The sequence below is a fragment of the Hippocampus guttulatus genome, chromosome 10, assembly GCF_054856545.1.
Source record: "Hippocampus guttulatus isolate MCC_2025c chromosome 10, RoL_Hgut_1.0, whole genome shotgun sequence".
NCBI lineage: Eukaryota > Metazoa > Chordata > Actinopteri > Syngnathiformes > Syngnathidae > Hippocampus > Hippocampus guttulatus.
In genome coordinates this window covers 16,769,981-16,842,069 of record NC_141270.1, presented here as the reverse complement: position 1 = coordinate 16,842,069, position 72,089 = coordinate 16,769,981, and the positions used below count along the sequence as shown (strand labels likewise).

Sequence of the window (72,089 nt, the reverse complement as noted above, 5' to 3'; positions counted from 1 at the left end):
GTATTCATTAATTTATTTTTGCTGATGTATCTTCCTTCTCAGGTCATCATTTACTATTGATTGATGAGTCTGTGGAGGAATTTTGGCCCACTGCTCGATGCAGAATTGTTTTAACTGCGTCACATTGAAAGGTTTGCCACTTGACCTCATTTAAGGATCAGACCACAACAACTCTAAGGTAATTCAGTCTAGTCTTTTTTCATTAAAAATATCTTCACCCAGAATTCATTCATTCATGTCTTCATTCTCATTCATCGTCACAGGTTTTACACAGTCAGACGCTGATCATCTACTGCTTCGAAGCATAGAATGGGTTGTTCCAATGCGCGAAACTGGATAGTTAGTGGATAAATGTTGAGTTTTGTCCCACCCATCGTATGCTCAGCGTCTCTGGGGGTCTATGGGCCAGTGGGCTGACTTGGACGCTCAGCTTCTGAATGATGATTGGATGATCTGGCTGAGGTGGAATCCCTCTTTGACTGACAGGGAAATAAGCGAATCTGCGAAGTTGTAGTATAAACCTCCACAAAGCTTTTCATTTCATTGTTCTGAACTGATCCACAGACTTTACCGGTCCCAGTGACAAAAAAAAAACGACTAGCCTTGTGTTTGGCGACTCATTTTGGAGAAAAAGAACGCAGAGTGGAATTTACTGACTGTAAATTAACTCATCTATGATGCAGGCAGGATAAAAATGTTAGCTGCCTCTCCTTGAATGACCAGGAGCTGCCACTGCTCTTTACTTTAAGAACTTTTTCACACAGAGCCCACCACACAATTGTACAAATCGGTATTAATCAATGTTTCCTTTGACCTTAGTTTGTGTACCAACATGCTCACAATCCACAAGAAGAACTGGATGATATTGATTCATGGTCAGGTTGATGGCATCAAAGTTTAAACCAGCATGGAGGTTTGCTCACATTATCATCATGGGACACAAACATTTTGCTTTTTTTGCCCATTGTAAATTCTGAGTGAGAGATAGCGAGGGGGGCTGGCACAGACAAAGAGAGACTTAATCCCCACATTGAGAGTGAGACAGGCTCTGCATAAATAATGAGCAGATCAAAAAAACACGAGTATGCATGACCCTCCGTCTCCACAACAGAGCAGTAATCAGAACAACAAGCCACTGTGACACCATTGTCTTCCAAACCAACAAAGGATGGCTGATGGGTGCATTACTACATTTATGAAACAAAATGTGCAAAATTCGTGATTGTTTCATTAAAGTTTGGGTGAAGAGACACAAAAAATGATTTTGTGTCCCGGCAGAAGATGCAGTGCACGTTATTGCTCTCGCTGTAAAAACAATTTTCTAATCCACTGATCTAAAGCCTGATTCCCAGCTCAGTCCCAATTGGCCCTCCAAGGGTCAAATTAGTTCTGCCAACAACTTAGCTGGGCTTGAACAAACAGCTGGATCCATGTGGAGCCGTATGGGTCCAAAATGGCTGAGTGGTAACAACAGTGAAGATCTAACACCATGACATTCCCACAGTCTTGGTCCAAAGCATTTTCGCCTAGAGGAGGACTTCTGAAGATTAATTATGCTATTCTTGTTGGTGTTACAGAGAAACTTTTCCCCCCGGTAGGAATGTCTGGGTGTGTAGATGGTCATCTGAAAAACATGGAGTATGGAAAATGTGGGAACAGTACCTTCGTCAAATTCAGGTGCAGTCAATTGAACATCTCTTAAGTCAAAATGCCATAAATTTCACAAATCCACAAGCTTGTGAACACAAATTTTCAAATGAGAACAATTAAATGTAGAAATATTTTTTTCTTTACGGCAATTATTTTTCTTTTTATGGACTTTGAGTGGAAGAGCCTGCTGATGCTGTAATTGTGTTCATTTCTACTTTTTGCATCATGAAGATGGCTCAAAATACTCATTGTTTAGTAAGACCGGGTCCATCCATCCATCCATCTTCTACCGCTTATCCGGGGTTTGGCCGGGGGGCAGCAGCTATAGCAGAGAAACCCAGAGTTCCCTCTCCCCAGCCACTTCTTCTAGCTCTTCCCGGGGGATTCCGAGGCGTTCCCAGGCCAGCTGGGTGACACAGTCTCTCCGGTGTGTCCTGGGTCATCCCCGGGACCTCCTGCCGATGGGACATGCCCGGAACACCCCACCAGGGTGGCGTTCAGGAGGCATCGTAATCAGATGCCCGAGCCACCTCATCTGGCTCCTCTTGATGTGGAGGAGAAGCAGCTCGACTCTGAGCCCCTCCCAATGACCGGGCTTCTCACCTTATCTCTAGGGGAGAGCCCAGACACCCTGCGGAGAAAACTCATTTCGGCCGCTTGTATCCAGGATCCCGTTCTTTCGGTCACGACCCATAGCTTGGGACCATAGATGATGGTTGAGACATAGATCGACCGGTAAATTGAGAGCTTCGCCCTTTGGCTCACACGATACAAAGTCAAGAGCGAGTCATTAGGCTATATAGGCAGATGCCAAGGGACTCCAGGGGGAGCCAAATTATAGGGGTGGAAAAAAATGCCTGTGAGTATTAATTCCATTAGTTTCTATTCAGTCTTAAAATGGAAGCGATAATCGATCTATGTATTCAAATGCACATCAATACCCGATTACTGTACTATGAAAAAAAGAATCCCAATAAATCTCGATGACACTCACCCAACCTACCATTGCAACAACTTCCCTCTGCCGCCCCGTTTTGGCTGATTGCCATCTCTGACGCCTCTGATTTTGATGGCTATAATCAGTAAATCAATTCACGTTTTTGTTTTATGTAGCTAAGCGGGTCCTAAAATAAGATAATAATAGCGATTACCAGTACGTACTCAATATAGTGTCTACTTGGTATCGGCTTAACGTACGCTTTTATTAGATGTTGATAGCATTGACATCTGAAAGGCGAGCATTTTTTTCCTGCTATTAATCATCTAATGCTATTTCCTGTTTCACGCATTCAGGCTCTTAATCTTATTTGGATGTGTGAGTTAAAATCATCTGACGCATGTTTATTGCTTTAAACTTTGCATCCACACATGGTTGTTCTGATTTTTTTATTATTTTTTAAAATTATTCTTTTGCAAGAAGTTTAAGAAATTGTTCCGATGAGACGTATTTAAGAAACAAGCCTGTAAAGCTGAGTCAACTTAGATCCTTTTGTTCAACAGTTGTATTTGACAGAATTATATTCAAGAATCAAAGTCAGTTATTAGGATAGTATTTCATACATGAGCGGTCAACGTCAATACTTTTACCATATCATTACAGTCTTCATTTGTAGTCTTCATGGTTTTTAAGAACATAAAGCCCTAAAACCCCAGACAAGCAGACTGAGGTGGCATTTGAACTCAGCAACAGATGGGCAAATAAGAAGCCAAAAGACAAAAACATGCTCAGAGGAAGGAGACAGCACAGGAAAGGAACACAACGTGGAAAGAATCAGGCAACATGTGCTGCTGCCAGTCTCCTGTGTAATCCCCTTGGATTTTTTTCTGCTTCACTTTCCCACGTTTGCAGTGTTAATTGATAAACACAGCAAGCGAACAGGACTCCATGACTAATCGTTCTGGCTGAAGTTGTGTGCATGTGCGTGTGCATGTGCGTTTCTATGAATCAGTGAAGGTGCCAGAGGATACGTTTTAAGTACAATAACATCTTAAACCCAGACAAAAAAACATGATCATATATATTTTTTTGCATCCTTTTTTCTGAGTGAAACTGAACTGTCCCAAAAACAGAACAAAAACTATTTTCTTAGCTGAACCAAAGCTATGTATACATAAAACGAAATTGCTTGTTGAATGATGCTACTTTCACATTTATCTAAGGGTGTATTCACACCAGAAATGTGTTTTAGTCCGCGTGTTTGGTACACTCGCCGGACTTTGGCCCAGGTAGCATGGGATCGGTTCCAACTCCGTGACAGTATGCATGTCCCTGCGACCCTGATCAGGATATATATATAAAATGTTTAGCTCACATTTGTTGCCCACATAGCAATTAATTGATTCCTTTGTGACCAGCATCTGCACGGTCTTTGGCTCCTCCCTGGGCGTCAGCCAATCACAAGTTACCATCTGGAACACACCCCTCTCGCTCACCCTCCTGACACTCACATAAACATCCAGGGACTATTAACTCACGAGCTTTAGTCATACTCCCAACCACAGGGATTACGCCCACATGATAGTCCCACACACACACTGACTCATTCACGACCTCACTGCTGACTCATAATCGGGAAATAAGCAAGTTGGATCAGATGTGACCACAACTTCATTGCATTACTGAGCACTGAATTTAAAAAAAATATATAAAAGATGTTGTTTTTCTACTCTTTTGCATTATGTGCCATTTTTAATGAATAAAAAATCCGATCCGCTGAATATAAAAAGAAACCCACAAGTTAAAAGTGATTCCCAAAACATGATTATATTTGGGTAAACTGTTATATGCTACATGATGTTTTGCAACAACATTTGGTGAGTGGTCTAATTAAGACAAAAACTGCTGACGCAAAACATGGGATGATCTAACATCTAGCACTCTAAATTGTCCCTAGGTGTGATTTTGAGTGTGAATGGTTGCGTGCTCTGCGACTGGCTGGCAACCAGTACATGGTGTACCCTGCCTACTGCCCGAAGATGGCTGGGATAGGCTCCAGCATGCCTGCGACCCTCATGAATACAAGCAGCTCGAATGGATGGAAAATAAAGTCTTTCTTCTCTTCTGTCCTTTCGGCAGGATTTAGACCGTTGGTATTGTCGTCATTTTATTTTATTTTTTTATGTAACTGAATTGGAAAATTCAAGAAAGGGAAACTAACTTTGGACTCCGCTACCCAGCGTTGAGACAACAGAGCCATCACAGATGAATAAGCCTTTTCAGAGTGGGTGTCTTTTCTAGACAGTTGAGAATGTCCTTTGTCCTGTCTAGAGTACCAGTAAGCAAGTCATCTTTGCACAAACGAAGGATAAACCAGATGGCTGTCATAGTACCAAGGCTGACCTGTGGGAGGTAGCATGGAGCCAGCGGGCATCCAGATTCCATGGAAATACAAAGAAAAATAAAGAGTATTAGTATTATTACTGTTAATATTATTTCAGTATTATAGTTAGTAGCATTAGTAGTACAAAGTAAAGGAAGAAGCTGGAATAGAAGAAACTAGAATAATTGCTAGCTTTTCTGTTGTAATAAACAAATTGGGAGACATAATAAAAACACACACAAATCAGCCCAATCATGGACCTTTAGTCCAAAAACAATTTGTGCCGAATGGAATTTATCATAGTCGAGCTAACGTGGATGGCCATGTGGTAAGAGGTTCAGCAAATTGGACTACACCAGACCAAAGCTGGGGGAGCATATACCGGTATTTGCAATTTCTTTTGCTCTTTTTTGAGTATGCTGACTGATTCTTGCTAGGTATTGAACACTTTCTTCAAAAAGACACGTTTGCTTGCTTCAAGTTGTTTATTTACTATGATACTAAACACAAAATAAAGAGACTTACAAGTTGCATGTTCAATCAAATCTCTAGCTTCAACTTTCACAGTCTGCTAGCTTGATGCTAGCAGACAATGTGAAACACCATAGATGAGCTGAAGAAATTAGCATTTATGCCACTGTAGATAAGAATATTCAAGCAGTGTGGCAACATATAACATTCATAAAACATTCATAGGCCTATCTCTGGTGTTTGGCCAAAACCTATAATGTCAACATTTTGTACATTTTTTTCTCCCACAAAAGACACAATTGTTCAGTCCCCATGTGTGTTATTTTTACAAATGAGTGACTCATGTAAATGTTTAAAAAGGCTTGCTCTCGTTAATGATGCACTGTTAATGACTCAAGAAGCTTGCCCCCCCCGCCCCCCGCCTTTCTGAAAAGTGGTGGTTTTAGAGATACGATGATTCTGGCTGTGTCCAGCAAATTTTGCTACCCTTATTGTTTGCGCCTTGATCTATCCTGAAATCTCAGAGTAATAGAGACAGTCACAACACGCCTGTAAAATGAATCCATTGGTCGTCACATATAATTCTGGCAAGAAGTTGATCAATCTTCCAATTGTTTTTCTGGGGTAAAACAGGACATTTTAATTTAATTACTTGTGTACCCAGTTACCCCAGTTTATGTCAATACAAATTAATTCTACAATGATCACAAATACAGTGTTCCTATTGTGTACGCAATATATTTTAAAGTGGGGTCAGCAGCTGTTGTTTTACAGCCCAAATTGAAGAGACAGAAGAAGAAGAAACCGTTTTTATGGCTCTTGGAGAGAAATCCATAAGAGCAGCCACCCATCAAAGAGCCATAATTCTCAACCACTACAACCATCGACGGTGAGTCACTGAGATCTGCAGCTGAAGCGGATGGTTTGTACCCCTGGTCACTGAACTTCTAAGTCCCTTAAGAAAGTTGAACAAAATGACCTCAACAGCTTATTAGGTTGATGGTTTGATTTGGAATGACTGTCTGCCACATGTGTAGATAAAAAAAAACAAACCAAGAAAAAAAACTGTCAACAGGAAACTCAAACGCACAAAGAGTGTGACTTTTTCAAGTCACAAAGTTTGATGGAGTTTATACTCTTTTTATCCATCCATCTTTTGTACCACTTATCCTTAAGATTCTACTGTATATTTTTATATCGCATCTTTTTTGTTGACCACATTCACATATAACAATCAACTGTTGTGTCCACAGAGCAGATTTCCAAATTGTTGCAAATTTAACATTTATTTCTTCCCTCCTGTGTTATATTATCCACTTCCTCTTTGGTTCACGTATGGAGCAGTTGTCCTCTGGTGGACAAAGAAGTCACTGAGACAGACAGACAGTCAGTTAGAAGATTGGTGCACATTACGACTAATTGATGCAATCATAATAAAAGGCCAGTAAATCCCCACCATTAGCTTGTTAGCAACAGGAAAGTGAGGCTGGCTTTTATCACTCCTTTTCACTGCTGCTGACCAGACTCGTGGCTGTGTCTTCACACGCCATCATACACACTTTAGTTTCCTTTGCTTCTGTTTTGTTCCTGATAGCTATTACTTTCGTATCAATTGATGCCAGTTCGGAGGAAAATAACAGTACACATGCAAAGACTTCACTATGCTTTACGTTTCTTGATTCTTCTGTCTTGCTCTGGACACGGTGTCATTCCATTACTTCAGGGGGAATTCCCTTATTTTCTGGTCACAGTGGTTGGCTCTGAATAGGCCCAGCTATGATGAGAGCACAGAGTGGAGGTTGTGTGTGTGACAGTGTGTTAGCTGGTGTGGGGGTAGTTGGGGTGCAGTCATGGCCAATGAAAGCCTGTTTTGTTGGGCTCCTGCTGTTTGACAGTGGAGTTATCCTCCCAGGACTCATCTTCAGCCAACCACACCCGCTCTGCCTTTCATATGGTAAGGATTCCCTAATGTCTTTAACACTCACCCAATTTCTTCGGCACTCCCGAGCAACCAAAAGGACTGCCCACCCAACCCTGGCAGCCCCCGCTCTGCTATGGCAACCGCCCACCACCACTGCTACCCCGGCAACTGCTTCTACTCCAATGAACCTGCCCCGGCAACTGCTTTTAACTCCCAATCAGTTCAGGTTCATTTCTGACTCCGTTGCTGTAAGGGCTAAGAGGTGGGAACTGAAAGAGTAGAATAGGCAAGGGCCGAGATGTGCGCATTTGGGGCGTGTATGTTATGGTGCAGTTACCACCCCCTATAACTTACATTCAAAAGTAGTTGTTGAGACTTTCGGCTTGCACCATCAGGGATCGCCACTCCCATGATTGTTTGTTGTTTTGGGCCCGATGCCAATCCGGCCCACAATCCAACCATTTTTTTCTATTTGGTTTTGCGATTGACAGGAGCTGGGTAGCAGCATGTAGCACCACTACACTACCAGTGTAATATATACTCAAAAGTCGAAAAAGGAAACACAGGTGGAAAAGACACTTGAAAGAATGTGATGGTTCTGATCAGATCTACAACAGTTAAAAATGAGTGACATTTTTTGGCAACATTTGATACTTTCTACACTTTTCCACACTCATATTCACATTGAGTGATCAACTGTGTAGTGAAGAATGAATGGTTCATGTCAGTTGGTGGTGTAGCCATATTGGGCCCTGGTCAAATAAACGTTGGATTTCCACAGGATCTTCAAGTCTGGATTTGCATTTGAATCCATTTGTGAATAGCTGGAATTATGCCTCCGTGAGTGGTGTCCAACAGAGCTTTTTTCCAGACTGTCTCTCTACCCGTTCTTTTTCTCATTATTCTCATCGCCCCCCCACCCCCACCCCCTTCAACTCTTGTTTTCTAACACAAAGCCGCATTAGATAAAGATCACGCTCACCATGAAGGTCCTTGGAGTCATCATTCAAGCCATATGTTATGGATGTAATTGAAGAACATAATGTTTTGCATTTACATTTTATGAGGATGAATGGCTACAATTGCAAAGAGTGTGGTTGTAGTTTGCTTGCTAATTATTTTCCTCTTAACTTGTGAGATACCTTGATAAATAATGAGAAAATATTTGGAATCTGAATTAGTAAAGAACCTGTTGCTAAGATGAAGGAAAATTCCCTCCTCAGCTCTTTTTGACTGATTGACAGGGAGCTCAGTGGCATGAATATTCATAACCACAGCCCCACTAAGTTTTCTCACAGCGAGAAGTAAACTTTGCCAGGGGAGAGAGTATCGCTGTTGGCTGCTTTCTTCATGTGGAAATGCGGTGCTTCTATTCAACTCCCAGCAGGGATTTTAATAAATGACTGAGGATAGAAGAGTAACGGGTCATGGGTGGTGTTACGTGAATGGGTGGGCTTGAGGGAGTCTTGACTGAAAGAGAACAAGATTTGAGGATTTTGCCTGGGTCAGTCTTTTGTCTCATTCAGCCTCGACCAGTGAACATGAATTAAATATCCAAAAAGCAGATGATGATAAAGCCCGTATCTTAATGAGGGGTGGACGTAAGAAAAAAGCGGAATATATTTTGGGGCATCTTGCTTTGCACAGCACACAAAAACAGTTTTTCAAGTGTGATGTAAAAATGCTTGGAGGCAATATGACTGGAAATGCTGGGAATCGGGAAGCAATTGTGTTTTACTGACGTAAGGATGGGGTAGGTGATGGAGCATAACTATAGTACCTCTATTTTAAACATTTAATGCAAAGAAGACTTTTTCAGACAGGGGTCCCAAATCCAAACATGACAACGTTATAATGATGCAAGCACACTCTTTATTTTTTTAAGAGTTTTGTTTCTGCAATCCACACAAAGCCTGTTTATTCAGTTAATGATCATTCATGCAAAATCCAAACGCATACCTGTATGCACTCTGTGGCTAGCTTTCATTCTGCACTATTACAGCGACGTCTTGGTTACATAAAAGGGATGTAGTGAAATCCAAGCTTGTCCTCCTCTCCCACACTCTTCCTGTCTCACATTTCATCTCTTTCATGCCTGGATGGAGAATTATTTTTGCTCAACCCTTTCATGCTTGCAGCTATCCAAACTTCAGCCTAGTAATTATCGATATGAGAACAAGTGACGTTGCGAATATGGATGGAAATTGTAAATACTGTATAAATGTTAAGTGTGTTCTGTATCAAAAAACAAAAATCATGCCATGTATGTGGACATGCATTGATGCAACCAATTAGAAATACTGGGGAAGACGATTAAGTAGAATTTACAGAACCAGTTTGTAACTGGAATAGGATAAGACATTGTCATTTTGACCCTTCGAATATGTTACAATAAAAACTACAGAGGTGGACTATAGCACTACTGTATTGTTCGTGCTTTTAGTTCTTCACCAAGGTATAATTCATAACACCTAGCAGTTTCTTCACAAAACAACAGCCACTAGACCTACAGGTACATCGTCAGCGTATTTTTTTTTCTTCAATCAGAATGGGCATTTTATTAACAATGTTGGGGTTATACTTGAATTGTCAAAAAAGCTTCCAGCTGATGCATTTTGTTATGACATCAGTGACCTCTTTTCTCCCCAAAGTTTCCCTACTCTACCCACAAAACAACTGGACTTTTTTTTTCCATAGACTTAAGCAAGGAAGGGAAACTTTGGTTTTAGAAGCTATGATGATGGGGTAGGTGGTTGAGAGGGGGTCTGGCATCCTAATCGCTCCTCAAACTCTATCCATAACCACCTCACCTAACTCTATAATGATCCTTTGTGGCAGGGTGACCTGATTTTGGCTCCCAGATTCCCAAGAACAACGTTGGGCCGCAGCAAGACATTTTCCCATGGACGGCAGTGCTCTAGGGCTTCCATTACCATTTAAAATCCAATTTTACCTCCCCTGCCGTCCCCAACACACACACACACACACACACACACACACACACACACACACACACACACACACGGGGATGGAGATGGGGGCTACCTGCACCACAAATAACTTACGATATCCAATATCCCTCCTCTTTTATTGGTTCCTAACCAGTGCATAGCTGCACAAGGTCCCAGCCATTATAGACAGGCCACTAAGTATAGGTTTTTGTTATTTGGATAAATAAGCATCAATAGACTGTATAAAAGCATCAGGAAATCAGAAACCGTATTGGCTTCATGCACTTTTTGGGAAATTCTAATCCTGTGGCGTTGTGTTTTGAAGGATCATGGAGTGGATCAATTACGTATGACTGTGATTATACAATTAAATATCCGAGTGTGCGTACATTTTACAGAGAGGCCATATCATGCTCATACTCAGATTGACATTAGTGCAGAGAACTTGAAGGTATTGTCATGTTAAGCCTCAATCACGTTTCATGAACTGATGAGACAAAGATTAAATTATTAAATTGGTCTTGGTTGCCTCCTTTTATGAGTAATTATATTTGGCTGGAAATGATACAAAGACTGAAGGCTGACTTGTGCAATGTGACATAACCTCATTAATAATCAATGATGACAAATCCATTGTAATAATTCATTCCCAACGTTCATAATGTCTTGTAATACCGTAGTTTCATTATTTATTCGAATGCACCAAAATGTCAAAATCGTTTTTTTTTTCTAGACCTGACTACTAAGTTTGCGGTCATGAAACATCTGTTGCAAAACTTCGGCATGAATTTTCATGCACACTATTTGGTTATATTAATCTCTATGGCAACATTGCAATCATCATCTCAGCCCTTGAGTCATGGAAATAGTCTGACCCAAGTACTAGTTTAGCCTTTAAAGAGATGTCTACTCTTCGTTCTTTTTTTTTCAGTGTGGGAATTTCTTTGTATAATAGAGAACAATGCATCCCAAAACTTGAGCTTCCTTCACCACTCGTAAGAGCAAATGTCTCAATCAGTCTAAGTAGATGCTTAACTGAGGTTTTGTTTTGCGCTCATGTGTGACCTGAGCAGGTCATGTTGCAGAAGGTTGATGGGCTAGTGAGCACACTGCTGGCATTACAATCCCACCACAATCACCTGAATGAGTGGACACACAGGTACGAGTTGTTTGGTCCAAAACAAGAACTTGCTACATGACCCGAACATTACTTTTCTACATCATGTACTACCTCCTGCAAACTTGACCCAAACAGTGTTTGCCCAACCAAAATTGTACCAGGAGGAAGAAGAAAAAAAAAGGGATCGATTCATTGCTGGACATTTAAACCGTTGAAACACCCCCAAGGCTGCAAGGATAGGGTCAGGCTTAGTCATATAGGAGGTCACAGCTGCTAAAACATGCGGCAAACAAAATTACTCCTGTTTGTTTTTGAAGGAAGCCTATATAACCCACAGGCAAATAAACTTCTTTCACTTTGCTCGACCCGCTCCCCCCGGACTCCCAATCACGGCATGAGACATGGTCAGCACATTTCTGCCCCATGCTGGGGAAAAGTAAGACCTGGCCTGTATCAGTACTGCTTGACCTCCCTCCTGCCTTACATAAGCCCAGTGCGCTGCCCGCCCTTATTTCTTTAATCAACACATCCATTTCAGAACTCAGCTATTAGTAACTGACAGGTAGGTGAGTTGATTGTTTGCTTGTCTATCCACCAAATGTTTGACCGTGAGCACACTAGTTGTGAGGCAAAGTTACCTGACTGAAATATCACAGTTTCAGAGTTTCCACTGCTCCTTCACTGATTAGACAGCTTGTGAAAGTGGATTGCATGTGCTCCAAGCCAGTATTGTTACCAGCTGCATGGCTGACTGTTGACACGCTCTGACCTCTTCGCAGAGAGGCTCCAGCCTCATTTAGTCTCATTAGTACCAAGTCTCTCTTTCCCAGACAGGGACAGCACCAGGTCCTTTGGGGAGGGAGGTTTGTATCTGTGACTACTTTGACATGCAGTTTTTTAAAACATTTGGAATAACCTGTTTAAATGCTTGAGCAGACAGTTACTCCTGTACAGACGATAATTGTGATCGATTGGACTATCCGCATATAAACCGCGATGAACAGACCACTTCATGGCATAAATAGATATAGTCATCTCTTCTTATTACCGTACTTTCTACCATCAATAAAAGATATTACTGCATACACACACACACACACAATTTTATTTTTTACATTATTTATATTTATATCATCAGGGCGGCCTGGTGGTCCAGTGGTTAGCACGTCAGACCTCACAGTGCAGAGGTACTGGGTTCGATTCCAGCTCTGGCCTTCCTGTGTGAAGTTTGCATGTTCTCCCCGTGCCTGCGTGGGTTTTCTCCGGGTACTCCGGTTTCCTCCCACATTCCAAAAACATGCATGGCAGGCTGACTGAATACTCTAAATTGTCCCTATGTGTGAGTGTGAGCACGGATGGTTGTTCTTTTCTTGTGTACCCTGCGATTGGCTGGCAATCGGTTCAGATTGACCCCCGCCTACTGCCCGAAGACAGCTGGGATAGGTTCCAGCACCCCCCGCGACCCTTGTCAGGATAAAGCGGATCGGAAAATGGATGGATGGATGGCACACCAGTGGTCGACTGGTCAAAACATCCACCTCACAGTGAAGAGGTTCAATTTCAGGCCCGATGTGGAGTTTGCATGTTCTACCCGTGCATCCGTGGGTTTTCTACTGGTACTCCGGTCTCCTCTCACATTCCAAAAACATGCGTAGTAGGTTACTTTAACACTCTAAATTGTCCCTAGGTGTGACTGTGAGCGTGAATGGTTGTTTGTGTGTGTGTGCACTGCAATTCGCTGACAACCAGTTCAGGGTCTACACCACCAATTGCCCGAAGACAGCTGGGATCAGCTGCAGCACGCCTGCGACCCAAGTTTTTCCATATGTAGTCAATGGAAGCCACCCTGTATGTATTCAGCCATGCCGTGAAAATGTTTCTGCATGTTTCTGTCAGTCATCAGCATAACGGGCATCCGTCAGTGGCGGACTGAGATCTCTGTCAGTACTTGAACCGGTTAGTGATGATTATACGAGGGACGAAAAACCGTCTCCATCAGTGCGTAGTCCGTCATTTGTCAATCGTCAGCAAAACAAGTGTCCATCATTAACGGACAGACGGAAGTCCGACCTCTGGTGCCAGCGCTACTCTACTGCCAACGTGGCTGTGTAAACAAATGCACGCAGGAAGAGTCACGTCTGGACCTGTCTGTACTGCATGTAAACGCAATCTTCTGTCCACTCTAACTGCTCTTTCAGGCCAGTGACGTTTTGTCTATTTTAAATGCATCTGTAAACTGCACAGAGACCAAAGGAGTGTGCATGTACAAGCTGAATGACTGCCAAACTCCTTATACACAGGGCATTTACATACACTGTTTAGTTCGGCTATGAGTAGTCAATTACTTAACCAGCAAATGCTCCATTCAAGGGTCTTAGTACTGGTCCCTTTGGCCAGAACAAATCAAAATAAGCCACTATGGTCTTACTTTTAATCATGCAATTTCATATCATGTCCAAGCATGGTACAATAAAACTAACCCAGTGTTCATATAGCTCACTAGTTCTGTGTTTTACTGCTAAGACAACCATTCTACACTGTTCACATCATGTTCAAAGTCCCATTGCAGACAGTAACAAATAAAACACAATACAGTAATTCACTTTTGTCTAATGTCACGTCAACACGACACCTCTTGAGACACCTCTCTATTGAAATGCGTGTCTGCGTCTGTTCAGACATTTGTAGTGGGAACACGTTGTGTCTTGTCTGTCATCGCACCACAGATGTCCAGTGGTTGCATCACACCGACCACACCCTGATCTCCATAACAATTCTGATCCCCCTCTCCCTAGACCAGAAAAAAAACAACAACACCGGAACTACACCATGACGATCCTTCACCTGTTCCTTCTGTGTAGAAAATGTGTTGTTAGGGCGTTTACATTGTTTTCCCATGATCAAATATTACTTCATGTTTCATATCTCATCGCATTTCATCTTATCTTTCTTTGGCTTGAACACCATTTGGTCCATTATATAATTGGAGGCTGGATCTAGTGCTGATGGGGGAAGTTTGGAAAGTCTTCGGTACAAAGCAGGCTGAATTTGGTATCTATTCGTTTTTATCTGGGATCGTTTACACATATGCACAAAAGAATCAAATGGTAACCATTCTTAGCTCAAGTATGACTCGTTTTTTGTTGGACAAAAAATAACTTTGGCAAAGATTGGCTGTGACCCTAAATACAAGTATTGATATGATCATTGGGCTATCATTCAAAAATTTGCTATTTCTGCTTTCCTTTTGTATTCTTCATTCATTCATTCATTGAAACGGTTACTTACGGCCTGTGTACCAGTGCGCTCTGTCACTGTGAAACCGTTCTAGACTCGCCTGAACAGAGCAAAAAGCCAAGACAAAGCAAGACGAAAGACAAAAAGAATGTACAAGGTTCTCCTTGCTTTCTCCCAATGGCTCACAATGTAATCGTTTAATGTCCTTTAGTCAAATAATGGATGAGTCATGGTCTGTGTTGCCATTTTTGTGACCATTTTTACATTCATGTAGATGAATGTAAAAAATTCTTCCAATATACAGTGAAAGATTGATGGTGGTTAAATTAGAAGGCAGCATTAATGTCCCGGAGGGTCCAAATGCCCTGCAACAAAACAGAGCAGCTACTTGATCCCACTTGCCCCATTCTCTCTCATTCACAGTGACCTCATAGATACTCTCCATTTCTTGACATCACCCAAAAGCACAAGCAGTGTGTCTCTTTTTCTCATCCTCACATTCTAAGGCAATACGCTCATGTCCGGCAAATGAATTGACGGCTCTGTTCATAGCCATGAATGGGTGGGAACAACAGAGTGTGAATAGAAATGAGGAGAAAAAGGAGTTTATGTTCAGACATGTTGCAATGAAATAAATGGATGCATGGGGCTACTTCAGATTGAAGACAGAGCAGGTCAAGAGGAGTTTGGGAAAAAGATGAAGACAATAACTGCTCTGCATCCCCCAGGGCTTCTGGGTGAAAGTCATAGGTCACCATGCTTGGGTGAGATTCATATGCATTCATATCCGAACCTCTGTTGGCCCTGAAACTCTCAACGCTGTTAGCAGCCTTTATTGCCTCAGACATTCTCTCTTACAACGACTTGCACTCCCATTCTTTCCTCATCTGTGAACACCAGGCTCTGCTGTTGGCACATCCAGTGGGCCTGAACTCTACATGCACAAATGCACCTCTAGGAACGATTTAGCTGATAACATTCCATTTCTATCAAGTTAGATGGGATAAACGGCTTACAAACGTTGTGTACATGAGCTTTAATGCAATTTTGTTTTGACCCTGCAGGAGGTTTGTGTTGTCAGTCAGACAATGAGCCCAAGTCTACACTGTGCCAGAACAGGCGCAACAGAGAAAAAATATAATAGACGCTCTAAAAGGACAATCATAGTTTGAGAATGACCATTTGAATTACAGGCCTGGTCTTAGTTGGTTTGCAGTCTGGTCAGAGGACAGTTGTTCAAAAATGTGAGACTGTAATGTAAAGATTCCAAATTTTCTTCGAAAGCAAATTACATAAATGGAATGGGTCATGAAATTTATGCATGCACATATATATATATATATATATATATATATATATATAGTATGCTGTATATATATAGATATATACAGTATATATTTATATTGATGTGGGCAAAAGTTATCTTCATATGGTAATTTTTACACCCCAAATTCTTTGCAGGCGGAAAGGGAGGAAATGGTTAAGATAGTAGCAACGTGGGGTTTTTAGGTGCACACACGGCTTCTGCAGACATTGGATGGGTTCCAACTACTGTGTGTGCAAAAATGTGACCATGCATCACCATGCAAAGCCATAGTATACCAGATGGCATTTGTCTGATCTGTGAACTACCTGATTTTTCTGAAGAAGCTTTCAGAGGCATTAGTAGGGTTGTCACTAATGTTGTACAATTCCAAATTTCAATACATTTTTTTGTCAAGCACATTTTGTAATTTTTAATCAATGTCTTGCTTGTGTTGACTTTTTTCGCAAGTAGGAAAAGCCTCAACAAGTTGTTTTTAAAGGAGAAATAAACCCCCGCATTTGTAAAGTAACAATACAGTATGTGTGACAGCACATGTCAAAACAGTACTCTGATTGATAATGCGCTGTGGAATAAGAACTAGACAGAACAGACACGTTGGGGGAAATCATGATCATCTGCAGACCGGAAGTGACGCAGAAGGGCAGGAGAAAGCTGCCTGTTGCCAGAGCTCGCCGCTAAACTGCCGGTTGACAGATTAGAGAGAATGATAGATTTTGCAGGTGCTGAACACCCTGACCCATACAAGCCTGTGCACACTAAGCCTGAGATGGAAAACATGCAGCATCATCATAAGAAGAACTGCAGCTCAGTTTGGTGACATTTGAAGATACAGCGTGACGAGACCTGGCTTGGCGTTTGTATTTGTTCTGCTTGGCCTTTCTCTGTACTGCATGACACCAACATAATGGTGATTTACATTACAGTTTTTATGACTAGGAATACAACTACAAGCGGCACAGGACAATAATTTCCAATGGACAGTGGTTACGTGCATGTACACTTTCACTAAGTGAAAATCCTTGCACCAAGTGAAAGAAAAAATATAAGTGAGACAAACTTGTAAGGCTATATGAGCTGGCAAAGGACATTGTTGGCTTTTTATTGCACGTGTTCAACATCGCTTGAGCCCTAACCTGCCTGGCCTTGTCAACCGTTGGTTTTCGGTGAGCAAAAATAGTTGGGACAGAGTATTTAAGATAAGATATCCTTTATTTGTCCCGCAATGGGGAAATTTACAGTCAGAGTTCAGAAAGGAAAACACAGGTAGGGAGAGGGAAAAAAAACCACGCTCGAACTATCCTCTTCTGAGGATAATTTAACACATTTCATAGTTGTTTTCCACAGGAGGTTGCAGCCGAGACTTTCTGGTTACTTCTTTTCTTCTTTTGAGTTTGTCCATTGGGTCCCATGAAACCACGTTGCCACTATATTCACCTTTTGTGGAAATTTCATTTGATTTGGAATCTGAGAGAAAAACATCTCTCAATGATTTCCTGTGCTCATTTATGCAATTCAAAAGCTTGGCACCTTTGAATGTTGCTGTGCAGAATACATAACATATTCTCAGGAGTTCTTTTCCTCTCAAGAGAGTGAAAAGACCAAGAAATTACAGCATAAGGGATACGGTTACATGCATGAGGTATATGAATGTTAATATTATATAATGTTTAAATATTCCATATGTTAAGTGAAGAGCAGCTCATAAAGATGATATGCATATTTAAAATATTGTACCCGGTGCCATTTGAATAATGCCATTTTAATTGGTTCACCCACATTCAAACATTTGTTAAGTTTGGTTTGTGCAACTTTAGCTTTCAAGCCCATAGGGAATTTAGTCTGCAGCTCCCTGACCTCGACATGGACCTCAGGGTATTGGAGAGCCGTATCAGTGGATGTGGTGTTTGGCTGTAACTGAACCAGACAGACAGCTGCTGTCTGTCGGCTCACCCTCAGTCATCAGCTCCAGTCATGTACCAACACGGTACTCACAACAAGCGCCAAACCACCTGGCTCTGAACAGCGCACACATGGACATGGAGTGTGTGTATCTATCTATCTATCTATCTATATATATATATATATATATATATATATATATCAAGCTAGAATCACAGGACCCTGTGCCATTTGGCTATACACGTGAATGGAAAGCGAATAAAAATACACAAATCAAATAGTGAAATGTTGCGAATGTTGAAAGGAATTTCAGATCCACACAGATGCCCACTTGATCCTCGTAGGTTTTCCTACATAATTTATTAATGGCCTCTTGTATGCATGACTAAATTGTTCATTAACCCACAGCTGTCAAAACCAATAAAACGTTCTTTGTCATCATTTTGTTCAAAAAGAATCTGAGATGCATTGCTTTTGTACTTGGTCATGGTCACCACGTGTGTACGGGAAGCTGCTGCAAAGACCACGTGTTCATATGTCATATGCAGAGCATGAACGCTGCTAATCATGTGTCACATCGTCTATATTTAAGCATGCCATGAGTGTTTTGGCTATGACATTGGCAGTTTAAAAAAAAGTACTTTTAGATCTGGTCGGGTGTACGACAACGTTTTCTAGTGTGTAATGGGAGCAAAGGAAGGCAGGCATGCGCCATGAGCAAAACATTTGCAATAAAAGTGTAAACTATTACAAAGTACCTGGATATCTGCATAAACTGGTCATAAATGTGATTTGATTTTCATCAAAGTCACAGCAACATTTAGAGATTGCTGAAATGAATGCGGTCCCTCACAAACAAAATTATGTTCTCATGTTTTTAGGTTTTTATCGGACACACCGTGTAAACATTCACAGTGCATGGAAGAAAAAGTATGTGAACCACTAGTCTAATGACTTCTCCAAGAACCTATTGAGCCCGATTGACGTGACAGACGTGACATCACTGATGTATTTTCTATTATCAAGAAGCATTGACTGATGTGGAACAAGCCTCACATCATCTGGCTCTCAGAATACTGACAATTAAGAATACATTTGCATGAAGCTTGAAAGGATCACAAAAGTATCACTAAAAGCCTTCACGTTCTTCCGTCCATGGTAAGATAGTTTGTCGTTTAAATGAAGAAAGTCTGAGCACTTTGACATTTTATTTTGAATAAAAACAGCTTTATGAATAAAGTTTATGATTACTAATATTCAATTTGTTGCAATTTTTCCTGGGAGTGACTCTCCCGTAAACATGACTGCTAAAGCACAACGCGGAATGTTTAATGCCATGAAGAAAAACTGTAGAGTGTTGGCTCAAATTTTACAGAAATGCCTGGCATAGGTTAACATTATTAAATATAATGCATAAGTAAAATATTAAACAAGAATGGTTGTCCTAGCAGCACACCACAGAAGATGTCAATGCGGCTCCCCCTGCCCCCAAAAAAACCATTGCTGCAAGTTTGAAGTTTGCAGAAGAGAGCCCCAAAACTACTGTGCAGACAGATGAAATATAAGTTGAGTTACCGTAATTGGAAGGAATATACAATAAAATGGGCGTGGTCTAACTGTGAAAAGTTTTCCGTCTTTGGCATTCATTTTTGTCGATGTCCCCAGCTCGAAGTGGGCGTCTGTGTATGAACACAGCCGACTTCATTAAATCGAAGCGGCTCGCCTCATTCCCTTGAAATTCAATGCAGGAGAGGGGCGTGGTCTACATGGCGGAAGCATAACCGACTGGTTTGAGTCCGTACAGAAAATCGGTGTGCCCAAAGTACGTTTATAAGGAAGTGCAAGAAGATCTCCACTACCTGATGATGTCATATTTGACCGCTGCCTAGTGGGCACTTAGAGGCGCCTTCAACCAATTCTTCACCCAACACACACACACGCACACACACACACACACACACACACACACTAGTTATGAAATACAATGACACACCACACATATAAGCAGAGTATAAAGTCGAGTCTACTTTCTGTCACCAAATTGTCAGGTGCAACATGGGCATGTAATAGAAAATCCCCTCAGTCAGCTGGAACGCCCAGTGAGGCATTGCACGGTCTGCCGAATTCCCAAACATAGAAAACGTGACTTGCCCCGGCATGTAAATGAAGATGCAACAGTTTTTATGTCGAGCACATATGCGCCTGTCTCCGAAAATAGTGTGTAGAAAAAAAAGGCACAGCAGAAGACCATGAAAATCCCATGGGTATTGATTGATGATGGTTTTGGTGCCCTTGCTAACTTTTCTCACACAGGGCCTGGACGAATTGCTGTTCTAGGCAGAAAAAAATATTTCTAAGTTCGAGTACTTGCCTATTTTTGAAATCCTATCCAAGAATGGAAGCTGTAACGGGACAACAAACTACATGCCAGAAGTAAATGAGACACTGAATGTTTTCAAACATAAGAAAGTTGGCCTTAAGGAGTGGCCTACTCAGTGGCCTGACCTCAACCTAACTGAGGTGCTGTTGATCCTCAAAAGAGCAATTCATGCCAGACACCCCAAGAATATTGCTAAACTGAAACAGATTTGTCAAGAGAAATCATCCAAAGCTCTTTCTGACTGTTGTGCAGGTCTAACCAAGGAACATTTGGTTGAAGTTAGAGCTGCCAAAGAAGGCTCAACCAGTTATTAAATCCAAAACTTTTTCCACCCTGGATTGTGACATTTACATGTGTTTGGTTAAAAAACAAACAAACAAAAAAAAATACTCGACACAAATGATTTTGCTTGTTATTTTTTATGAACGCTGTTTGTTTATTGTTGTGAACATCCTGTCACATTTTAGGACCGAATTGTGCAGAAATTCCAAAGGGTTCCCATGCTTTTTCTTACATCTGGAGCTGAGACAACCGTGATGTTTGAAAAAAGATATCTATAAATTTGATAGACCTTGTCACTGTCAACTATGAACCCACAAATTCCAGGCAGCAGAGAGATTCCGAGGTGAAGGGGCGGTGCGACTCTTAGTTTGGGGGTGGAACGTCTTGCTCACAGGTCCCCTCACAGTGTTCAGAGAGATTATTAAATTTCATTTTTAGCCACAGGAAGATTTGAACCCTTGACCTTCAAGCCCTTCAGCTAGCTGACTGACTGAGTCACTGCTGAACAGAAAGACCTGGGCCAGAAATTCAAACTTCAAAGCCAAGTAATGTTGTCTGCTCATGCAAAACAGAGCTGATAGAAGAGACATGGTCTCCTGTGTCTAATTTAACAGCTCATTTTTATCACAGATGACAATTGTATCTTCTACTGAAATAGAAATGACGTTGCACCCCAAAAAGTTTGGTGGTAAAATGACACTGTAAAGGACAAAATGGTCCAAAAGGTAAAGAGCAAGGGTTCAAATGCGACCAAGTGATTCTGTGTCATGTGCCCTTGCTTGCCTCCTAACCAGCAATTAGTACTTTTCCTTTAAATATTTAATCGTTGGAAATTTGGAAACAAGAATACCTCTGGTGCCTCCAGTCTCGTCGTCATTGCAAATGCCTACTCCATTCCTACTCCAAAAATATTATTATTCTTTACTCGAGGAAATGTCTGAAATCCAAACAAATCCAAGGTCAATGCTTTCATTTGCTTAGGAATGCTTTGATTGCATTTGTGACCTATGATCGATCATTCATGATCGTTTTTATTTGGTTCTGAAAATGTCATTGGCTGTCATATTTCTCACCACAAAATATTTCTTGTTATCTGCGAAGGTAGAAAAGAAGCATTCTCATGTTGTTGAAAGCATCACTTTATCCACCACAGACAAGTTGTTTCATCCAAAATAAAGTAAATGTGAATCATATCAGACGGTGGTTGGTGAAGAAATTCAGCGGTACCTTTCCAGCACTGTTGGGATGCATGAATATCACCACTCGAGTTTTGAGGTTAAGAACTCGGGGAGTTGTGGGAGTATCCATTTCCCAGCACAAACCACTCAGCCTCGTTTAATCCCCATGTTGCCTCTGCTCCCAGCAACAGCTCCAATCCTGTCCTCTAGGTAGGGCACAGGGCAGCCCTCAGGGGTCAGGGGTCATGGGTCAGGGCAGTTCTTTCAGCTGGACAATAGCCAAGCGCCACCTGGAGTAAATCAGTGACTGTCTCAGGCGATTGGCCGTGACAGCCACCATTACCGGAGCCAAATAAACGTAGCGGAGAAAAAGGATTGGTGGGTAAAACCTACCAGACAATCCTGCAGATGTCATTCATCAAGACTGGCAGCGCCGAAGGTCCGAAAGGCCACAGCTCACCTCCCCCATGGGTGCCTGTGATTGTTAGATTGCACAAGGTAAAGGGTGTCCCAAGAAGGCACGTATCATTGGTTTTAAAGTGAGTGTGCAAGTGTATGTCGGGGAGAGAAATTCATATTTCATAGGATTTGTTTCACGCTCATCCTGTGAGCTGTCTTGTCCGTGTGTCACTTAGTCTTAAGAAGTAATTTGAATGCCAAGTGCTGAAATGCTAAAAATAGTAACCCGAGTGGAAACAGTACGTATATTGATAAGAATCACAAGATCAGACATTTTGCCCTTATTTTAGGGCACGATTTGGAATGAGAATTGAGAAAACCTTAACACGATAACAGTTCATATTAGGGCTGAATGATTCATTGCGTTTGCAATATAATCGCTATTTGGTAAGACATGATTTACTCATCGCAAAAACTGCGATTCAAATAGTCATTGAGATGCAGAGCGGAGGGGAGGAGGGCAGCAGAGATGGAGTGAGCATGCAAAGAGGTCATTACTGTAACTAACACCTACTGCCGTAGGTGTGCGTCATTTTCAGTAACTTTTCTGTCTCCGGAGAACTTGAGGCGAGTATCTAACGTATTTTTCCCCTCAAAAGGTTAAAAAACAAAATGTCATTGTGTATGTGTGAGGGCGGGAAACTCGTCTCAGTGTGTGAGTGTGTGGTTGATAAATATATCATGTGTGAACCACCACAACAGCTGTGACGCACATGTAAAATGAACTAAAAGTGTTGACTTTGATTGACATGTCATGATGTTTGCACATGGGGCGCTGCTGGGTGGTGACTAACCAAAACACATCCTCCGGTCATATGATTTGAAAATGGAAGCACCCTGTTGATAGGTATCTGTTTGTCTGTTCTTTCAGCATATCCATCCATTTTCCGATCCGCTTAATCCTCACAAGGGTCGCGGGCCATGCTGGAGCCTATCCCAGCTTTTTTCGGGCTGTAGGCGGGGTACACCCTGAACTGGTTGCCAGCCCATCGCAGGGCACACTGAAACGAACAAGCAGTCGTGCTCACAATCACACTTATGGACAATTTGGAGTGTTCCATTAAACTGTCATGCCTGTTTTTGGAATGTGGGAAGAAACCGGAGTACCTGGAGAAAACCCACGCAGGCATGGGGAGAACATGCAAACTCCCTACAGGAAGGCCGGAGCTGGAATTGAACTCTGCATTTCTGCATTGTGACACCGACGTGCTAACCAGAGCCTTGTGAGGATAAAGCGGATCGGAAGATGGATGGATGGAATTATGTTGTCAGGGTGAATGCTTATCAGACTTCATGTGAAAGTATTTAGTAAGTTTAAACCTGGAATTGTAGTAGAGAAATAAACATTTATATTAATTAATGCTTTGTTTGCCTTTATTTTTAATATCCTATAATCTAATAGATCTTTTTTTTTTTGTAATAAAGATTAATTCAATGATGTTTAGGGAAAAAAAATACATATCTTGAAATGGACCTTGAAAAAAAAAATCGGATATTATCTCGTACTCACAATTTTTAGGGGGGAGGAGGGAAAAACTTGCATTCGATTGTTTGCCATGATCTTTCAGCCCTTGACAGAGTACAATAAAACACACACACACACAAAGGGGATCAATAAAGATTTACAAATGCTGAAACCAGCTCCTAATTCAAATCTGAATTTCTAAAATGCTTACATGCTACCTTGACACAATGTTCTGTGTCATAGTCACTTGACAAACTTTCTAATTCCATAAAAAACTTTATTGAACATGAGTGATGGGTAAACCAATTGACGACAAAGCTTGCTCAGCGGTAAAGCATTTCTCCAGATACCACACGTTGATCTACTGGGGTACCGCCAAGAATACTGGCTTGGAATTTCTGAAAATCTCATGTAAAACTTCCCTGACAGACTTCAGAGGCAAACCATAATCAAACAAAACAAATACGTGTCAAGTGAGGCTTAGAAGTTGCCGACATTAAATGGATGCTTCCATCACAACAGATAAGATGATGTCTGCTATATTGATGTTTTCCTCTCACCTTGAAAGTAAGTGAAATAAAAATGAGCAGGTTTTTGGTCTCTTTCTGTTTTGATATTTCAACTGATCTGCCTCGGTTACGGGGGAGGTGTTGTTGTTGATGGATTGCATAGTTGCCGTAATTTCCCATTGTGGTCTGTCTGGCTCCATTTGAAATTCATTGTTGTGGGTTTATGCTGACCTCTGCAAAGTGTAGTTGAAGATCGCTGTGTGCTTCTCCTGTCGAGGGCTACACAGTGTTCATTGGATGCAGGCCTGAAAGGCCAAGGGAAAAGTTGATTGAAAAAAAGATGGTTGAGACAGAAATTCTAAAACCCAGAGGAAAGGGTAATTTAATCTGATCCTTTTATTTTGTACTATTATTTCAAAGTAAAGGTTCATGGAAAAATGTGAGGGAGGTAATTATCTTTGTGCTAACACTCCTTGACTTTAATGGCCAACCTGCAAATATTCCCGAGGCACTTCAGAAATGTTTTCATAAAGGATCAAATTCTGAGATTATGATGTCAATTTAATCTTCCAAAGACCTTCAATGTGTAAATGGTGCGCCATGATACACTCACACACACCCACACACACATACACAAAAGAAGTTGTGTTGTTGTTTTTTTTCCCTGTGTGAACCGATCAAATTTTAACTTCACCACTTTCCGCCTTCGCAAAGGCCCCCCGAGTGCTATTTTATACTCTGAAACAGACGGATGAATTTTTGTCTTCGATGAAATAAAACTGCCACCACTTGTCTTTGCGTGCCTGTGCGCACACTCGATGTGGTTGTAAATGTCATGAAAGGAACAGAGGGAGGTTGGTGATGGAGAGACGTTAGCGGTCACATGTTGGCTGTTTGGTGGATGATGGTCAGGGGTTTCTCTCCCCTCCGTTCCCAACCCTGAGCTACTCTGTTATTAGGGTGACAGAAATGTCCTGTTTAACCCCAAGTGGCTGTGTCAGCTTTAATAAACCAGGCGCATGTAATATTTCAATGCCGTTTGGACCACCATGTCACACGATGGAAAAAGAGCTTCACGCAAGGAGAGAATTATTGGATGAAATCTGTTCAAGTGTTTGTGTGTATCCTTCTCCGCGTTTTTCCAGGTTGACCTTTGTCTGTATTTTAATATGCATCTCAGGTTCTGGGTCATGTCATTTGATTTTGTCTCATCTATAGTACATAGGCCTTCTATAAAATAATTACACTGAACAAAAATGGTGCGTTGACTTTACCCAATTTTATTTCGTCAAATGTATATATATATATACTTTTTTAATAGACCACACATCTATTTTAAAAAATGCATTAGACCCAGATGATTCTATTGTGTGTAGCCACATGTCAAAATCAACACACAATTTTTTTTCAGGGTATGTCTGAACAGAGAAAGTGTGTTACTGTCGTGAGTCACTACAAAATAAAATACAATGACTTCTGAATTTAATTCTATCCTAATCCTGTGTGACCACGCTTGAACTCAAAACACTTGAATCTCAAATCTACTTTCCCCACTCCAATGAATGGAAATGCCATTAATATGTTCCGCACTAACTAGATATGAACAGAAAGCACTTGTGAACTGCAAGGTAAACTTGACAACCGTAAGCACTCAAAACGAAACGGCAAAAATCCAAACACACAATATATCATGTAGTCCAAAATGACTTGAAAACAACAACAAAAACAAGAATCTAGCAAAACAATCAGAATGTGAGCAAGAGGTCTAGAAAACATTACTAGAGCATAAACAGCGAGCAAGAGCAACAATCCAACAAGAGACTCAGCAGCTTGGCAGTCCTTAAATACATAGCAGGCTTGATTGGTAACAAGCTACAGGTGCACCTGCTGAAGAGGCACGCCCTCCACCCCAGCGGGTGCTGTAAACAAGCAAACCAAAAAAAACCCCCATCATACTTTTCCGGATGAAACACGCTATCTGGATCAACCAAGAAACGTCAGTAAGATGCAATTAAATGTTATAGAGAGGGTTCAACAGCAAATAAATAGTATAGTGTAAAATTATAGTCATGGTGAATTCTTTGTTGTAATGAATACCATGTCTACTACTAATTGAGCTAAACAGACAAGTGAAAGGTTTTCTGAGATGGCCTTTCTATTGTTGTAACAGCAGTAATGTTTTTATATCACGCCTGGAAATCATAGCTCACTTATCGCTGTGTAAATGTCAGCCGTGCACCACCATATTTCCAATAAACAGAGCCTAACAATGACTCCTAAAGCTTAGTGGGCTGCAAGAGGTGTCAGAGTAGAGGGGGTTGTGGTCATGAATTTGCAGCCGCCGAGTCTTTCATTTGGAACATGATAAATTTATAGAGCCTTGCATAACACAGGCTGAAATGCTGTCGAGGCGGAGCATGTGGAAGAGGTGAAGCAAAGGCAATTAACGCCGCTGTGTGATGTATGGGTGAGCTGAATGAATGGTTCTAGCTTTTCCCTCAAGGCCCACGTATGTATACGCGCACACACATTTTCCACCTGTTACAGGCTGTACTGTGCAGAAGCGCAGCACACTTACCACCACATTAATTAATGCTCAACGCATCCACCTGTGTCCACATACAAACAAATATTTCCGCGCCTCTACATGCTCACAACATGAATCATTTTTGTGACCTTGGGTCTGAAAACTGAAGAAATATTTTTGTACTTTTTCCAGGCTTAGTACATTATTACTCCAGATAAGCAGAGTCTGTTCCGTTCTCTACTACTCGCCAGTGGTTACGGGTGAGTTTTATATATCCACCGTCTGGTATGCGCACACTTTGCCACCCTCCATATGCTGCCGATTAGGCTCTTGGGTGTCTGCAGTGATGCCAAAACACTCGCTCATGAATCACACTTTTTAAAAACAATTTTTTTACTACTCCCCTCTTCCACCAACCCTCCTCCGGCACGACGACCAGGGTGTGAACTCCCAGCCCTGCGAAACCACACATTGCTGTCCAGCCAGCAGTTAGGAGGGAAAGTGGGTCATCGAAAAAAAACCACACTGCAGCCTTGTGAAATCAGAAGGAATGTAAGACCACCTTGCACTCTCGTGGTTATGTTCCTTGCTATGGTCTAATCATATATCGGTCGTAATAGCGGCAGTGCAGCAGCACTAGTTGTTGCTCAGCAGCGGATATTATTTCAATGTATGTGTTGTAGGAGTGCCAACTATTGTCAAATCATAGGCTTGTATTTGGCAAATGCTGTAGTAAGCTTGATGTATTTATTTTTTTCAACAAAAAGTGTAACATGTGTTTAGTGTGGCTGAAACTGCACTTAACCTTGAAACACTAAAATTGTACCAAAACTTGCTCTCTTGAATTTACAATCCTGTAGTGGGTATTGATCCCGTGTTTTTTCAATCACACCAATTATTGAAAATTGAACCAATCTCTGCAAATTACTTTGTGTTTTCTTAGAACTCTGGCCAGCCGCAATTTTGCGCATTTTTAAAAATCATTTTCCATGACTTTTGCCCATCAAATTTGTCCTTGAGTTGCACTGAAACCTCTAAACACTCTCTAATCAACCAAATACGTTCCTTGCATCGCACTTTCACATGCTTACTTACTTGTTTACTAATGACACGTGGTAGCTGTCATTTAGCAAAAAATAAATAAATAAAAAATCATTGTTCTTGCTCACAAATTCCTGAATGTTCTCTCAAAAATGGATAACAGTATTGGGCACGTTCAAACAAAAGTCAACAATTTACTTAGAATAGAATCTTTGATGCCAGCAACGGAACCATTGTGAACAGTCACCTTATTGGCGTAGGTAAATACATTAAGCTACAAAACTCAAATTTTTGGTGTCATTGTTTGTTCTTTTTTTTCAGTTCTCAACAATAGTGCGATATTGTTCACTTTCTGAGAAATTTGCTAAGCTTGAAATTGTCATTTTAAAACAATTCACATTTGCTGCTGCACCAAGTACTTTTTCTCCATAGCTGAAATTTCAGCTCCATTTACAATGAAATCACTTTTTAATTGGATTGTTTTGGCAAACTCTCTTGTGGTGTTAGGTTGCACTTAATTATGGGATCAAAGCATCTGCTTTCATGCATTCCTTTTAGAATGGATATACTTGCTTCTTTTTGTACCATTTTTAGTGCAACCCTCTAAAACCGTCGCGACTTTTCAGAAAAGCTGCCGCAAATGTGATTTTTCAACCAGCAATCCAGAAACAGATGCTTGCGGGACTGACTGTTTGGGGCATGGTCCTGAAGCTGAACATTTTAAAAAACCATTGGTTTATTGATTTATGTCACCATCCAGTTGACTCAGCTTTGAGATTTAAAACTACAGCAACATGCAACAGGAGCTTGAGTTCCACTGTGTTGGAGGCTCACTGGACCAGGGCCTTGCTGCCCGCCTTTGTTTCCAACTTTCAGCTGTGCCCACACACACGCACACACACACACACACACACACACACACACACACACTCACTAACATGCGCTCTAAGCCCATTTCCCAAAATATCACTTGCGCACTAGACACTTGCCTTTGGTTTCACTTCTACTCTCACAACGCCCCTGCCTCTTTGTCGTCGCTTCATTCCCTGCCCCCACTCTGATATAGCCAATCATGAATTAGCATTTTCTTTAGATTTACCTTTGTCTTTTGGAATCCCAACCCACTGCCACCCCCACCATCTCTGACCACTGGTATGTGGCCCTTCATTAATCGGCAGCGCCCCCTGAAATGAGCCCCCTCCACCTCACCCCAGCCCCCGTTTCCCAAATAGAAAAACGGGCCAGTGGGGCTTTTGCTGGGAAAAGGGGGACCTACAGTTCTCATTAACACACACACACACACACACACACATACAAACGCACACAATTCAGCTGGAAGCTTATTCTGTCCTATGGCCTCATTAGCATGGTCCCCTCACTTGGATTCTGTGATGCATTGTCAGTCCATGCAGGGGAGCTGGAGCCTCTCTTTTTGTCAGAGCCGTCTTTTAGAGATGCAAAATATGATACCCTTTCATTTCCCCTCACTACCCTTGCTCGTACTTTAGTCCAGAATTCCTCCCTCTTCAAAGTCCTACGATGAGCTCCATCCCAGAACAGCTTACACGCAGAACCCACTCCAGCTCATATGAAAGAAGTTCACTTGATCCACAGGCCTGTGCCAGGCCTGAACAAACTTTGTGCCAGTCTAGACTATCCACCCCACTGCCTCTGCTTGTTCATCAGATGCTGACGAAACTTGGGGCGACCGGGCCTCGTCGCTCTGTCATAAGGCTCTCCGCTGAGTCAGTCTTAGCCCTCAGTCTGCCACCCAGACTGTGGTGGACTGAGCCCAGTAGCTAACAAAGCCATCGCAGCTTTTCTTGACTTTGCTTTTCGAAAGGTTTATCCAAACTCATGATGATGAACTATGAGGAAACCTTTTCATCATCTACTGTGACTGCATCGGCTCAAATCAGAGGGCATATAAGAACTTGCCATGAAAGCCCCGACTAACGGGAATTGGGACAGAGCTCTCAGGCATGTAAAGTGCAGTCAGTGCTGAGGTATTTTACAATCTCAGATCATAGCAAACATCAAATATTGAACCCAAACAGACTACATCAAATGAGAATTTAAATTTAGCTCGACATCGTATTCCTGTAGTGGCACCAGAATATTTTTGTATTTCGTAGCCTGACGGATTTGATTGAATTTCGCTCTTTTGTTCACATATGTGTATTCATTGACCAAAATGTAAAACCATTCATTTGATTAAATGACATTGATTAATTAGAAGGTCTCTGGTTAATAATGTCATAATTTTAATAGAGCCTCACCACAATTAATTACATCAATGACGTCTTACATTTCATGTTGTCTCGCAGGCCGAAAAAAATGACTTTGGTGTTTCACAAGGTTGTCAATTTCATTTACCTATAGCTTTCCACATACAAAAAGGCATCATTTGCATATTAATTTCATCAATATAATCGGTACCATACATCAGTATCCTAACAGGGCTTTCTAAATCCCATCAAACTGGCCATTCATGTCATGCTTCTTTGCTCTGCGGTGTCACTGGGCTCTATTGTCCATTTCGCTAAATCTCTAAAAAAAAAAAAAAAAAGACCACTCTCCCACAGTTCCCCCACATCTGACATGGTTGACCTTTGTGTCAACCTCCTGCACCTCAGCCTATGACCTCTTTTCCAAACTGTGAAGTCGAGGTTCCATTTTTCCATGACCGCTGCATCATGGGAAACACAGTGAGCAGAGAAAGAGACAGAGGGGTGGGGTCACATCTCCAATCAGTGATGTAAAACAGAGCCATTGTTAGTGTGGTAGACAAAAAAAATGATTAATGCAACAGAGTGTTGGAGAGATGAAAGGGGAGAAAGGGGGAGGAGAACAAGCACAGAGAGAGAGAGAGAGAGAGAGAGAGAGAGAGAGAGAAGCAAGAGAAGAATGAAGGCATGAGAAGTTTTGTGAAGTGTTACAGAGTCTGTGGAGTCTGTTCCTTGTCTAGGAGAGGAAATCTAGTGTGTGTGTGTGTGTGTGTGTGTGTGTGTGTGTTGGGGGTGGGCGCACTGAATGAGCGGCAGGAACTGATGAAGTGTAGCTGGAGTGTGTGTTGAAGGAGGGGGTTCTGGAAATATGTTATGTAACCTTCTCTCTGGGGGAAAAAAGTGAGGCGAAGGTCAGCAAGGGAGGAGAGAAGAAGAGGAGAGGAATGTCTGATGTAAAAGGGGAGGGGTCTCGTTATGATCTGTCAGTGCCTTATTTCAATTTCCTTGCCTATTTCAAGACATTAACAACTTCCTACTCATTTCTCTTCTTTAATGAGTACAAACAGTACAAGTAACAGTACAAACTTTTCTCTATTCTACATGTCATCCCAAATTGGACTTTTTACTTGGGTCTTATCTATCACAATCTATCCAAAGTGTTATATGCAGTTTATAAGCCCCACCAGATTACTCAGTATCTGCTGTTTTATCGCCGTGTGACGTGAACAGGTCGATGTCAACATCATCAAGAAGTAGTTCAAGCCATCTACAGTATTTAGCACAGGAGTCTGGATTGTTTTTACACTTTTGCGAAAGCAACAGCATGATGAAGACAAGTTACAGGTATATGAAAACCATTGCAGACAAACTCTGATTGCAATCCACCAGATGTCACACAATATTTATTTCGTGGCTTGTTTCTCACATATGTTGCCCCCCCCCCCCCCCCGGACATATTTTGATCATAATGACTAATATATTTTAACCAACACGAATGTAAATATGTTTCCCATTAAATCATCATTAGTTAGCTCACAGCTGGCAGCGACAAGAATGTTTTAATCCCACCCTGTCACCTCCATGTTATCTGACTTTGTCTGACTCAACTCAGATCTCATAAACTGTCAGCATATAAAGTTACTCAGGATTTTCGCAAAAGCCTGCGTGATAGAACGCACTATTTGGCCACGGACTGGACACATCCTACCAAACCGAGCCGTCCTTGCTCTGAATGGGCTCTTGTGTGGCGCGTTTTGACACTCTTTTATGATGTAGATGTGTAGAAACTGCTGTGAAGAAATGAATCAAACTCCAGGGGCGAGAGGGGAGGGGCCCTTTGATTACAGTTAAACCACGGGTTGTATTGAATAACTGATCTTGGGTGGTGTCACATTATTGAGGGATGTGTAATGTACTGTTTCATCCCTCAGGGGTGATTTAAAAAGTACACTGTAACGAACAGCGGTTTCAAACGGTCCTCAAGAGCCGCTTTGCTGCATGTTTGAGATGTTTCCCTCCTCCAACGCAGCGGAATCAAATGACCAGCTCATCTGCAAAAGAGCCTGATAATGATCCTGATCATTTGAATCAGATGTGCTGGAGGAAGTAAATATCTAAAGCACAAAAGTGCCCCCCTCCCACCCACCCAGGGACTGAAGTTTGAAACCCCTGCTAACAAAGAAACCCAATTATATAATTATGGTTGCATTATATCATCTTGTCGTTTTGCTTTTCTCTTGGTAATGCTTTTGAATCCAAAATCACATACTTTCTTGTCATTTTAAAGACGTTTCAAGCACGCATTGTAAATCAATAACATGAGCATTTGCTTTCTCCTGATTGTCATTTCATTATTCTGTGTGTTGTATCGCTCCACAATGTAATTGTGTTATATTACGGTACAATATGGTGACATACCGTAAAGAATTAGCACACAACTGGAATTTTGACATGATCATATATACTCATATACTCATCCTGGTAAAAAAAAAAAAAAGTTTCTGTGTACTGTGTTGGAATGATTGGTGATTCACCTTATGGCAGGACATGTTTTTCAAGCTATCGTGGCAACATTTCAAATGAATTTTGTCATCTACACTCTCGGGTTGGACACTATAGATGGTTATACAGATGGAACGGGATAGAGTGGCCACATGAAAACCATTAGAATCTTAGTTCAAACATAAATAGGTGCAAATACCTTTGAGGATATACATATTCCTTCCTTCCTTTCCCTACTCGTGCCTCAAGGTGTAGTTCTAAAAAAGCAAAAGTTGTAACGGGGCTTTGCTAAGCGGTCAGCTTGGATTCATTAAAAGGTTTCAGAGGAGGGGAGCGGGACTTGGGTCCCATCAGTCTCTGCATGCTGTAACATGACAAGGGAGGAGAGTTGGGCTGTGAGTGTGAAGGCTGGACTTATTCGCACTGAGCTGAGCTTCACGGCCCATAATTAATGACTTCTGATGGAGGTGGAGTCGGACAATAGGAGCTTTTCAGCAGGACCGAGGGGCCCTCATCCTGGACCCATACTGGCCAGTCCTGCAGGCGCATTGTTGCATTGCTCTAACTTTTGCCAGCTGGGCCATGTGGAAAACTCCAAAGCAAAGCGTCCAGAGACAGTATCTCCATTGGTGTTTGCGCAGTTATGCCTGCACAAAACCGCAGGATTTATAATTTGGGGTCTTAGAGGTGGTAATCGTGACCCCAAAGTCCATAACCTGTCTTTTCTCACACACAGACTCTCAGATAAACCGAATATCCACAGCTCACTAATATGATGTATGTGAGCTGCTTTTTAAGTGTCCCCCCCCCCCCCACTGCTTTGATGATTTGGTGTGACTATGATCTTGACCATTCTAAAACGATTCGAAATGAAATGCACTGATTCAGTTCATGTGCATTTTATTCCGTACACTTAACAAACACTAGGGGTCACTATTGAGTAAAGTATGCAACTGTGCTGCCACCCATCATCATTCATGACTCAGGATTCACCAGCCCTGTTTTCTGTCTTAGTTTGTGTAATGATGGCTCATCTGATCCCAATCACGGTTTGTCCTATCTGATTTTATTTCTTTTTTGTTTTAAACTGTGTGTTTATGTGTCCTTCCCCTGATCCTGACAGTGCATGCCCCACAAAAACAACTTAAAACAATGAATCATCATATAATGTAACTGTAGTGAATTTATGCATAGGCTACATTTGGGTGAGGGAGTGACAGCCACACATTTTGTTCAAATGTGTCACTATGTTTGTACTTGAAATAAGCATTTTATTACCCCCACAATGCAGGTCTGATGCCATGGAGGAGAGATCAAAATATTCCATATTTGATTTTATGCACTGTTGTGTGTTAGTATTATAACACTGAAATATACAATATACAGTACTCTATGACACACGAAAACAACATCAATGGAAGCACTAAAATTATATTGCTGCCCAACAATGAGTCACAATTGTGACCCCCAACTTTAGGATCAGCATTATGAACGTTATTATCTGTATTAAATTTGAATACAACAACATTGCTTCTCTTGCATGTATTCTATCACATAAGGATACTGACCTAACAGATTTTACCGTGACTGAGCCAAAACTTACTGCCATCCAATGTCTGGTTGTCATGATATTTTTTCACTCACACTAAACAGCAAGCATCTGTGAAGAAAGTACAGTCTTTGAGACTGTTTTGCACATTACAGATCAACATGAGAATCCCATCTCAGAGACTTATCAGTTACAATACAAGTATTTAGAGTATACTGCTTGTGGGTTCACACCAAGAAACGAAAAAACATATTTTAGAGAGAGAGGCTATTTTTTTTTCATTGAATTGAACACAACTTTATTGTCAAATGTGCTGTATGTGTGCTGTATGAATTTCAGCCCTCTCAACATAAAACAAGAGGAGCCGCTGCGGGTGTCCGCGTCACCATCAAAAGAAAAGTTAACAAAAAAATGACAAAATAATACAAGACAACACATGAGACACAGGCAATCGTGCAATCTTAACCACTTTCCTGCATACACTTTGTTGTCTGAAGCAGTTATAGATGATCACCACATCTATACACACATTATCACCACAGCGTAAAAGATTTCAATTAACAGTGTCGTGACTGTCGTCAGAGTATATGATGACATAATAACTAGGCTACGGCAACAACACAGAAGTAAATAGTTAGGTATGTACGCATACATTTACTGTACCAGTATAGGGACTGTAAACGTATTCTGATATGATATGCACTGATACCACATCACCCTGACATATACCTTCAGTGTAGGAGCCATTTCAGCTGTGCATGTGTGTGTGTGTGTGTGTGTGTGTGTGTGTGTGTGTGTGTGTGTGTAATGCACCACAATATTTTGTTCAATGAGCTTTTATGTTCTACAGAATGCTTATGATTTGTGTTGCTTGAGGTTAAATCATGAGCATTGAACAGGAGCATTTGCACGGTGACATCTTAGATGCATTCGATAGGCATTACCTATGGTGACAGGGGAAACGGGGTGGGACCCCGAGCCCCTTAATCTGCCCTCTGGAAACGTTAATCCCATTACTGTGCAAGGGAGCAAGAGCCCCAGGATGCTCGAGCAGAGTGGCCACAGCTCAGCGACAAAGCTCACTGTTGGCCCGTGATGTGGGAGTTGACCTCCTGAGATTCGTTTTCCTGGAGGTGTAACAGTAGCAGCGGTAGTCACAGGCTACATTTATCGCACAGTAAGGACTGAAATATTTCCAAAGGGACCTCCTAGTGGTTACATGGGTCATGTGCCTTATTAAACAGGTCCTCTATTTTAAGAATGCTTTATTTTATGGCACAGTGACGCTCTTTGAAAGAAAAATGTAAGTAGTTGAGCAGCTGTCTCTCAGAACCCAACGAGCAAAGATACGAATTGGTCACGTTCATTTGCCTGTATGGATTTCTGTCTAAGCAGCCCGAATTATTATTAACACCTACAATTCAATAAAATTTACCTCAGGGCGGCGCAGTGCGTAACGGTGCCTATGTCTGCCTCACAGACACAAGGTCCTTGGTTCATGAATTGAAAACTAAAACTGTCCATATAGGTGCAAATTTGAATTAGAATGTTTGTTTGGATATGCCCTGAGACTGGCTGGCGACTATTCCAGGGTGATGCGCCCAAGTTAGCTGGGATGGGCTCCAGCTCACCCGTGACCCTCTTGTAAAGAAGCCGTACAGAGAATGGATGTATGGATGTTGAGCTCATATAAAAACATATTCTGTATGCAGTGTAATATAGTTTTTTTTCTTCACTCAGACTCAGTGTGTAGTTGGCATTAAATTATTTCATTTATTCACAGTTAAAGGTGGCTTTATTAACACACCTGTCAGCTACTTTCAACTGTAGAATAACCACTACATGTTTACTAGGGTGTATCAAGTGATGAAATATTACAAACACGTCAAGCGACAACTTCAAAATAATCTGGTTTAAAGTATGCCTCTCTGAAAATAATCCACAGTGAACATGATTGCCATTTTAAAGCAGTTGTTAAAGTATTAGATTCGTTTGAGCAGCATACCTGTTATGTTTAAACATGAACAATTTCTGATGCTTTTTGAACTTGTCATCTCACTGACAACTGTCGAGAGCGTTTCCCACTTGCCGCATAATACGGCCTTGTGTAGCTGAAGGTGACTGTGTGTGTGCGTGTGTGTGTGTGTGTGTGTGTGTGAGAGACTGTGTGTGTGCGTGCATGTTCATTATCTGCAGCAACATGCATGCCTTCCCCTTATGTGTGGATGTGTTGGTTGATGTGCCAAAGGGGAAGGTGAGCTCTGTGTGGTGGCATGCCTCAACCTGTGTGTGTGTGTGTGTGTGTGTGTGTGTGTGTGTGTGTGTGTGTGGGCGCGTGCGTGCATGTGTGTTTGAAAGACAAAAAATGTGGGAATATAGAGGGTCTTGTGTGCACATGTATGGGTCCGTGTCTGTGCTGATAAGGGGAAAAAAGGAGAAACTGTGTGTGTTTTTATGCATGTGAGTATCCTTTTAAGTTGCACATAAGAGGAGGCTCACAAAACTCTCCTCAGTCCAGCTGTGTCTCTTTTTAGCCTCACTTCCGAAGCTCATCAAGTTCGCTTTTTTTACGCCTACCTTGACTGTGTTCACTTTGACACACACACACACACACACACACACACACACACTTTTCTCTTTCCCCATCAGTGCACTTGAGAAGATCTGGGTCTACCGCTGCACATCAAAGCCAGAGTGAGAGGAAACAGCCTTCGTAAAGACTGTTAGGAGACCCCCCCCCCCTCCTTCTCCTCCTATTGGGACCCCCTGTTCATCTCTTTTGTTGTGCCACTTCTTTCTTCTCATCCCTCCTCCTACTACCGGTACTCTTTTCCCCTACCTAGCCTATGTATGTAAAAAGAAGATGATTGCCAAGTTCATAAAAGGTTTCTTCCTGCTTTATTTTAGAGCGGTATTGTCGTATTGGGTTGGGTATCGGATGAGAGTGTGAAAATCACGATGCCCGCACAGTTGATACAAGGCCATCCTTTCACCCTAAACATGTGTCACTGAAATGGGAATAATTTAAGTGATGGAATGTTTTATTTAAGCAATGAGGCTTCCAGAAAAAATGACCAGGTGTCCCTCATTGTTTCAGTTGAGTCTTCACAGATACTGTATCTCAAAAAAAAAAAAAAAACCAGTGAAATAACTGCTCTCAGTGTTCCTACTGAATTACCATTTTTGGCATTAAATTTACTCGCCCCGTTGTCCTACTTAATCTAACACAACAATTTGTCACGCAACTAAATTTGACATTCATTTCTTTCTGGCTGGTGGGCTTCTTTCTTCCCGCGCAGGCTCTTTTCCTTGTGATTTTTTTTCTAAAGCCCTTTTTCAATGGTTCCAAGAGGTTTAAACCCCACCCGGTGGCCAATTTACCTGGCTGTATTTAACACTGTACATTCAAATGCATATATGGATTTTAGTGTCAAATAAAAGCACTGCTTTTGGAGGCACCGCCCTATAACAATGTATGGATATGTACTGATAGTTCATGGCTATAAATAATGAATTACAGTCAGTGAGGTTTTTCCTGAGATGAAATATTCAATGTTGTGGTTGAACGCGTTCATTTGAAGAAACAAACAGGAACCTCGAAGTTTTGCAAAATAGTCAGCAGTCATAATAAATACAAGGGTGACCCAAAAGAAACGGGCCCCAACTCTAATTAGGCCCTGTCTTAGTGTTTTGTCCGAATGAAATGAAACTTTGGCCATAACTAGTTTATTATATTCAAAACATCACATCAAAACACTAGGGTCTTTGGCCTTTTTTTCTCCGTTCTGCAGCATATGTTCTAGACGGCCTCCATTTAGCTCCGTGCATTTCTTGAGGCGCAGCACGAAGTTGTCCATGACGTTCTTACAGACTGAATTGGTAATGGCTCTCATCTCCTCCCTGATGGCTTTCTTGAGTTCCGTGATGGTTCTGGGTTTCCCTGCGTAGACTCTGTCCTTAAGATAGCCACAAAGAAAAAAATCTGGGGGGCTTAGGTCCGGGCTATGGGGTGCCCACTCAAAATCAGTCTTGAGACTGATCACTCGGCCTCCGAAGTTCTCTTTCAGCCAATCTCGGGACAGGTTTGAGGTGTGAGAACTTGCTCCCTCTTGCTGGAACCAGAACTTGCTCATGAGCGACGGGTAGATGGTCTGGAGCTCATTCTTGAAGGTTTTGAGGACCTCCACATACCGCTCCTTGGTGACTGTCACTGCTGCGCCAGATTCTTCGATGAAGATTGGTCCAATGATGCCTCTAGCCGAGATTTCTGGTCTCTGGTATGGTATTCTGGTAGATTTCGGAAGCCATCAGGGAGGAGATGAGAGCCATTACCAATTTAGTCCGTAAGAACGTCATAGACAACTTAGTGCTGCGCCTCAAGAAATGCACAGAGCTAAATGGAGGCCATCTAGAACATTTGCTGTAAAACGGAGAAAAAAAGGCCAAAGACCCTAGTGTTTTGATGTGATGTTTTGAATATAATAAACTAGTTATGGCCGAAGTTTCATTTCTTTTGGACAAAGCACTAAGAAACGGAGCCTAATTAGGGTTGGGCCCCGTTTTTTTTTGGGTCACCCTGGTACATGAAACCACGACAGGAAAGCATTAACTTCTTTTTGTTTTGGTTTCTGTGCATGAGCGATGGTGGCTTTGCAGGCATGCTCAACTGCACAGGATGAAAACACAGAAAACAAAATGATCATAATAAACAACCAAACAAAAGAAAAGACCATTGTTGACAAATGTAAACAAAAACAATGACATATGCATGTACTAAGGAATGAATTTAGAAAGAAAGGTCTCGATGATTGTTGTTGGTTGGTGCAGATTAAGAGCGTACTGCCTGGAAGCAAAAGCCACATCAGAACACTCAGCCACAAACACAGAGAGGTGAAGCGTTGTGTTTACAGCAAAATAGTTACAAACCTGCGTAATAATTGTGCTTCTCCACAAATGTCGTGTTGCTACCACATCACATACAAAACCGCACAACACCACATAAACGTCCTGTATCTGCAGTAGAAAATACCACTGAAAGATCACATAAAATAAGCATGCACGCAAATCGGTTTCTCTGTTATTGTTGAATTCCAACTACTGTAAGTTTATGTATCTGTGTGTGTGTGTAAGCGCGTGAGTATACGTGTGTGTGCGTCTTTTGTTTGCGTAACAGCATTTAATGACATTTGCATGTCTTTGAGTAGAGTTAAGGCCCATGTGCATATACTGTAGCACCACTAAGTCGTGGACCAGCTCAGTGTGAGTGAACCGGGACAGATGAATGAGAAAACATACAGTACGTGCTCCTCCACATCAGAATATTTATTAAGTCGCCGTTTATTCCCTGTGAACACGATGATGATCAAGTGCTGTCTGGTATAGGACCCTCTCTTTGGGCGGCTCATGTGCCACAGATCATCAATGGATGCATGAGTAAGACATTGTTTTGAATGAGCACAGGCTACACTGAGTCTGCACGAAGTGGATTGACTCATTCTTGGACTGCAAAGATGGGAAAGAGAGGGTTTGAGGAAAGTTGTGACATCGGCAGAATTCAAACGCAGCCACAATGCATCTAGTGGCAGTCGTCCTGTGCACGCTGTCCATGAAACTGGGTGCCTGCTGTAAGAACAATGATATTTGTCACTGAATGACCGGCATATCATGCGCTTCATTGAAAATAAAATATCATTAAGCTCATCAATATGGTTACACTACAATACGGTGGTGCCTTGACTTATGAGTTGCATTTGTACATGGTCATGATCTTAACTCAAAAAGATAGCCTGTGAGTATTGTGATATTGTCTGTCTACACATGCTGCTGTTTGTATTCAAATTAACGTTGCTTAAAGCAGGGGTCCCCAACCACCGGGCCGCGGACCGGTATCGGTCCACGGGTCATTTGGTGCCGGGACCCACAGAAATAATAAATAACTTACATTCCTTCCGTTTTATTCATTTCAAAATCTGAAAGATGTTTTATTATGAAATATTACCGGATTCTCTGTTATATCAGTCTAGAGTATGTCACTCTTGACGCAGGTGAATGCGCGCTTCTCGGTCACGTGATAGGTTACCGCATAAAAAGCAAACGTCTTTGAAAAGTTTTTTCGGGAAGGGGAAAAGGCCGAGCCAGGAGACAGAAGAGCCTAAGACTTTGAAGAAAGAGAAGGCTACAGTTAAGAGACAGCATCAGGAGTCCTATTTCAGATACGGCTTTATCTCAACGGGAGATTCACACGCACCAAGCCTACTCTGCATAATAAGCGGTGATGATGAATTGTATTTTTCATGCACTTTTTATTTGCGGTGTATTTTATTTTGAAGGCACGTTTAAACGTTACCATAGCGACAAGAGAATTTTGCGGCCAGATAGGACGTTCCTCATGTCATGATTTGTGTTGATTATTATGTTTTGAAAGTACCACACTTTTCATGCAGGTCATATCAAATACAGTAATATTGTTGTATCTATCCGGCCTTAAAGGCTGGTCCCTGAAAAGATGGTCTGACATGAAACCGGTCCGTGGGGCAAAAAGGTTGGGGTACTCTGGCTTAAAGGGCCATCACACCATGATACCAGTGCTATTCAGTTGGCCCATCAATGGTGTTTTGTAATGTGTGTTAGCATTAAATTAGTGGACTCTCCTTAGTTTGTTATGTTGTCCTGTTAAATCCACAAAGTGTCATTCTCTTTTTTTTATGTTTAGTTTGACACTAATGTTTAACTGGGTACATCAATAAACAGTAGAAGCCTCTTTCTGAAGATTTATTTCGTATGTATATATATTAGGGTTTGTTTCATTATTGAGAAACATAGCTTCATATATTAAACTTTGAAAAACATAAACAGCATTTGATCATCAGCATTAGTCCAACACAAAAGAGGATGGAAATAATGCAGCGCACTGTGCTGTCTTCAAAAGGAAATGGAGTCTGTCTGCCCATGTGCTCATTTGAGACAAACATTTTAAGACACAACATAAAAAGGAAAAAGAAAGTTCCATGCAAACACAGAAATCATTAGCTGTGAGAAGTACAATATTCTCTTTCCTAATTTGATTGTATTAGAAACTAATTATCACTCATCTCCCTGACATCAGCACATTCAGACCAATGCGTGCCCTCTGCTTTCTTACGTACATTGTGGTTTCTCAGTCAGCACTGTGGCACGCTCACAGTCACAAGATAAGACCTGTTTATCGCTTTGCTGTGGCATCTTCGTCAACACACAGCCTTTAAATCTGTCTCTCTCAGCCACCTTTTGCCACTTTGCTGCCGTGTTGACGCAAGTGTAAAGGCTGCAGCTGTAAATGCGTTGAGCTGCGCTGTAGTGTTTCCTGCAGAGGCATTTGTGAACAGTGCATGTTGCCTGATGGTGTAGTAAAACATTTGGGTGCAATCGGCAGTAAGCTTTCATTCACATGGACAGGATACATGCATTGCAAGTCCCCTCAGAGACTCTTGGAGGAAATAGAAACAAAAAGAGATGCACGTCATAAATTCCCTTGACAACATCACACTGGTTTATTTTGAACACTACTACCAGGATTTTGAAACTATCAGACCTATCAGAGTCGTCATTTGTGTTGCCATGTGACAATGACGTTATTGTTGCTGCTCGAGTGTCGAATAAAGGTATATGGTTCATAAAATGTAAATTTAAATTTTGAAATAAGTAGAGCCGTTGTTGGAGTAATGACTTGTGACATTTTTTAAAAATGTGTAACAGCATAAAAATTGCACAATGCGAATGAAATATATACAAAAATAGGAAGAATCAAGAGTATTTTCAGTCAATATATGCCAAGTCATAAACCATCAAAGTTTGAAAACCATCAAAATGACAGCTGTGGTTTCCTAGTGTGAAAACGAATACGTGAAATGAACCTTACATACATTTCTACAAAGGCTTCAGTAATTTGCAGAGATATTGGACAGACTTCCTTCGACGAAAAAGACTTGTTGACTGTTGGTGTTGAAAAATCTCGAGAATTGCATTTTCATTGAACTTGAACATAGCCTGACCAAAGTAGCAAAAATTATGTTAGCTCTGTCAAACCTTGTGAAAAACTTTACCCTATCAGTGGACAACTAAACAGGATGTCGAGTTCACTGTGACAAAATCTTCAGTGTTCAAATTTGGTTGAAATATACCATAATGCATTTACAAAAGGACAAACTTAGTAGATCAAAACCTTTATCATGGATTAGTAAAAGAAATGTCCTAGAGGTGTGCTGGGAGGGGGACAAAGGACAAAGACAAAAAAATGGCAGGAGAATGAGTTAGTGATGGACGCATGGGGGTGGGGGTCAGACAGAGAAAGTGGGATAAAAGAAGAGTGGAAGCGATGGCGTGAGAGAGCAATTGTCCCCGCTGGAGTCGGGTACGCTCCTGGTTAACCAGAGTTGGCAGCACCTCAGCTTGACCTTAACCCCCTTATGCTGTCACTCCCCTCTGATCCCATTAGGGCCAGGCACCATGGCAAGACCCCTCATACGCGTATACACACACACACACACACACACACATACACACTCATACATACGCATATGCAAGTTCACCACTAACAACCACCAGCCCTTGTTTTCCCCAACCGTATCGTATCCCCCAACTCTGCTTGAGCTTCTGCTATGCGGGGGCCCACGACAACTTTCAGGCCCATGGAACAAACAGGCTGCTAATGTGGGCAGACAGGACAGACAATTAGAGGCACACAGACAAATGCACAGGGAGAGCGTGAGGGCTGCATTATGCTCTCTGGGAGTGCACACAGGCCACCAAAAGGACACATGGAAAGATAATTATGTGAAGAACAAAACACTAACTTCACCAGACGCTGCAAAGCCACCAGCGTTCTCCATATTCAGGCTGTTTCTGGCCATAATTTAAAAGAAAAGAACTCGCTTGCTCAACCAATATGCATAGACTAAAGGAAGAAATGTTCTCCAAGTTTCTGCAGTTAAATCATGTTGGCTATATTGTTCCCGAATAGTCAATTGTCAAATTTTCAAATTGTATGGCTTCACATAACTTCATCTCAAATATATTGGATATCCGAACATGAAGGACAGATAAGTTTTCAATTGGAAGAAGCAATTACGTTATTTGTTAATTAAAGCAATTGCGTGGAGTTTGCATGTTCTCCCCGGGCCTGCGTGGGTTTTCTCCGGGTACTCCGGTTTCTTCCCACATTCCAAAAACTTGCATGGCAGGCTGATTGAACACTCTAAAGTGTCCCTAGGTGTGAGTGTGAGCGCGGATGGTTGTTCGTCTTTGTGTGCCCTGCGATTGGCTGGCAACCGGTTCAGGGTGTCCCCCGCCTACTGCCCGAAGATGGCTGGGATAGGCTCCAGCACGCCCCTCGACCCTCGTGAGGATAAAGTAATCAGAGAATGGATGGATGGATGGATGGATGGATAAATGTAAATATGCAAATATGTTCATTTCCATTCATCACATTTGTGGCACCAGTTACTTCTTGGGTGTGCCTTTCATTATTGGGTCAAATCACCAAGTCTATTCCCCTGAGAGAGAAAAACCTATAAAAAGGGCCCATAACGTCTACAAGGTAGGGCATTCGATCATCGAACGGGCGACAAATATATTTCTTTTAGAAAATGGGTGGATGGATCTTATGAGTCATATTTCTTCATAATGTCAATGACCTAAGTATAAATCTTTCATTCAGATTTTTTTTAAATACTGAAAAAACACTGAATTAGTCTCCAAACCTTTGACAGACACTCGCAATAATGACTGCAGAGAATAGAGTACTCAAGCATTTTATGGCTGTATATTGCGACAATGCATGGATTGCTTTTTTTTCTGAACCATGTCAAGATTTCTTGACATAAATTTTTAGATCACACTGGTGAAGTCCGACTTAGTTACAGACTAAGAAAGGAAAATGAAGCCACAAAAGCCTATAAAGGCTCCAGTAAGCACAGCCTTGTCTGATGCTCAGTGCTATTTTGGTGTGAGTTTTTCACACACCCGCGCACACACTATGGTCATATGCAGTCTTTATATATTTGTTTCCCTGTATAACTCAGCTACGGCTGAGAAAAAGTACCGCTCCATCCAAGCGGTTATATACGGTAAGTGTATGTCTGCTTTTAACTGGAGTATCTGGTCTGAAATGAACAAAAGCGGGTCACATGGACAGCTTTTTATCTTTTACTTGAAGGAACTAGCGTTATACTGTTTGTTTGAAATTTGGAGGTTCAACTCACTGTGTTCACAACACTTGCACTACTTCCCCCTTACAGGTTCATAACTGTTGAGGAACATTCAGCCAATGGCTCAGAGTTGTACTCAAACACATACACAAACACTCCTACACACACTCACACATACACGAAATGCTATTCGCGGAGCCATACAACTGACAGAATGCTGATTGATTTTTGAGGGTCAGAACAGAAACCGCGGACTATTAGCAGTCAATGAGGGGTGGAGTCTGTGCACAGGGCTTTTTACCTGACACATTTGATTAACAACGACACTGGGGACCAAACCCACGTGTGTGTCCCTTTGGATCTTATGCTCAATTCCAGAAAAAGTAGGAAGTCAGACTTATCCCACTCGGATTGTTCTAGTTACGACCTCAAAGCATTCCGTCCAAAAGTAATTACCCCTTTATAGGGCAAGTGACTATTTTTGGTCATTTCCGCACACTTTGTAAATGGCTAACCCGTTGGCCCTCAGTGAGGTGAAGAACCATGTAGTCCTCACTTAGCCATTCAGAAGTGGTCACCTAATATCGCAGATCACATGACTGTGGCGTTCAACCATTCAGAGACCTGGAGCACATCTAATTTTCTCTTTCCCTTGAAGTCCGAAAATGATGCGAAAGAAGCCTAGCCTTACTAAACATGGTAAGTTGATGAAACTCACACGTGTTACAGTTGAATAGTTGTGCTTTGGGCCGCACGGTGTTCGACTGGTTAGAAAGTCAGCCTCACAGTGGAGAGGTACAGGGTTCAATTCTGGCTCTTGCCTTCCTCTGCGGAGTTTGCATGTTCTCCCCGTGCCTGTGTGGGTTTTCTCCAGGTACTCCAGTTTCCTCCCACATTTCAAAAACAGGTGTGGCAGGTGAATGGACCACTATAAATTGTCAATAAGTTTGTGTGTCAGCGCGGATGGTTTTTGGTTTCTTTGTGCCCTTCGACTGTGTGAAATTTTTAGGTAATGTCTGCCCAGATGTTTTATGTCAATGTTGGGAAGTGTGTTGTCGTCCCCACCCTCCCTGCCATTAGTGATGATGATGAAGACTCGGTAAAGTCAGGGTAGATATTTTTTCTCCGACTTATGCCACTTGAACCTACCTCACAGTTTTCGTGGCATTCCAGTGCATTTTTCCAAGTCGAAGGTTGGAAAACTCCGACTTCCCACTTTCATGGAATGCAGCATTAGGTGTCTGGGAAGGGTCATTTTCTGCTCTGGAATGATTTAGATTTTTCCTCCTCTGTCTGCTCGGAAAATGACTGGGGCCAGTTCACCATTTCTGATTGCAAATGCTTAATGTGGGCAACACCACATTTAGCTGAAGCACAAATGGAATGATTGTGATGTGAAACAGATCGATAGCTAAGTAGGGAGCAACATGAAGCTTGTGCTACTGCCAGACAAAACAGCAACTTGTTGTATTGAGATGTCATGATCACATCGTGCATGACGTCACACGTCTGCTACGAGCTCAATTTGCAAGTAAACTTTAATAATTATTGCATCTTGAATGTTGTTCTGTTTGCATAGTACCAGCTCATTATTTTATTCCATTTTGATCCTAGAGGAGTAGTGGCCTTCTGTACCAATATTTATGTTCATATAATATACCTCTCACAGTATTGACAACTTCATCTTCATGGATGGAAAAACAACTTTGGAAAGACGTGGCTCGATCCTCTCCTTTATTTTAGTAGAGTTAGGGTTTAAGTAAATGGTATCAAAGATGAAAGCAAACCCCGTCTTTGACTGCTTGAAAATGCTTTTGACTCTCCGTCTTAGACAAAAAGCTATTGGCCGGGTCTCAGGACTGGCATCTTATCACCGGCAGATGCCCACTGCTCAGAGCCAGACTGCACTCTTCAGGCTCGCCACCTTTCACTCACTTTAATAAGAGACAGTGTGATTGTCCAATGGCACTAGCAGTAGCCTTTTGGCGGGCAGCAGGCCTGGAAGAAGACAGAGCTGACAGTGGGGAAGCAGGGGGGGTTCACAAAATGAAAGGCTGACATCGTAAAGCACTGCCTAAACAAGGACACAGAAGGAAGGCAGAGAATCACCAAAACAAGTTACTCAGCCTTTCACACACATACACACCCATCAGCCTGCCAGCCCCCAACATTTACATTAGAAGAGGAAGGACACAGTGGGCCTGTGGAGGGATAGAAGGATGGGAGGAGAGGTTGGACACACTATTGGGAGGTTGTAAACACTGTAAGACAGTATCTCCATGGAAGCCTGCACACTGCTCTGTGGCATCTCACCCCCCCTCCGTCCACTGCCAGCTCCCTCTGCCTTTCCAAAGACAAGTGCCTCGACTGCCAGGCCCCAAATCGGCCCCTTGCCTCGCCCGCCAGCCTTGCTGTCCAGGACAGCAGATGTGCACGGAGGAGTGAGTGACCTTGGATGAGTGAATCCTCTCGGCTTTATGGGCTATAGTCGTGAGGATTTGACAGAGGGTTCATGTGACCAAATAATTCCCTTTGTTCAGTTGCTCTTCTGTACTTTTTTAGTATGTGAGGAGATAGTTAATTACATTTCCTAAATAAGCTTGACACAGCACTTTCACTTTGTGCAATATGGACTCGGAGTAACAGCTGTGTTTGAATCAAGTCAGTTATATTTTCAGGATTCTACGGGTTTCTACAGGTCACAGCAGTCAGATTATTTTGTGTAAAAGATTAGATACACTCACCATATGAGCAACAGTTGTGTTGTGTTGCACGGTGTTGCCTTTTAAATAGCTCGTGTTGGTTAAGTTTCTGACCAGTGGTCCAACACCCTCCTATTGAAATGATCCCGTGCCAGTCCCAAGCCTGGATTGATACAGATAGTTCTGCCACAAATCTGAGCTATACAGTTCATTTGAACCGTGTGGAAAAAAAAAGACTTTTGATGGTTACCCAAATGGAAAAAGGCAAGAGAGCTGGAGGAAGTCATCATGTGATTATCTGTTGAACACAGATACATAAGCAATAGGGAGCTGAGGGAATATACGGTATTTTATCCATCCATTTTCTGTACCACTTATCCTTACTAGGGACACGGGTGTGCTGGAGCCTATCCCACTCAATCGTGGGATAGACAGTCAAACAGCCATTCACACTCACATTCAGACCAACGGACAATTTAGATACGCTTTGCCGACCATGTTTTTGGAACATGGGAAAAATCAGAGTACACACAGGTACACAGTTCTCCCCTTGCAGGCACGGGGAGAACATTCAAACGCACAGGAAGGCCGGGGCAAGAATCGAACCCCCGACCTCTGCACCGCGAGGCAAACATGCTAACCACTTACAACTTTGCCAGAATATACATCTTCCCACGAATCAATCATTCTAGAATTTTACTAGATATGTGATTGAGGTATGACAGCACGGTGGTCGACTGGTTAGCACGTCGGCCTCACCGTGCAGAGGTGCAGGGTTCGATTCTGGCTTCGGCCTTCCTGTGTGGAGTTTACTGTCACTTGAGAATCAGTAGTTACTTCACAATTTACAAGTTGGAATGTTTTGTCGGTAAAGTATCACTTCCTTGACTCCACTCCGAATGGACAATGTCAGGATGGAGCCAGGTGTGTGTCAAATATGTCCAGGGCTGAAAGAGCATCCTTTGGGATCCCTATTGTTAAAACTCAGCAATCCAAACCAAGTCATTGATGTTGCACCAGAGGGTTTTACGTCATAATCTGTGGTGCAGTTCATCCAAAAGGTGATCACATCGTAGTTTGGACTCCAAATGCCACTACACATGCTGTTATGAATGTTGTGCTGTTCACTGGTGCACTGCCATGCGGGAACAGTTTTTTTTTCAATCTGTTCACGTCTTGGTTAAATCGTGTTAATTAACTGATGGAGTAACTCATGGAACCTCAATTCAATCTAAAGTTAAGTCATTCAGTATCAGCCAATTCTAGACCAAGTCTGAAAAGACGTTTAAAAACGTCTTTGGGAGTGAATGAGTTAATTAAGTCAGAGCTGTTTCCAGAGGGAAGGACATTTCTGCCCAAGCAGCCTCACTCCTGCAGTCGAATGGTGAGCAATCAATACTTTCAGGTAAATCAAAAGGTATCTGTTTGTGTTAATGCTGTAGTACTCAGTTACTCCTCAAAGAAGGCACTGAACAGGAGCATTTCTTGTATTGTGGTTTGGCCCCCCGTCTCTGTTGTTTCTTATCAGTTCTGATCTCACTTGGCGGGAAAGGAACATGGGATTTAGTTGCCGGTAAATGTGGGTGCCCTGTAAAACAGATTCCCATTCAGCGGCTTTGTGTAAAGGCCTTTCATTGGAAATCTGTTCATTAGTCCTCTCACCTCCTGTACAGTAAATGCCACTTTAGTCGTAGGATATAATACGCAGAGGGAGCAGAACAAAGGGAACAAGAGTAAAAGGGTAGTTTGGGTGGAAAAAATGGCCTTCGGGCATTATGGGGAGCACAAGAAGAGAGCGAGAGAAGATTGCTGAGAAGATTGAATGCTCGGAGAGCGCTAAAGAATAGCTCGGAGAAGGAGAAAGCATTTAAAGTGCTGGAGCGGGTTAGTGGCTGCCAGGTACTGAGGAATTCGCGGTCGATTTGTCCTTGTTTGTTGCCGCTTCCCAATAAAAGGGACTTGAAGGGTCTGGACTGGGCTGGGAGCAAGCAACAGATTGCAGATGGCCCTTTTGGAGAGGGCTCCTTGTGCAAAAGGAGGTTCCCCTTTCTGAGTCTCGAACCACCCTTCAGAGAAAAGAGCCCTTCTCTACTGTAAAGGACATTGTGGAGCTTGTCAATGGCGCTCGGCCGGAGCTCATAGAAAATACAAGGAGGCCCAGTGTTCAGCACCCGAGCTCCTTCTATAAAGGCCCGAACTGTAATGGGGGCCCCAGGGGCTCTGCGGGGAGTTTAGAGGGCAATGTTTCAATGGAGCCCAAACCCTTTTAACTCCGACATTGTGAGCCTCTCTCTCACTCATTCCTGGAGATTGGGAGAGGGAAATTCCTGTGCAGATCAAACAGAACGTCTTCATTTCCAGATTAACTTAAGACACAGTTTGAGACATCGAGGAGGCAATTTTAGAGGAGAATGGCAGGGGTTGCAACAGTATGCCTGTGTGTGTGCTTCATTTATGATTGGTCGGCAATGTGCCCATCTCAGGTGAGATTAAAGCCAATCATTGCTTATTAAAGCAGCTGTCAATCAGCGCAGTGGACCTCTGGATTCAGGTCAACTTCCAGCTGTGTGTATACTCTGTGTGCTGATTCTGCATGACGATGTTAGATAAGGTCAGTCAAGAGTTGTTTGATTCTGCTTTTTCCATGAAATCATTATTCAAAAGTATAATTAACCTTTTCAGAAGAGTATCATCACTCGTAGCAACTGAATAGACGCACAAACACAAAAAGCGAGCTTTGCAGACATTCAGGACTTGGTTCCCCACATCTTCAAAAGACAAACTTTACACAGTCACCATGACCGCTGCAGAAGGCTGTAGAAAATGCCGCCAATAAACAAAGTGCCGTCCAATAGAGCGGCTGGAGGTTATCCCCCAAACCTCAACCTGCACTCTGTGAGCGAATTGCGAGGTACTTAGTTTGAAAAGAAAATACTGTACATGTATGATTATATACGTTTACAGTTTAAAAAAAAACTTCTTAATTAGGAGCATATTATCATGCAGTCATTGCGAGACAAAGCAATGACTGCCAATATTCAACCACTGTGATGTCTGTAGGAAGCGGACATTTTATTTCCTTGCAAAGTTTTAACATACAACTTCATAAAGACATAAAATGCAGTGCTTTTAATTATCTTCAACTATCCTCACACAATGAACAAACAGGAAAGCTGTGTTTGTGTGTGTTGCAGTAGGTTTGTGTGTGTGCGTGTTTGTGTGCGTGTGTGTGTCCCCATAGAGGTGAGAGAGTGTGTGCGTGTGTTACAAATAGATGAGAGAGCAACCTCTCACCGCTGAGTTCCTCTAATTGTTAGTTAGGCAGGAAAGGGATGCTCCAAATGCATACGGGATGAAAAAAAAATGACAAAAAGTTCTGAAGATAGAAGAAGAGGGACGGGGGATAAGGCAGGTGACCCCAAGGAGAAAGTCGTGCAAAGGTGAGGGTCATGACACAACACACAGCACTGTGAACAATAACAGCACTCAGCTCTGTGTGTGTGTGTGTGTGTGTGTGTGTGTGTGTGTGTGTGTGTGTGTGTGTGTGCGCGCGCGCGCATTTGTGTGAGTCTGACCGTGTGTCAGAGAGAGAGAGAGAGAGAGAGAGAGGGGCAATGCATGCATTGCGTGGGTGCGTGTGTCCACTCGTGCTCTGGGTCGAGAGTTCCCATGATGACGTACACCTACACCTGCTCCTGCAAAACGCATGTACAGCAAGCTTGAGAGAAGTCTTTCAATGTCTTATTCACTATCACTGACTGACCTTCCATCATTTGTTTCAAGGCATAGTATTACTTTTGTTTTTTGTTTAGTTTTTTTTCTTTTTTTTTAAACAAATCCTCCCTGCTACTGCAATACTTGACATTTCTTTTATTTTCACTTATTAAAGTTCTTTATTGTTATCATTCTTTTTTCTTCTTTTTTTTAATGGGAGACCGATTACACTTCAGATTAAGGCGGTTACAAACAGACGTGGACACTAAGGTTGCCACGTAATCAACTATATCCTCATAAGCATCAATAATGTAGATTTACACAGACCTATCACGACATTGTAAAATAAAATGTATATATGATATGTAATATATTGATATTAATCCTTTCAGGGACAGTGGTTACTACAGTGGACATCTTATCATGTTATCAGGTTGCAGGGTGCATGAAAGGGTTCATAAAATGAAGCCCATTAAAAATAGTATCAAATATTTTGCCTTGATGAGTATAATAATGGGCGGCACGGTGGAGGAATGGTTAGCGAGTCGGCCAGCAGAGGTACAGTGTTCGGTTCCCGCTCCGGTCTTCCTGTGTGGAGTGTGAATGTTCTCCCCGGGCCTGTGTGGGTTTTTTCTGTGTACTCCGGTTTCCTCCCACATTCCATAGACATGCAAGGCCGGGTTCATGGAATACTGTACTATAAATTGTCCCTAGGTGTGATTGTGAGTGCGCATGGTTGTTCGTCTATGTGTGCCCTGCGAGTGGCTGGCAACAAGTTCAGGGTGTCCCCCGCCTACTGCCAGAAGACAGCTGGGATAGACTCCGGCATGCCCCGCGACCCTTGTGAGGATGAAGCGAATCAGAAAATGGATGGATGGAGTATAATAACACTCGCTTTTGACTGATGCTATCGGACCCTGACAAATTTGATTGAAAAGTAAGCAATGATGGTTCAAAATCAAGATGTTATCTCTGGTCTACGTGTGGGTCAACACAATGGGCCCTATTTTCGTGCCAAGATTAAGTCTGGCGCACAGTGCGGTGCAAATGTGCAAGGGGCGGAGTGAGGCAAAGTTTGGGCCATTTTGTAGACTGACGCAGCTTGGCGCAGTTAGACAGAGGCTGTCTGCGCCATTCGGGCATCAACACAGACGATTCCAACCATGTCCAATCAATCAAGTGGTTTCTTTCTATCCCTTTAAATGTGCCGTACCTGACTTGCATCGAAAGTCTAGAAATGTGGCGGAAGGTAGAGGAAAACCCCAAGTTCAGCAAGGAGACTGATTTGCTCTTTCAGAAGGTCGAAGCACACAAAGTCTGAATTGACAGAACTTCAAGGAGATTACGTTAAATTGCCCAGAGGAACGCACATCTATTTTGAATGATTCCTGTTAGGGGACACAGAGAACCAGTGCCCAGTGTAAGAAACGGTTGAATGTCTGCGCCCACCACCATTTAAAACACACACACACACACTCACACAAACTCCAGGCTGTCCATAATGTGTTCAGTGATTTGATTTCTACAATGATTCAGAGGGATCGTCCCACACTTTTGCCATATACAGTCATACCTCGTTTTCGACCATAATCCGTTCCAGAAGGCTGTTCGAAAACCGATTTGTTCGAAAAATGAAACTCTTAAAAAAAAAAATCTTTATTGAACACCTCTGTTCACAATGGAACGTGACACAAGGAAGTGTCACTTCCTCGTGTAAGGAAGGCAAGAGGAGTCAAGTGACGCATTCAAGTGCGCTCAGTTTGTTCGAGGCATAAAAAATCATCCGAGGCATAAAAAAACTCGAAATTTTTGGTCGAAAACCGATTTGGTCGAGAACAGAGACGTTTGAAAACCGAGTTTGACTGTATATGAATGAAATAAGATGACAGCAGTGTAAGAAAGCGCCTCACTGCACTTTGATCAAATCCACCACGATAGCGCTGCACCACCTGCACCACAGTTTAGACCAGAGATGGGCAAACTACGGCCCGCGGGCCGAATCCGGCCCCTTGGTCTTTTTAATCCGGCCCGCCGAAGGTCGGTCTACAATTAAGGTTCGATGTGAATGATTGCATTCATTTCAATTGGACTTGTACTGACAGGCATTTCACCGCCAGGTGGCGCATTGACTTGAAGTTGCAAAACACAGGGAGGGGGGGGGCGGGATCTTTTCGACCACCTAGGACCTCTGTATCGCTCTACTTCTACTGGTCTGATCACAACCCATCTGCAGAAATGCACAGGCTAAAATAGGTCATCAACAACACTGTCGTCATTTTAAAAAAGTATATTAATACAGTACGTTCATGCTTTTGTTCTGTTGATGTTTGATATGGACTGTCAACAAATGCAGTTTTTTTTTAATGTACCATAGCTCGTGCTGACCTGGCCCTTCAGTCAAATTTTAAAAGTCAATGCGGCCCCCGAGCCAAAAAGTTTGCCCACCCCTGGTTTAGACTTAGACCTGTCCTTGTGACCGGCGTAAAGTGCATTGATTGCAACTGTGCACATGGGCATGGGTATTTTCCGGGGTAATTCTTTTGTTCACGCTTTATTTAATGTATTTTGTTCATTGGCTTCACTTGTGACATAAAAACATATCATTTGGGATTTTCTAAAATTACTTCACAGTTGATCCTTTAAGTCGTAAGAGGATGTTCGTTGTTAAAGGACAGCTATAAAAAGGACAGATAAACAAGTTTTAATGTCCAACAAAATTCCTCATGACTCAAGACCACTACGTCACTCTAAAGATGAAGGAACACAAAACAACGATTGTGTCTCTTGGACAAGAGTGGTTTCTACCAACAAAACAAGTTGAGGGAAGAGAGATTGGGTCAGTGGGATGGATCACTTGCACTTTGATTAGGCTCCATAGGCAGTCTATCTCAGGACGTGACAGAAGAAACCTCTCTAAACTCTCTTGATAATACTTCAAGCATTGGCACTGGAAAAACTGAACTTTTTAGTCTTGACATCATCATCGCAACGCATTCAACCAAACAAACATTGCTCCTTGATTAGAAAACACACGCAATGTGCACACAAACAGGCTGACTTCTGCTGCTTGTCCATTCAGTAGATGATGTTGACGCGATTGCTTGTGTGTTGTTGTGGTTGCCTACGCGTTGCCGTGGCGATGCTGAATGGTAACAAGTTCAGGCTGCCTCTCCGAACAAGCATTTCATTAGGCTTGCAGACCTCGTTCTCGCCGGCCTGCGCTGCAGGATCATGACAAATGAAGCTGTGAGTCAGCGATTACAAAAGGAATACACAGAGATAATAAGTGTTTATGTAAATGTTGCGATTTAGACCCGGTGCCAAACCGCTCATCCAGTTTCCTGGACGGTCTTTTCCAGTAGCATGAATAATGCCCGACTCATGTTTTTATGTTGATATTGTTAGGAACTCAGGTTTGAATGTAAGTCTTTGCAGTCGACACAAAAGGAAACTTAGAATTGAGTCAATTGGTTATCTTTCATAAAAGGAATGTTGCTCCTTTCAAATGGAATGCTTTAATTGCGTTTATTTGAATGGATCAAATATATCTCTTAGCTTGCATGAGGGATATTTGGATTTGTTCTTGTTAGAATGTCACCGGACATGCCATTTTTACTTCCCAAATACTGTCGTAATGTCTTTGACCTTAACCCCAACTGCCCCGGCGCATCATGCAGCAGCAACACCCCCAACATTCTTGACATCTATCCTCAGAGTGCAGGAAAAATGTCACCCTTTGGCACAATTGAAGGCTTCCAAACAGCTTAAATGCGGCTGTCATTAGATGACAAATGATAGGAGGACAATAGCAATGCATAAGCCCCTCTCCACACAGACCGAATTGTCAGTGCATTATCAGGGTTTGAGTCACAGCCTAAACAAAAGCCAAAGCACAACAATAGGAGTTATTTACTCTATTATGTTTGCGACCTTGAGACAGGTTCAACGGTAGCACATGCAACACTGTAATCACCTGGAATCACCTATGCATAAAAGGCCCTGTTCCTGGAACATGATTCTTCTGGGCGAGGATATATGAATATGTGGGTCAAAGGTACCGTGTGTGTGTGTGTGTGTGTGTGTGTGTGTGTGTGTGTGTGTGTGTGTGTGTGTGTGTGTGTGACTGAGAGAGAAAGAGAGAGAGAGAGACTGTATTTGGGGGCTTGGGGTTTTCACCAGCCGGCACTTACCTGCAGGGAGGTGTCACAACATGTGGGTCACATCTGACAGCTTCTAATCCCCAGTGATCTAGCCCTGTTTGTTCAGCCAGCAGATTCTCACCACCACATTACATAAGTGCCAAATGGAGGCCGGGGAAAGGCAAACACTGGCGAGGACAAACCAAGGCAAAGATGAGTAGGGAAAGAGAGAGAGAGATTGGTTTGTGCTTGTCAAATGTATTTCCAAAGTTATTCAATTAGGAAGGAATGTCTTGGCATTTAAAATCTGTGTGTGTGTGTGTGTGTGTGTGTGTTTGAGCATGATTCACAAAAGCAGCAATCTACCGTTGATGATTAAGAGTTGAATTTAGAGCAGTTGGGCATCTGGTGATTGACCTCATGTTGCGAAATTACGCAAATGACAAATTCAGACCAGATCCAGTTAAGACCACTTTCCGGTTCTTGGGTCACCATCACATATTCCCTCTAGTACCTGTCCCTTGTGGCATTTGGAATACAGTACACATCACAGAAGACAAAAAAAATGCAGAAAGCCAAGAAAATAAAATACACTGATTAAAAGTGTTGTCGCTCAATGAGTTTAATGAATGAATTTTATGTGGGCGGACGTGGACTGAATGAACGTTGCCTGATGAACGTTTGTGAATGCACTCTTATGCTGGCGCCAGTGAACAGTATTTGAACAACAGTTCATTTTTGTTCAAGGGTGCCAAGTCAATGCAGAAATCTCCATAGCAACACCTCCGGGGAAGTGTTTCACCTCAGATCTCTTCCGGGCCGGTCATTGCGAATCCAAACAGCAAGAGCATCAGATTCAATGTACTTTTTTTTATTTTTTAAATGCAACTTCTGAGGTGTATCGCCTCACCGGTAATGAACCTCACCACATGTCACTGATTCAGTTACTGGATCCATCCATAATTTGTCAAAAAATAGCTAAAAATGTTGAGGATTGTTTTCCAAAGTAAAAGTAGATGTTTGCAAATGTCTTCTTTTGATTAAACACAAAGAGAACAAGTCTGCTTTCATGGAGAATGACAGAAATCGGAGTAAATTCACTGATAGAGTCTGAAATCCCGAGGATTTGAACAATTTAAATTCAACAAGTTCTCTAAATAATTCATCGATTCTCAAAACAGTTGGCTGTTTGAAAATCTTACTAGGCCTCAGTCTAAAAAAAGGTTAACAAATCTTGGTTAACAAATCTTGCTCTATTAAATAGGAAATTCAAAAAATAGGTACTGTACATCTAAACAGTCAGTGCTAAGACCTCTCTTTAAATTGCTCTTTCGTTCTAGGGCAGTTACGTGAGTGCGCACGCACATGGTTTGGTAACTACGTCAATTGATGGTCGTTGGTGAACAAAAGCGGTGCCTTGTTGCATAAGACAGCCTCCAGGGGCAAAACGATTGACAGAAATGGCCATGTCTAAACTGAAATAGGCTCACACACACACACGCACGCACACACACACACACACTTTTTTTTTAAAGTTCACCTGCAGATTGTCAGTGTAGAGAGAGTACATGTCGAGCAATGACTGAGTGTTCAAATGACACAGAATATGGCACATAAACTGCACTTTGTTGCAAGCGTTTTCTCATTTTGGGGGCTGGAGAAATGCCCTCAGTTTATTGGGAAATGGAAAGAGTCACACCTATTTGGGATCCGCAATTTTCATTGTTTGCGCATAGGATTGATGATTTTTGGGCGGTAGAATGAAGCTGTGTGATTCAATTCCGACTCTCCACAGTGCAGTTTAGAACAGTGAAGCCTTATCTGGCCTGCTTTCCTCCAAAGGTTTGAAGGTGGTATGTCCATATCTGGGGCAGCTACAGTATGTAAATAGCGTGGTACACCAGTGCATTACAGTGCAATGCACAGGGAGGACCATGACATAGATTGGAGAAAAAAATATATATATACGCTCTGTCGACTTGGCATGCAGCTATTTCTCACAAGAAATGTATGAACCTTGTTGAACCCTTTCATGCACCCTGCAACCTGATAACATGATAAGCTGTCCACTGAAGTAACCACTGTCCCTGAAAGGGTTAAGAGATTCCTGTTGTGACGTTCTAAAAATTCTGCAGTGTCGAGTTCCATCCATTAGGGACGGGGTGTGATGGAATGGCCGGGTGTCAAAAACCTATATGGTATGAACCAATTGAGAGAGACATGAACCTTATCTTGAACCTGCACTGCTTGTTGGGAAACCAACAAAAAAAACTTGCAACCGTGACTTCCCTTTGCAGCAAATGGAATCACGGACACGGCAATAAGACAGAAGAGACGGCACAAAACCTACTGGAAGGAGAAGAGTGACTCAGTGCATGATGGGGGACATTCTGACAGGTAGCCCACGGCAACATAACTGAGGGATAAATCAAGACAAGTCGAGGCCAGCCTTAACTGTCAACCTTTATCAGCTGTATCAGTCATAAAATCCTTCTGGACTGAACTTGTTCGATGGAAACAGGAGAGGAGCTGGATAACTGAAAACTCCCATTCTCCATTTCGACTTTCTGGCAACCAAAAGAAGTGATTCAGACATGTCTTGGTTTCGAAGCGTTCATTGAGAATTGCCAATGCCAGAAAATCGTTGTGCTCTCTCAAACAATTGAAGGTCTACGGCACTGTGCAAAACTCGTTCATCTTTTGACTCAGAGTAATAAAAAGAGTCAATTATAGAATAATTACAGTTATCGGGAATAGACGCGGGCGGCCCGGTAGTCCAGTGGTTAGCACATCGGCTTCACAGTGCAGAGGTACCGGGTTCGATTCCAGCTCCGGCCTCCCTGTGTGGAGTTTGCATGTTCTCCCCGGGCCTGCGTGGGTTTTCTCCGGGTGCCCCGGTTTCCTCCCACATTCCAAAAACATGCATGGCAGGCTGATTGGACGCTCTAAATTGTCCCTAGGTGCGAGTGTGGGCGTGAATGGTTGTTCGTCTCTGTGTGCCCTGCGATTGGCTGGCAACTGATTCAGGGTGTCCCCGCCTACTGCCCGAAGACGGCTGGGATAGGCTCCAGCACCCCCCGCGACCCTAGTGAGGATCAAGCGGTTCGGAAAATGGATGGATGGAGGGAATAGACGCAATTGGGAAACCATTTTCCACATAAACACGTAGCGAGGTGGTGCATGGCCAAGGAAGGAATGATGGTGCAGATGAAGGAATGTATATTCAATGCATGAGTCAGGATGACATCAATGGAAACATTATTGCAATAAAATTGTCACGGCACAGCCCATCTGTTCATACAATAAAGTAGCTTATGAATTAACAAACAGATGGACAAACAAATACCAAGGCGATACTCCAGGAATTTTCTTTTGGCTTTGCATAACAGTTTGGTCTTGGCACAGGACTGCATACCGCTGACTAACATTATAGTGATCCAGTATATAATTGTTACAGCATTGCAGACAAAGCCGTAAAAGTTGGCCCTAAACCTGCCACTGTCCTGTAAATTGACATTTGCGTTACAGAGCTAGTGACATGTACTTCCTAACATTAAAGCACAAGGCAGAAGGATCTGGAAATTAAACGAGTTAAAGTATGTGAACAACCACACATCAAGCAATGTCCATAATTTGTACTGACACGACATTAGGATAAAAGGTCATTGTTTATATTACTATTATCAGGTCAGTCTAACAACACAATGATGGCGTTCAGTCATACTTTTGAATGTGCCGTCACATATTTCTCGCCTGTGAAAAAAGATGTAGTGTACTTGCTGATAGCTGAAACCAACAAGTTAGACAGCAGAGAAGACAACAGCAATTTTATTAGGTACTGATGAAACGTAGCACACCACACAGTACATGTACCAGCGTGTATGGATTATGTTTCACTTGTGCTATTCTACTATTTGCAACTACTGCTTCAATTTGATCACGATATGTGTGTTTGTCTTTCGCATGGCGTCCCACAGCCTGAAATTAGTGAGAGCCTTTGATCTGTACCCACATGCCAATAACCGTCATTGAAGCTGCCTGTCAGAACGCATGAGATGGAGAACAGTGGCTCATAATTCCATGAAAGAAAAATAACCGGTGACAAAAACCAACGCTCGTTTTGATCTGCCAGCCCCCGGGCGAAAGGTTAATTACAGGGGCAAAAGCTTGAGTACACTTGGTGCTCAGGGAAATGAGTGCAGTGAATCAACTGACTGACACGAGCCATGTCTGACGTTCAAGTCAAAGATGAGATAGACAAGACGTATGGGTCTTAGCTGCGTAATTGAAAAGGTACGATATCCAATTATCGGGGACATGGGCCGAAAAAGGATACTTACCTTCCAATAGAAAATATGAAAATGTATTCAATGACACAATTTTGTGAAACATAGCACAATGGATTATGCTCTGCGATTGGCTGGTAACCAGTTCAACCTGCCTTCTGCCCGAAGACAGCTGGGCTAGACTCCAGCACGCCCCGCAACCATTGTGAGGATAAGCGGATCAAAAAATGGATGGATGGATGGATGATTAGAGTCAGGAAGAGGTAGAGTTATACAACACTTCTCAGGCAGGTGAAGTTTCGAAAAGACTTAAAAGATTGGCTATCAAGCTATTATCAACACTTAAGATTGGTTGCTAATTTATGAAAAATTACAGACCACGTGGGAACAGACTACTAGTATCAATTTGTGAAGAAAAAAAAACAACAAACTTGACCATAATTGGACATCAGAGCTTTTGCCCTACAGTGATATGTACCAGGTAGTGTAGTATGCATTCTGCAGACCATAAACTGGTCATATTTTATTCACAATAATATACCGCATATACTGTATCATATGAATATTTGCATGTAAATATAATGATACTAAATCAAACATTTGTAAATTTCCCCATTGTGGAAGGAATGAACTTGCTGGAGCAACACTTTATACTTACTTTAGTGAAGGAAAAAAAATGTACATTTTGTACATTTAAGACATTGCAGTCCTCATATTGCTAAATTAATGTAGCTAATTATGCTAACAATTGACTAAAAATTGTGATATAATCTGTCACATGATGCCTCTGTGAAGTTTTAAAAAACGTATGTACTTTAAGATACTATCCTCTGATTCTGCTACTTTAAACTCTAAGCTAAGTTAAATAATGCATTTTTTTCCCCCACTCCAGGGGTGATATTTGGAGATGTTGAAAATAACAGCAATATGTTTGTTTCCCAGGCAAGTGCAACGCGAGTATGAAATGCAGGTCAGATGAGTCATCTCCTCGTCTCTGACGCTGCTGTCCTTTTTTTTCACACTCAAATGGAAAAATACACCGGGCTGTGTGCATGCGTGTTGTGCAGGTGTGTGTGTCTGTGTGTGTGTGTGTGTAAGAGAGAGAGAGAGAGAGCGAGCACAAAGCCTTGTTGAAAGTCCCAAGAGCATGCAAGAGTGCACATGCATGAATATATACACATGCACATACACATGCTCACAATTTTTTCATTCTTCAGATATATCTCACTTGGTTTCACTCACACACACACACACACAGTATCACTTGTCACTTCCGAGACTATACGATAGCCTACACATGGGTCAGAGCTACGTTTAGAAATGACATCTCGCTCAGATCCAGCACTCGACAATGTGCCAACACGGCAAATATCATATCAGATTATGAATGACGGCGGAAAGGCATGTCTGTGTGCTGCTGTATGAAAGTCGTTAACTACCCGGAGTTCTCCTTTTGAAAGAAGGTCCGAGGAGGGTGGATGAATGATGAACAGTTAGCATTGGTAAAGTAATATAGCCATCAATTGGTCAGAGATGTCGCTAAACCGCGGCTAAGAGATGCTCGAGCCCCATTAGAAATCTGTGTCGCCCCAGTTCAGGCCCTCCAGCATTTAATTGATGTTCTAAAATACCAGTACAGTGGGACCTCAAGTTATGAATGGTTCTTTTAACATACAATTCAAGTTATGTACAAAATTTTCCTTCTGATCCGCTTATCCTCACAAGGGTCGCGGGGTGTGCTGGAGCCTATCCCAGCTGTCTTTGGGCAGTCAGCAGGGTACACCCTGAACTGCCAGCCAATCGGAGGGCACACACAGACAAACAACCATTCACACTCACATCTAGGGACAATTTCGAGTGTTTCATTAACCTGCCATGCATGTTTTTGGAATGTGGAAGGAAACCGGATTACCCGGCGAAAACCCATGCAGGCATAGGGGAGAACATGCAAACTCCACAAAGGAAGGCTGGAGCCGGAACCGAACCTTGCACCTCTGCACTGTGAGGCCAATGCCTTAACTAGTCGACCAACGGGCTGCCACGTACAAAATTTTCATCGAAAAATGACCTCAGTTTACGTACTATTTTTGACAGACAAACGGTCGTGGCATGGATGAGCGGCTGGATTTACATTGTAATTCTTCTCACGCTGCATAACCATCAGTGGCAATGTGCATAACGCATTGCTGCAATCGGAAAACTAGTGATTCACACAAGCACATCAGCGATATCTACGAATATAGTGCCTCTATTCCAGTGATCAATATTCCACAGCACCAGACACCTTTAAGCGCTCCGGGACTTTTTGTATAATTGCAGACCTAAAGTTGTACTACAATTAACGCTACTGGTCACTTTAAAAATGGTGCAACAATTATCTGCACCAACTGCACAACCGTCAAAGGATTGTTTTGCACCACTGATCACTTTATCTCGATAATTCTGCACACTGTTGCACAACTGTCATTGGGTGCTACTCCTGCATAATGGTACCCTTACATTACGGGAAGTCTTTCGATACTTTTATGTCATGCACTTGTTTATCGGAGTTGCTTGTTATTGCAATACTAGTGTAGCCTGTACGACCGGAGACAAATTCTTTGTGTGTTCTACATACTTGGTCAATAAAGATGATTCTCTCTCTCTCTCTCTCTCTCTCTCTCTCTCTCTCTCTCTCTCTCTCTCTCTCTCTCTCTATCTCTTGAGGAATCTCAAATCAGTTGGTGAGTTTGACTGTCAACCAAATGCATCACGACAAACTGCATGACTTTGTTCTTTTCTTATTGGTCCATCGTGTGTGCACGAATATAAACAGGAAGGTTTACGATATGGAAAATCACAGCTCACCTGCTTATTTCTGTGACATTCGCGAGCTGAGCAGTGATCTTTACCTGAACTGTGATGTCATTTTCAGTCGACAGCAAATGGCAAAACGTCTTTCCCCTGCGATGGATAAAAATGGGTGGAATTTTTCCATTCAATTTCGGCTGGTGAGGTAGAACTGCGAATGAGCATTTTGGTGCTAATAGGAGGGCCCAAGAAGCTACTGGTGTCATAGACTTGTATGTCTGCTATTTGAGCATCGTAGTGTTATTTGATATAAACAGTAGTTTACTAAAGAGGTTTAATTGCATACTAGTAGGCCAAAAGTGGCAGTATGACATATTATATACATTATACTATATATTATACCCATGCGCGCGAGTCGTTCTTTCAGCGCACTGATTTGGCTTTCGACTGAGGACAGTAAATAAAACTTACTCCTTCATGAATCTTAAGATGGACATCGAAAAAATACACAGAGGGGTGTCCATAGTTTCGGGTCAGAACTGATGGATCATTTTCGAGTTAAACTGTCTCAGGGTCACACTGCTTTCTCACCACCATGGAAATGTATCATCATTCCCAGGTTCATTGGGGGTTCAGCACGGAAGTATCGTTTTATGTCATGTTCATGTAATTTCAAGAAATGTTACAGTTTAATATGGTACTGGGGGTTCTTAATTTACGAGCGTGACAACATCTGACGTTTCAAGATTATACATTGTGCAATAATTTAGTTCGCGCAGCAGCATAAGAATACATCGCCTCATTGCGCGAGAACATAATGCTCTGTCACCACCTTATTGCTTTTTTTCATTCCATCATTTTATATTTTGGGAGTAGATGTGGTTTCATGTGAATGTTTTCTGTAATTATAACTAGATTATGGCACATCCTGATTCAAGTACAGATTGAGGTGATGTCGCCATAGAAATGGCACTCAGTCGTAAACCAAAATCCCCCCGTACAAAATTCTCTTGTGAGCCATGTTCTTTTTTCAAACGCCCCCATACCCACTGCTCTTCCCTGTAAATGTGGATATAAATAGCTTGGTCTAGACGTGCTCTATATTAAGTGTGCTTTGGACCTAAGTTATGATCGAGCCTTGTATAAATAGAAATGACTTCACAATTTCACTGACTGAAAGCTCTCAACACGTGCGTGCGTGCGTGTGTGTGTGTGTGTGTGTGTGTGTGTGTGTGTGTGTGTGTGTGTGTGTGTTTCTAGTTTTAGTTTAACCAGTATCTAGGCTGAAGTTAAACCTTCTCACATGGCCATCACCAGGTCATCCATCAATCTTCAACATTGCTCCAACCCATATGTGCGTGTGTGTGTGTGTGTGTGTGTGTGTGTGTGTGTGTGTGTGTGTGTGTGTGCGCATGTGTTTCTACACATGCATCTGGTTTCGACTTTGAAGCCACTATTTTTAGAACAGAGCTGCACACTTTTACTCACGTTTGCCTTTTGGTGTTGTTTAGTTAGCCGCATTCTTTTCAGTCAATGTGTATCCCTTCCTCTTGTTCTCTGGCTCTCTCCCTGTCTTGTCTCTTTTACTCTAAAACAATTTTGCACGGGAAGAATGAAAACACTGAACATTTTAAGAAAACCTGAGCAAAAAAGCGACTCAGAGAGCAAACGGTCTCGTGCTAATCAAGGCATACGAAGAAAAGGTTCTGTCAGGCAAATACATGGGAGTAAAAAAACAGCTGTTACTCTAATTTATAACCTGATAGGTTATCTATCATAAACGTACTGAATGTACTGATCTTGCCATCGGGTTCACACCAGAATTTCAAGTCGCTTTCATCATCACTATCATCATCACTGGCATGAATGTCCCTGTGCCATGAGAGTTGAAACAGTGGTGGAATCAACATGGCACATGTGGAAATAAGACAATATAGTTATAGTACTGTATTTTATTATTATTATTATTACTACTACTACTGCAACTACCAATAGCATTCGTATTGAAAATCCAAAAAGGAGCTACAAGAGTAGCTGTAAATGCAAACCAGACCATCACGCATTCCGTGACATTCTGCCCTTAATTCGCATGTGGAAGTTGAGTGAATTTGGTCCCGGGTTACTCCTCTGTTGGAACTCTCTGTAATTCTCATCTTCTCTCTCGTTGCATCACCTCTTCCCCCTTCCTATTGCTTTTATAACCCTTGACCTACTGGTAACCCAAACTAGTTTGGTTGGCGGCATTCCTGCTGCAGTGACTGCCATCGTATGTTTTGATGATTAACAATGTAGCCAGAATGCTCATCTTATTGATCAGTTGAGGCTGAATGATCCTGTACAGGGAAATTTATAATTACTTTTTTTTTACATTTCATAAAATCCATTTACTATGTCACACTTTAATAGCCAGTCGGGATGCCGCAAGGTTAGCGGACCTACATGTACCTTACAGCTGAGATTGATGGTTTTAAATCCCCTCTTGGGTGCCACGATCCAGATGGAATCAATGGTAGAGGATGGACTTTGATACCCAACAAAATAAATAAACAACAAAATAAATAAATTACCTTTTTCCAGCAAATGGTGGAGACTTGATCTCTTTGAAGGACAAAATAGTATAAATAGTGTAGATGTCATCAAGGTCTCAATGTTTCACAATGCACTGTGCAGTGTTAGCTTCATCTATGAGTTTAATTCTTTTCAAAACCAAGCCTGGACCTTAATTTTTGATCATATTTTTTCCCTCGTTGAAATAAATGGCATTTCGATAATCTGTAAACAGAGTAACACATCAAAGTTTGAGAAGTGTCAAAATGACGGTTCTGGTAGTTTTCATGCTAAAGTTAGCCGATGTGGTCGTCAACATGCAGGCAGCTTTTTGCACATTGTTCAAAATACCGTATGTTTTTTTTTCACTGTCCTGGTGGAATAGTCAGGCACGCATATTTTAATTTGTTGTGCAACGAATACTGCATAGTCAATGCATTTCTGTGTAACCTCATTATTTAGCCTTATCTGGTACTCATTTCATAACATAAAACTGTTCATTTATCCATTGTCTTCAGAGATAAACAGACCAAATTTATTGATGTGACCCCAGAGAACTGTGCAGACATGACAAAATTACCAAAGCTAGAAGGAGCAGGGAAGAAAAAGTGGATGAAAGAGAGTTGAAGTTGTTGCTTCATTTGGCTTGTGCAAATTGATTTCTTTGAAAGGAACACATTCCACTTCTCTCATAAAGCCCCCTATTTCGCTGAATGGCAAACATTTTGGGGTGTTTGTGAAGGTAGCAAATGCTGCGTTCTCATCAGGGCTCGGTCCAGGTCACAAATGTTCGCCAGACTTTAAGCCTGTACTTTTCTTGTGACAAGAAGAAAAACACTAAAACGGTGGGCAAGACTTTGCCAAAAGTTTGGCGGAATTGTAGAGAAGATTTGCAAACCTTGACGTGAACGCGCATGTTGCACCCTTCTCCAACAGTCGCAAATTTTCCCCGTTCAGTGGGATAGGGGCTTAAGCGTTTGTCAATCATCATCGGAGGGGGGCGCCAAGTAAAATCTTGCCTAGGCCTGGCCCATTAGCTGAGTATAAGGTAGAAGGTATTTGGGTTTTTTTTTTTTTTTTTTTTTGGTTTGTTTCTTTGACACATGTCTGGCCTTTGTGTACCTGAAAGGAGAAATCACACATTAAACTTTCTGTAAATGATCTAACAGTGTCCTTGAGATGAAACGGTCATTATGCATCTCTTTTCTTTGCCTGGGAACTCTATTGTAAATGATATCATCCATAATAGTGTGTTTGTCTGCTACCAGGGCCGAGGTGACAAAGACCAAAGTGTTGGCGCAATATATGTGCACATTGTAAAAGTGTTTGTGCAAAGAGGAATCGTATTACTTGTAAGCTAATTTTCTTTTAGCTGTAGTCAATAAATGTCACGATTCATTTTGAGTGCATTTTTTTCTGTCATTTGCCCCCCACACACACACACTCATTTCCCCTAGGCGCTGCAGGAATGTCTTGGTCGTTTATGGCGATGCAGTCTGTCTTGCTTCCATGATGGATTTTGTCCTTCGATATCTTTGTTTCTCCCAGTAAGTTCAGGCATTTTCCTGGTAACCCGCCGCGCTCTTTTCCTTCTTCATTACCTGTAGTCCTTCGTGTATTTGTATTTGTTGCTTTCTTCTACTCAAACTACTCTCCCCTTGACAAATGTGATTGGATGTTTTATTGGTAGGATAAGGAACAGCATTCATGAGAAACTTCTTGTTCAGGAGTCGGAGTAATAGATTCTCCCGAGCTGTTGATCATTGGCAAACGTAACACAGTCAATCTTCAATCCAGATAGCGACAAAGACTTCTGGTGTACATTCCACGCAGAAAACCCCCCCACATCTTCTGTGTACTGCACATGCTTCGCCCCAGTTATTTAAGTCACTATTTTACAAAGCTTGGACGCTGTGTGAAATGTAAATAAAAATAGTGTTCTCTCAGTAAGTATTTGGGAACTGAGGACACTAATTGTCGAAACTTTGCAGGTGGAATTCCTTCCCCTTCTTGCTTGATGGAGTACTTCAGTTGCTCAACAGTCCAGAGTCTCTGCTGCCATAATTCGCGCTTCATAATCTGTCATACATTTTCAATGGAAGACAGGTCTGGACTGCTGTCACAGGCCAATCTATTACTTACACTTTTTTACTACCATGCCACACTGTTGTGATACATGCAGAATGTGGCTTGACACCATGAAAAATACATTTCTCAGAACGGCAGATATGTTTCTCCGAAACCTGTACGTGCCTTTCTGCATTAATGGCGCCTTCACAGATGTGTAAGTTCCCCATACCATGGGCACTAACAAACCCCCATACCATCACAGATCCTGGCTTCTGAACTTAACAATGATAAAAATCCAGATTGTCCATTTTCTCTTTGGCCTAGAGGACACGACGTTCAATTTTTCAAAAAAGCAATTTGAAATGTGGACTCGTCAGACCAAACCGACTTCGCTTCAGTCCATCTCAGATGAGCTCGGGCCCAGATTGCAATGGCGCCCCAGAGATCACAGGTTGATTCTTGGTTTTATGCCTTGCCGCCTAAGTGCAGCGATTTCCCCAGTTTTTCTGAATGTTCGGATGACCTTGTGGACTGTTGATGATGAAATCCCTAAATTCTTTGCAATTGTACATTGAGAAACATTGTTCTTGTACTTCTGGACTATTTGCTCATGTGTTTGTTCACAAAGTGGTTGTGAACAACTGAGCCTTTCGATGATGCTCTATTAATATCGTGGTACTCTCGTGTTTTGAATTAACCTGTTCATCCGCGAAATGTTCCAAACTGGTGGGGTGTTTTTTTCTTTGGGGGGCTGACGTATTCCTTAACTTTCCCAATCTTTTGCTGCCACCATCGCTTTGTTGGGAGTGTGTTAAAGACATCAAATTCAAAATGAGAAAATATGCCCCTAAAAAACATCTATGCGGCGTATTCATTGAAAATAGGTTGAAATGGATTTGCAAATCGTTGTTTCTGCTTTTATTTTCATTTTAACATAAATTCAGTCACAAATTCCTTACAATTGGGTCCTGTACATCCAAGTGAATCCTCATTTACGGCGAACAGTTTTAGTGTGTCTCCGAATGACGTTCGACCTGTTGTTTGCTGACACACTTAACAACTCACAGTCATCATATACGGATCCATAAAGATATAAACATAGACAGGTGGAGTCTATCAACGGTCGGCAATTTATCACTCGTGTCAGGACACAGTGTACAAAGTTACACTTCAGGGAAGGCTCAACTGAGCTTCAAAATTAAATATATTTTCCCTTCAAGTCTTCTGTAGTTGTTTTCACAGCAGACAAAGGGTGCAACCCCCAATGTGTCACTCTAGTTAGTTGATAACATTACTGACTTCTTTTGTGATGACACCTTAGCGTTATCTCGTACATTTCTTATCAAACAGCAAAAGGAAGAAGTGGGAAATTTTGAAATAAGGTGGTAGCTCAATGGAGAAATGGTCCGACGTAGGACTGAGCGATATGGCTGAAAAATAAATCACATTCAGTGTTTCATATCCGTCGATCGTTAATGATTGATTTGTATTCATTTTTTACCGATATAAAATAAGAAAACCTATGACAATGATTCAAGATCAAATAAAACAGAAATATGTCGAGGAAAAATACTTCAGATAATCTTGTTGCAAGGGTTGCAATGAGGCGACCGGTCATTTATTGGAACGAAGGTAAGGTCCACTTTCGAGTGGTGCGTGCATGCCACGCACGCAAAAGCGCTTGCCCGCGCTTCTTCCACGTTAGTGATGCAACTTCCTCTTTGAGTTGGCAGGCGAGCAGTCAGAGGACTAAACTCTCAAGAATGGTTCTTGTGTGCTCACCATAAATTTTTGTGTTCAAAATTTACTCTTACATGCTTGGAATTTGACACAAATCCAACACCGTAGAGTAGCCTCAGCCTATGGCACACAGACTGCCGGACTTGAGATTTTTTTTTCTTGATTTTGTTTATGACGAAGATTTGATTGAGCATACTTTATATTGATATTGATGGTGTCTATCGTGATAAATACTGAGTGAATTATCACCTTGCCCTAGTCGCACATTGAATCAACTCTCGGAGGCCCATGAAAAAATGGTCTTGAACCATTTTGCGCTCCAATTTTTCACACCTCTCTGTGCAATCGCTTTGTGCATGGATTGGGTTCAATTCAGTCTTTGGTCAAGCAATGTCTGTCTCTGAATATAAATGGCAATGATGCTTCTTTCAACTTGTAGACGTGGATTTTTCAATAAGAGCTTGCAAGACATACTGGATAATCTTAAATGTAAGGGACTTATTACCTATTTGCAAACAGGTCAGCCCGGTAGTTAAATGAATCATTTTACAGCTCTCCGTCTTCTATTTTTCATTTATGGCCACCACATAACTCCTGTTGTTGTGTTGGAGCTCCAGGGCATAAAAAAAAAGAAGCCGAATGCTTTAATACAACACTTTTGACCACTCTTTCAATAAAAGTCTTGACTGTATCTGCCGATAAAGTAAACATTGGTTGGATGAGCGTGGTTTGAATAGATTTCAATGGCTTACCTCAACTTGAGCATTTGAAAATACACATTCCACGTTGTAGGCCATTGTTTTAAATGCATTTATTGATTACATGTTTCCGACTATGTGAATTCTTACCCAAGCGTATGTCGGCTGTCCTGTCAAGAAGACGACAGGGTGGGTATGGATAGGAGTGTTTGTGCCCCCTCGGGCCCCCGGGAGGACTGCGAAACAACACGAGGCTGTCAACAGCTTCAACTGTCCACATCACAGCCAGGACAGTGCTGTCAGCAGGACGCTGTACATTCTGACACCCTCCCACTCACACACACTCAGTTTTCATGCCTCATCCAAAAACACACACTTGGGCAGAAAGAAGAGGGAGGGGGTAGAATTCCCCCATTGCAAATATACGCACAAGATCCCCAGTGTTGAGTTAGTGTGTTTATACCTGTCACTCACCTTCTTTGCACTGCCTTGCACAACAGTAGACACTCATACATGGTTGGGGATCACCACGTCAAAAAATAAATAAATAAAAGCTGAGAAATATCTTTCCCCAGTGATGTCACTGCCTACTTAGAGTGGGCCTAATATATAAATACGTATGTCATCATGGTACTCATTCTTTGAGCATCTATTTAAAATTGACATGAATGATTCCATGCTAAAGTCAATTTTGGCAACCCATCATAAATATTCACCTTTTTAAACCACAAAACATATTCCATTTTTATGACCCAAATGCTTGCGATGTGTGGTGTCCTTTGAGCTCACGTGCTCTGACCTCATCCCACCCTGGTTTGAGCTCATTCATATGCACAACTGCGTGCTCTGACTATTGCAGCAGGCTACAGATGGCGATGAATGCTGTATGGGCTGTCGGTGCTGCGTCATGGAGGGCCGCCGGCTGACATCTTATCACGTTGATCTCGGTGACCCTTCTCAGCAGCCCAGTCCATGTTTATCACTATTGATCGTTTGGGATTTAAAACACACGGGCCTTTGACTGTCTTTAACACAGCGTTAGATTTTAGATTCAGGAAGTAATTCTGCTAAGTTAACCGTCACTGGCTCTGTCAGCAGCCTTACATGTAAAGTAAATAGTGAATATGTGAAGATTAGGACTTGCACACTGCAAGAACCAATCTATACAAAAACAAACATATGAATCATAACCCTCCACCCCCAAATCTAACTGCTTTTACATTTCGTCCACTGCTGTTACAAAGGTTCTTTGGAGTTAGCCCAAATTGCTGGCAAGCTACTTGCAGAATGCAAAAACCTGAGAAACAGTGGTACCTCTGCTTACGAATGTCTCTTCATACGAAATATTCGTTACGACACGTCTCAACAGGAAAATATTGCCTCTCATTACGAAAGAAATTTCAAGATGCGAAGACAGTGTGGCCTGCTACTCGCAGCTCCGAGTTTACTGAACGCAACATAATCATAGCTGCTCTGCCATTGGCTATTACCGAGCATCACCCTGGCATCTCATTGGCTAAGAGGGACTTCTCCTGTATGGGTCTGTGTGTGGAGATAAGTAGTTAGGTGTCGATGCAGTGTCTTCGTCATTCTCCCCTCGAGCCATGAGGCATTCCGATAGTTTTACGTAAATGTGAATCACCCAGAAAAAGTGTTCACCAGTCGGACGATCGCTCACAAAGCTGATGTTTTCACTCGACATTTTCGAAGGATTGTTTAAAAGCCGATAAAAGCAAACATCTTTGGATAGGTTCTTTACCAAACACCAGGCAAAACCCACTTCTGAGAGAGAACATGGACTAAAGAGGACAAAAACCGATGAGGACGCAGTTAAAAGTTAAATGACCAGCTTTTCTTCTTTACTCTATTCTTTGTTTTTTTACATTATGCACAACTCTCATTTATTGTGCAATGCTCTAATTGTAACATGTATTCGTTAGATTTTTTGATGCATTTTTATGCTTTCGGAAACATATTTGTCTGAATTTTGGGGGGCGTGGAACGAATTAGGGCATTTACATGGAAAACACATCTCTACTTACAAATTTATTTAGTTAAGAAATTTCTTCCAGAACTAATTAATTTCATAGGTAGAGGTACCACTGTACAAGCTATTCTCCAGTCAGTGAAGCCACGCTACACTGAAGCGACTCACCAGAGAAAGAGAGTGAGCCAATGGTCAATAAAATAAAAGTCACTAAACTACCTCAAAGCTTGTTTCATTTTTTGACACTGATCCAACTTCATTACAGTTAATTGCTTTCTTAAGCTCAATGAAACTGTGAGGAAAATCTGATTAATTCAGTGGTGTATGAAACTCTCAACAAAATTTACAACAAAAAAAAAAACATACTCGCATAATCAACTTTCTCTCTTCTTTTGTTGCGAGTCAGCCACTTCATACAGGTAACTGACACAACTGAAAAGTAGCTAATGTGGATATTACCGTGTAATGTTCACATGTTCAAGAATTAATAAACAATGTTCTGAATAATCTGACGCTGGAATGGTTTGAATCAATGAAGAAATGTGGAAGCAAAAGATAAATGTGTAAATCATCTGTTAATGTGGGATTTTATGTTGTGGAAAGTTGTGGAATTGTTTTATAAATGCGTGGAAATTGGGGAGCATGGGAATTCCGAGAATGTTTGGTTCCCAAAATGAGAACTAAGAACATGAGAAACTTGTGTTGCGTGACACTCGAAAGTCTGTCCGTGTTTCAGAAGACTTCTGAAGGGAGCCAAAGAGACGAGGAAGTCACAAGGACAAATGCAGATAGTCAGGTGCCTGCTGTATTGAATAGCTTCAGAGGGAGCTTTGAGAACCATTCGCGTCACTGCCCCCGCATGAAGGAGGATCCCCCTGTCATGCGGTTCATATTTAAGCACAAACATAAACGCATTGAGACGAGGTTACAGAGCATAATTTTATTTAGTCACTGACACATCTACGTAAGTCACATGAGTCACAAGATTTAAGGTGTGGCTGATTGTAAATTGTAAATCATTAGTCTCAACCGTATCTGATCCAAACAAATAAAATAATTCCTTTGCGCTTTTGTAAGGGGGAAAAAAACAACGTGGCATTCGCCAATGCTTGTTTTTGTAAAAGGAACTGAGGAAAATTGACCGATGAAGTTTTACATTTTGTATCAGCGGCTCACTGATAAAGTGTACATAAAAAAATTTATGTTTTTACTGCCT

At 42.0% G+C, this 72,089-nt stretch overlaps 1 long non-coding RNA gene across 2 annotated transcripts; it reads right to left on the bottom strand.

Annotated features, from left to right (window-relative positions):
* Window positions 1–21,627: 21,627 nt before the first annotated feature.
* LOC147199474 (uncharacterized) lies at window positions 21,628–54,890 on the bottom strand. 2 transcript variants are annotated; one of them, XR_015102124.1, is made up of 3 exons: window positions 54,807–54,890; window positions 22,130–22,211; window positions 21,628–22,026 (listed from the first exon to the last, which is right to left on the bottom strand). It is a non-coding gene; the product is annotated as an uncharacterized LOC147199474 (long non-coding RNA). The 2 variants fall into 2 exon arrangements; XR_015102123.1 differs by lacking the exon at window positions 54,807–54,890 and adding an exon at window positions 32,667–32,875.
* Window positions 54,891–72,089: the final 17,199 nt, after the last annotated feature.